At 43.8% G+C, this 72,089-nt stretch overlaps 1 protein-coding gene and 2 long non-coding RNA genes across 3 annotated transcripts; all 3 read left to right on the top strand.

The window, feature by feature from the left end:
- The first annotated feature begins 8,628 nt into the window (after positions 1-8,628).
- On the top strand, positions 8,629-17,068 carry LOC146394824 (uncharacterized). Its single transcript, XR_014834860.1, has 2 exons — positions 8,629-11,020; positions 13,365-17,068. It is a non-coding gene; the product is annotated as an uncharacterized LOC146394824 (long non-coding RNA).
- Positions 17,069-20,344: 3,276 nt separating this feature from the next.
- LOC146394825 (uncharacterized) lies at positions 20,345-38,801 on the top strand. The gene is made up of 2 exons (XR_014834861.1): positions 20,345-24,534; positions 24,941-38,801. It is a non-coding gene; the product is annotated as an uncharacterized LOC146394825 (long non-coding RNA).
- Positions 38,802-42,082: 3,281 nt separating this feature from the next.
- Positions 42,083-44,170, top strand: LOC100154249 (uncharacterized; the record flags this gene model as incomplete). Its single annotated transcript, XM_085006993.1, has 3 exons — positions 42,083-42,210; positions 43,387-43,609; positions 43,798-44,170. Coding segments are annotated over 3 exons (642 nt in total), but the record flags the coding sequence as incomplete, so codon positions are not given.
- Positions 44,171-72,089: the final 27,919 nt, after the last annotated feature.

Consider the following 72,089-nt stretch of genomic DNA (forward strand, 5'->3'; position numbering starts at 1 on the left):
AAAAGTCGGGGGACTTTGCTCGTAGTGGCCGCGGTCTTGCTGATACAGACTGTGCCGTAGTGACCAGCCCCGTGTCAGTGCCCTTGGGGAAGGAGGGAGGGAGGTTGTAAGACAAAGGACCAGCTTCCTTCCAAGGTGGGGAACAGCTGGATGAATTGTGACATTCACCGAATGGCAAAAGTGAATGAACCCCGCTGTACGTGTATCCACACAGACAATGTTGAGGAGGGAACGGAAGTTGAAAATAGGCCATATGCAGTGCAATACTATTTATGTCAAGTTGAAGAATACACAAAACAATAAGGCATATTGTTTACGGATACGCGAGTGCACCTGGTGAAGAGAAGCTGGTCCTTCCGCAGTGGGGGGGGGGAGGGAGCGGGGTTTGATCTTCCTCTGTCTCGTAAGGCTTTATTTTTTCAAGAGTCATCTGAAGCAAGGATGGTAAAATGTTAGCACCAGCGAAATCTGGGGAGTGGGGACATGTCTGTTGTATTATTTGCTGTACTTTTTAGTGTGTTTGAGATGTTTCAAAACACAAATTTGAAGTAGAAGAAAGGAAAGAAAAACACTATGGCATCAATTACTGTACTCCTGGCTACAAGTGAGAGAATAAGAAACAGGCCTAAGGATGGATTTTTAATTACCCCACCAAACGCTGACAAACTATAGTCGACTGTGGGCTGAATCTGGCTGGCTCTTGTTTTTATCTGACCTGTGAGCTAAGAATGTTTGTTTTTTTTTTTTTTTCCCCATGTTTTAAATGGTTGAAAAAAAGTCAAAAGAAGAATATTCTGGGGTATGTGAAACTTACAAGAAGTTTCAACCTCAATGTCCATTAATAAATTTTATGGCACACAGCCATGCCCGTTCATTTAAGTATTGGCTGCGGCTGCTCTTGCCCCCGGCCGGGGCGGAGCTGAGTAGAGGCAGAGATGGACTGCAAAGCCTAAATTATCTATTGGCTTGGCCCTTTAAGAGTTTGCTGACCACATGCAAACAAAAGGGTCCAAAGTTTCGCGGTCACAGGATTGATGAATTCAGTAGTGTGTTGATGTTGGGGCTCCAGGTGGTTCTCTATATGCACGGTTGGTATCACATGGCCACGTCCCAAGGTGGATGTGGATTGATGGGTTGTGGGGGGAGGGGGTGCCTCCTGTATCTCTTTCTGGGAGAGAAATGATGAAGATGATAGGGCTTTGGACCAGGGACCTTTCACAGAGTGGAGGTGGGTGGATTCTGGGTATATTTTGAAGGACAAGCCAGTGGGGCTGGATGTTGGGGAAAATAATTGAATCGAGCAGGACTCCCGGGTTTCATTCCAGGAGGTGGGGCAGGTGCCGTCTTGGCAGAGGTGAGGGGCAAGTCTCAGGGTCCTCACGGTTTCACCGTATTTTCAAGTAATAGGGGAACAAATAAAGCAGAGGCAGGGTTTTTGCTTAAAAGAGCTCTAACTCAGAGTGATATTGTTCTACTTGGAAGAAATAGAGTTGTCACCAAAACAGGTTCATTTTGCCCAGACACACAGAACAAGCCAAAACACTTGAGATGCCGAGGTTTGTAGCAAAGAGAGGTTTTATTCGCAAGGCAGCCAAAGGAGGAGACGAGAGAGCAGGTCTAAGATTCACCTCCCTGAAGCAAGGGGCTGAGGGTCTTTATGGATGCGGAATAGAGAAGCAGGGTGGTCTGAGGCATGCGGAGCGAGCGTGGGGAAAGGTGGTTGCAAGAAAGTGTGGTGATGGTCCCTCCGGGCAGGCCTGACTAAGCTCCAGGCCTCTGCACGTTCAGAAGTGGAGGCACTTAGCAGGATCTGAGGGTGGAGTTTTCGACCTTCTGATGCCAAAAGGTCCCCGTTGGAGGGTCAGTGGTCTGTCCCAGTCTGAACCCTAACCGGACCCAGCCGATCCAAGTTCCTGAAGAACAAAGTGCTTTCATACCCACTTCTCCTTCTGACGCTCGCCTCCGGATGTTGGTACGATGGGATTTGTTCTCATTTTCCAGGAGAGGAAACTGGGATGCAGAGAGGGGTTTTTTTGGTTTACCTTTGGTTTTTTCCTTGTTTAAATATTACCTGCAAACTTTATGTTATTTAACATTTTCAAATATCTTCCTATTATTTTCATATCCCCATACCAAAAAAAAAAAACAAAACAGACAGTAATTTGCGTTGTTCGCTTATTTTTAGACAGTTTCACGTAAGTGTTTTGAATCATCTCTAAAAGCTTATTTCCACAGCACATAACAAAATTAATTAAATTGCTTTTTGAAGCAAGGCTGCTTTATTTCCCACTGAAACGATGACTCATGAGGTCCGACTGAGCCTCATTTATATTCCTCCCCAGCAAGTAATTTAAAAGCAAGTTATATAGAAAGGAAAAGAAAGAACAAGGAAAACAAACACACAAAGAAAACTTTCCCTTGCCTCCCTCTTTGACTTCTTCCTGGATGTGGAGTGACATGGGGGGAAGCTGCCAGGGTTCCTTCACTCCCAGGCATTCCTGTGGATGACAGTATTGATTAACCTGCATCTCTGTGTCTGGGTTGTGTGAATGGGTCCAGGGAAGGTAGATTTTGGCCCAGGAAGAGGAAACCTTTTCTGATCTGCCGAGGAGCCCAGTGTTGGTAGCATCCGGTGGTGGGGGGTGGGCCAGGGAGCTTCTTGAAACATGGGTGTAATCACGGCTGCTTGGTGGTGGCGGGTAAAGCGTGTTTTAGTTGGCAGTGCATGGCCTTGGCATATTGAAGGAGTAGAAGGAGCCCAGCCATTCGGACCCGTGGGAGACAGGGCAAGATAAGGTTGTGTAGCAAAAGGTGCGGGGTGGAAACACTAACCTGAAATAGTGCCATTTGCAGCAACGTGGATGGACCTCGAGATTAGCATCATCCTAAGTGAGTCCGGCAAAGACACATACCGTATGATATGGCTTATACCTGGACTTTTAAAAATGATACAAATGAACCTATTGACAAAGCAGAAACAGACTCACAGACTTTGGAAACAAACACGGTTACCAAAGGGGAAGGGAGGTGGCCGGCGGCGGGGAGGATAGACTGGGCTTTGGGGAATGGCAAAGTGGCAAACGCACACTTTTGTAGACGGAATGGATGGTCAGCAGGGACCTGCCGCAAAGCACAGGGAAATCTGCTCATATAGGGATGGATCTGCTTCTGGGTTTGGCGCAACCACTTTGCTGTAGAGAAGAAACGAACACAGTGTAAATCAACTGGACTTTAATACAATTAAATTTAGAAAAGAAAAGCAATCCCCTGAACAAGAAAATGCTTGTTTTGATGATCATTTTTTTTTATTTTATTTAGAAACTTTTCAGCACTTGGAAGCATGGCACCTGGCACACAACAGACATGTAACGAATGTCTGCTGAATGCCCGCCTACAGGGATTAGGAAGGAGAGGAATGACGGAATGTTCTTTGAGTTATGGGCCAAGTGGGCATTTCACCTGCTACTGTTACTGGTGCCAGTGGGCATTGGGAGACTGTCCATTTTGGTTTTTCGATCTGTTTGTTTTTCCAAAAAATCCAGCAGAGCAGGTCTGCTGTGATCCAGTGCCATTTCTCTCGAAACTGTCCCACCACCCGCAAAGGACCCCTCCCCCCCCCCCCCCCCCCCCCGTCAACACACACAATGACATTTCATGGCAACAGCTGAAACGCAACCAGTTCATTTTCTTGCTTTTGGATGCGACATACTCTGTTCCTTGCTCCAGTGAATTTGCAAGCAATTTCCCTGATAGAAAGGGAAGGAGGACCCACAGGGGGTGGTGGGGAGGGGGGGGCAGGCGATTTTTAGGGATGGGCACAAGTTGCTCAATTTGTTTCCGAAAGCAAGAAGCATGTGCAAACTCCTACTTAGAGGCTATTTCTCCTTGATTTTCAGAGATGCACAGGTGGGTGGGTGGGTAGCACCCCGGGACTGAAGCTAGATGGAGATGATTGGGGCCCACTCCCCCCACCCCATTTTTAAGAGGCATGTCACATGGAAAAGCAATAACGTTAAGGAAAGTGTATCACACCTTTTGGGGGACACTTTTGACTAATTCCCATAATCGCTCTGTGCCGTCATGTCCTCATGGGTGAGTAGAGACCAGGCAGAGGTGCCCTTATTTGGATAATTATTTCCATTTGCTGATTAATGGTGCTCATTTTGAAATTGATTGTGGAAAATGTACCCACACGAAATGAGAACCCACCCCTGTTACCAGCCCGGTCCACTTTGCGAAATCACAGATGTCACTCAGAGGCTACATTCTGCAGAAAATAACTGCAATTTAAAAATAGGAGCCTCTGATAGACGCACCTTCGAGTCTGCATCTCTTTCATTACCCTTCCAGCCAGAGCACAATTACCTCCTGAGCTGTTTGCTAACAACAGTAATTAACTGCAGGCCTGGGGACGGACAGACACATCCAAGTCAGAATACTTTACCCGGCTGAACACTCAGATGGTGAGAGCAGAAACCTTTCTTTTATAATTTGCACTGGTCACTGCTCCAGCAAACCCTACAAGGAACACAGCATTTTCTGTATGCATGGAAAACATTTCTTCCCAAGCTGCCACCTCGGGCCACGTCAGGCCACCTACCTGCCACCAAATATTAGGGACTCGCTGCAAAGGTTTCAGAAAGATCTCATCTTTCAAGATCCAACTTTTTTTTTTCTTACCAAGAACCTAAAAACAGTAAATAAGAGAGTGATTTATATTATAATAACTACCCCTCATTATTCCTTTATCTTTTATTAATCTCCTTATTATGAATTAGGGGAATATGCTAAAAGAGAAGATATGATTGCTCTTTCTGCTTCCAGAATAAATAACAGTCATTTTCCAGTGGGATGCATCCCCCTTTTCTACAGGGAATGACTTATTTGCTTCAGAACGGAACAAAATGAGAAATTATGACATCACTGAATCCACTTCTAAAATTAATATGAAGCGCTTGTCGTGAAAATGTGGCTCTTCCCAACGGGGAACCATGCGACTAACAGGCAGTGAATCAGAGATGCGAAAATGTCAGGCTGTCATTTACCTGAGCAGTTTGTTTTGGTTCTGAGCAGGGGAGCCTTGAGGGCCATTGGCAATTGGGAAAAGAAACACAAAGATAAACAAGACCAAAAAATCAAAACCCCCAAAGAGTTGCCACCCACATTCTCATGAGCTGGCCCTGTCATCACTGAGGTCTCATCTGAGCGCCGAACCAACGAAGCTGCCATGGAGAATGGAGACTCTTAGACCTTGATGAATCCAGACCTTTCCTAATAGTCTTCCTTACTTTTTTTTTTTTTTTTGAACATCTTTTAGAGCATCTCTTCTTACCAAAATGTAAGGTCATTAGGGGAGAGTTTTGTGAGCACATATAGGCTGACCGAAGTCCATGCATGCATGTGTGTGTGTGTGTGTGTGTGTGTGTTCAGGGACTGAGGGGTGTCCTCTCACACCCACACCCACTACACCCATCTGCAGCCCCCGGGCTGGGAAGCTCATGGCCTTGAGGAGCCTGGAAAATTCTAGTCTGTGCCCAAGTCGTCTGGTGGTGGTGGTGGGCACAGCGTGGCAGCGCTGGCGCCGCCCCAGGCCTGAGGCCACATCAGGCAAACGAGAGCCCCAGCCAGAGTCAAGCCCTTCAAGGCAGGCCCACGCCCCAGGCCGGGCTGCGGAGCCGAGCTCTCCCAACCCCCTCCTTTGCCTTGACCCCCGTGCCGGAGGAGCGTCTGTTAATGCGGATCCGGCCAAAATCGAGTCTTAGGCACGAATCATTGCGGTCCTTGGGACCTCGACTCATTCGGTGACATTTATTCTAGAAAGAAGCTCAGAAGCCTGGGACATCCTTCCTCACTGATAATAAATTTTCCCTTTTGGGGATGTAAACATCATTCGAGGCCCAGTTAAAATGTCCCCCATTTCTTGCAGTCAGGAAAGAACATTCATAACTCACCTTTGCCATATGTTCTCGTCCCAAATGCTTGTCATCTCCATTAAATCGCTCCTAACTGCTCTGAGTGTCGAAGCCTCGGCAGAGTTGGGCAGCTGGATTTCGGAGCGTGTATGTACAGCATTATCTGACCTGTATGGAGCCGACCAAGATGCTGGGTCCTATGCTAGTGTGAGGGCACTTCTGAGACGTATTAATTGACTTCGGTTGATCTTTGCTGCAGCTCAGGTCCTTGGCCAGCCACAGTTTCCTTGCCGAAACCTGGAACACAGCTAAAGCCTCTCCAAATTAAACTGCTTGCTCCGTCTGCTGCCCTGAAACCAAACAGCATGGAGCATCTCACCAGTTCAGTTCTGTCAGTAAGAGAACCACGGCCTAGGTACCCCGCTGTGGCTGCACCTCCACTCTGGAGCCATTCCAGAGAAGGGGGCCAGGGTCTGGGCCAGAAGCACAGCTGACCCAGCCCACCCCATCCGCACGCCCTAGCTCCTCCCAGGACAGCCTCCCCCCAGACCCAGCCAGCTGGCTGGGCTGTAGGCGAGCAAGGCCGTTCCCTTCCATCCTGCAAACCTCACTGGTGCCCGTGGTTCACCAGGCCTTGTACATGGCAACGTCAGTATTGAGCCAGTTAAGACCTGGCACCATCCGAGTGTAGCAAGGGGCGGAGGACAGAGGCTAAGACAAGCAGGCCAGTACTACGTGAAAGCGCACTAAGGGAGGTGTGGACAGGCTGGGCCCATGAGGAGCAAGTAGGTAACTCAGGCCAGAGGGCAAGGGCAGCAAAAGCAGGGGTTAGGGGTCATCTGGGAGGCAGCGATACCTAGGCTGAGCCTTTTGTAAAACTGAACATATATGAGTGCCCTGGTGGCTCAGCAGGTTAAGGACCTTGTGTTGATACTGTTGTGGTGGGGCTTTGGTCCTGGCCTGGGAATTTCCACGTGCCTCAGGTGTGGCACACAAAGAAAGAGTAACAGGAGTGTTTAAAAAATGAAGTATCATTTGTTTGTTATTATCAGAGACTATGTATTTGTTGTAGAAAACAACTACTACTTCCAAATATCAAGAAAAAAAAATTATTGTAAAACCACCACCAGAGATAGCACTGCTTACATTTGAAGCATATCCTTTTGGCCTGTCACCGACTATGGATGTTACACGAATGCTTTAAACACGTGCCCACATCATGAATGACTGATTTGTTGCTTCCTTTAAAAAAAAAAACCTAATAATACACAGCAAATATTTTTTCATGCCATTAAATGTTCTTCCACATACTATTTCATTGTTTGAGGTACCACAGCTGACAGCCAGTTCTCTAGTATGGCAATTTTTGTTGCATAATTTCCATTTTCACTATCATTAACTCTGGTGACTCTCCTTACATTGAAGTCTTTTTGCACATCTGTAATTATTTCCTTATTACCAAGTCACTTCAAAGTATTAAACAGCTAGAACAATCTCTGGTAGCCAGCTTCCAAGACAGCCCCAGTGGTCCCCGCTGCCCAATGGTCACGCCTTTGAGTGACCCCCTGTCATGAACAGGGCTTCCCGTGAGACCGATGAGATATTGCGGAAGTAACAGGTATGTAGTACTTCTTTAACTTAATTTTTGAATTCTTTCTTTTTTTCCTAGCTGCGTTCTGGTATGATTAATGCGTAAAAATTGCAGATATTTAATACATGCAGTTTGATGTTTTGATATATGTTTACATTGTGTGCATGGTATGGTCACCACCATCAAACTAATTAACACCTCCGTCACCTCACATGGTTACCGTGTGTGTGTGTGTGTGTGTGTGTGTGTGTGTGTGTGTGTGTGTGTGTGTAGTGAGGTCATTTAAGATCTACCTTCTTAGCCGATTTCAAATATAGACTAGAGTACTGTTAACTCTAGTCACATTGCTGTACATTCGATCTTCAGAGCTTGTTAACCTTGTGTCATGGAAAAGCTTTAACCCTTCGACCAGTATCTCCCCATTTCCCCAACCTGCCGGTCCCTGGCAACCACCATTCTGTGCTCTGCTGCGGTAAATTCAGCCATTTTAGATTCCACACGTAAGTGAGCTCGTGCAGCATTTGTCTTTCTCTGTTTGGCTAACTTCACTTAGCATAATGCCCTCCAAGTCCATCCACGATGTCACAAATAGCAGGATTTCCTTCTTCAAGGCTGCACCACATTCCGTTGCACGTATAAGCTGTGTGCTTCTGAGACTAGGCCATACACAGAATTGCCACTCTGGCCTTGCTCTCTTGGGCTACTTGTTCTGGGGAAGCCACCACCCTGTCATGAGGACATGCAAGCAGCCCCATGGGAGGTCCATATGGTATGGAAGTGCGATCTGCCAGCCACCAGCCCAACTTGCCAGCCATGTGAGGGAATCACCTTGGAGGTAGGTCCTCCAGTTTCGTTTAAGCCTGAAGATGACTGCAGCCCTAGAGCCGGAGCCAGAACCCTCCAGCTGCGCCACTCAGCAACCGTGAGCTAAGTGATAGTCATTGTTCCTGTGAGCCGGTCAGTGTGGGAGTCGTAAGTTACACAGCAATAACTAACTAAGGCAAGCATGTCACTTTTGCTGTATTTTCTCTTTGCGTTTTGGGAGCCTTACATCTTTTTCAGATGTCTGTTGACCATTTTATTTTCCTGTTCTACCTTTATTGCCAGACTTCTAGGATGTTGGGGTTTTTTTTTTTTTTTTTTTTTTTTTTCTATCGATTTTCAGATCTTATTTTCCTTCAGTGTTTATTTTCCTGAGATGAGGACATGGCCCCTGCCCATCATCCAGTCTGGCCTGGTGCCTCTACGCCTTCTCTCAGGAGGTGGATGAGAATCGAGGGAGGGCTTCTCAAACGGAGGGTTCCTAAGAATCGCCTGGAAATGCAGCAGGTCTGGGAACCGCACCTTGAACGACCAGGATTTGGAGAGATTCTTTGGGCGGTCATTTCTGGAGGAAGTCTTTCCAAATGGCAGTAAAGCAAAAAGGAAGAGTTAACGTCACCTCTAGTCCGTGACCGAGACACACCAGCCCCATGTAACACCAAGCAGCTGGACTTCTGGCTTGAAGCGGGCAGACAGAAAGGCAGCACCGAGGGTCTCTGGTGTGGGCAGCAGCGGGGAATGACTAGGGGAGAAGTGGGTGGTTTTAGCAGTGGGAGAGAGAGTGAATTCTGTTTCAGAACTTGGTAAAACCTGAGGTGCTTGCCAGGATGTGGAGAAGCTTGGAAGACACCCCGGGGGTAGTTGGTGGGTATGGAGCTCAGGACACAGGGCAAGCCTAGATGTAGAGGTGAAGACGGGCTCCCCGGTGCAGGTGTGTAGACGCTGAGAGAAGAGGATCGGGATCCAGTACACAGCCTTAGGACAGGAAGAAGACCAAGAGGGTTGAGCAGCAGAGCATGCAGCTTCAAATAAGCATCAAGGGATGTTTCGAGAGCTACTGGGATCGGGGCTGGAAATTGGCCCTGCACTCAGCCAAGGCCAGGGTTAGAGGGCTGAACGGGAGAGACCCCAGCTCAGACCATGCTGGCTGGGCTGTGGAGATGGGTCCTGGGGGGAAGGGGGTAGAAGCCCCAGGGGCTGGGGGATGGAAGCGGGAGAGACCACGTATCTTAGAATTCGAAGACGTAGCTTAGGTTTATTTTTCTCTCAGTTTCAGTAATATAAAGGTGGTATGACTGATTTCTCAGATAATAGACTAAATTTCATTATTTCTCGTGAGAGAAATGCTAATAAGACTCTGAGCTTTTAGTCTGTGCCAAGTGACATGTGCACAGATTCTCATTTTTACTCTCTCAATATCCTGGGAGGTATGGCTTTTTTCTCTCTCTCTCTCTTTTTTTTTTTTTAAATCAGTGCCCACAGCATGCAGAAGTTCCCAGGCCAGGGATTGAACCTGGGCCACAGCGGCGACCCAAGCCACAGCAGTGACAATGCCAGATCCTTAACCTACCGAGTCACCAGAGAACTCCCGGCCTAATTCCTTTTTTCTTTTTTGGCTGAACCCCAATTGTCACCTATTCTGCAGCTGCTGGAACGCTGGATCCTTAACCCACTGTACCGGGCCGGGGATCAAACCTGCCTCCCAGTGCTCCCACACCACTGATCCTGTTGCACCACAGTGGGAACTCTGTCCTGGCCCACTTTTAAAATGAAGAAATGCAGGGTCAGAGAAGAAGTCAAGCAGCTTGTCCAAGATCACACGGCCAGTGTAACTGAGGTTCGGGTCAAGGTGTGGCTGACTCTAAAACCCCGGGCCACCTTCTCGGTGCTCCGTGAGTGCTTGCTGGTATAAAAGGTCCTTTGTGGCAACAACTTGGGGCAGGACAGCGCTTGTCCTTAGAATGCATGGCTCCGTAGCAGTGCCACTCAGTTTCGTTCCCTGTGAAAGAATGTTTCCTGCGGTTGAGTCATCTGCTCTGACGTGGCGCTGCGAATCAGACAGATCTCTGAAATAAACAACTTGTGTTTTCTCCCTCGGCTTCCAGGGCTCCAGAGTCGCCGGTTTCCAGGAGAAGTGCTGCTCCTCCCTGTCTTTGGACAGCTCCCCCTCATCCGAGAGGCCATCCGCTTGCAGCCTCACTCCCCTCGCCCGCACTCCCTGCCTTTCTGATCTTCCTCAGAATCATGGCTTTCAAGGGCCATGCAAGTACTCCCCTCAAATTGCCATTTTCAGCCCAGGCCTCCCCTTTGAACCCCAGACTTCTGCACCCGACCGTGAAGTCTGCTGCCCCTCTTGCTAACTTCCGCATCTCCGAGAGTAGCAGCCGCTCAGGCCCAGACCTTGGAGTTAACCTGACATCCCTTTCTCATGCCCTGTATCTAATCCATCAACGAATTCTGTCCATATTTCCTTCTACATATAGCCGCGTGTTGGAGTTCCCGTTGTGGCTCAGCAGATTATGAACCCGAGGACGCAGGTTCGATCTCTGGCCTCGCTCAGTGGGCTAAGGATCTGGTGTTGCCAAGAGCTGTGGTGTAGGTCGCAGACGCTGCTCAGATCTGGTGTGGCTGTGGTGTAGGCCGGTGGCTGCAGCTCTGATTCGACCCCTAGCCTGGGAACTTCCGTATACCACAGGTGCGGCCCAAAGAAGCAAAAATTAATTAATTAATTAAAAATATAAATAAAGTCTAGATCATGTCCCTGTTCTGCTGACAGCTCAGACTTAGAGTAAATCCAAAAGTCCCGTGGAATCTTCCTCTCGTCACCCTCCCTCCACCCCCTCCTCTGCTCTCCCCCCTTTTGCACTTAATGAGCAGTGGGGGGAGAAGGGATGTGATTGGCTTTAAAGAACAGGTAAGACACGAGCCAAAGGAGAGCAGAGTGGTTTCTGGTACATGTGAGAACTTTCCTTTCTAAGTAGATGGCCTCTGGACGGGGCAGCCAACACTTCTCCTCACGGTGACTCAGGAATGGAGGGCCACCACGTGTCTAGAGGGATGGCTGGGGATCTTGCATCCACAGAGAGAGGCGTTGCTCCCCTGGGGTTTGGTGTGTTGTAAGATCTTTCTGCTTGTTTGGTTATTGTCTTGAGCCTTTTAATCCCCTAGGATGTGTCACCCAAAACGGTAATAATCAAATGTACAGTGTAAACATAAAAGCTAGAGGACCCCTTGTCTTGATTGTAATACTCTTGAACCTAATGATAATGAAAAATAGCAATGTCAGAATCTAATAGCATCTGGGGTTGGCTTGTCCACTGCCCCCTGCTTTCGTGGATTGGGAGGTGGGCTACGAGAAGTTACCTTCTGTCACGGTTACTGTAACAGAGGGTCCCACCCACAGCCCCACCCTGCTTTCTCTTGAGCACTGTTGATCAGGCTCGCAGCAATAGTGTTTTGGGGGGAATTAATGACGTGTTCACTTTCGAGGGCAAGTGCCCTCATCATCTACAGTGTGCTTCATGAGAGATTGTGATTTTAGGCTTGTCAGTCGATTTCTGCCAAGGTGGTATTTTGAAAGCAATATATTATTTCCAGTGCTGGTAGAACGTAGGGCTGTACCCATGTGCTGTGCTGTCGTGGCAAGTTTAAAAGCTCTAATGGATCAAGAGCTATTGAGCCAAGTGGAAACCATTTAAAAGTATGCAAAAATGGGTCCGAAAATAAAGTCATTATAGTAACTGGAAAGCGATTATAGATCCACGAGACGAAATGGGCTGAAATTGCTTGTAGACATCTAATTACAGTGTACTAACTTTCTACTTGGCAAAGAGGTCAGTGTTTCAGTTGTTACGTTTTGAAACGCTTTGCTTGCGTTTGGAAGCCATCAAAGCCAATGAAGAAAATACAGACCTGACGGAACCAGGTCACATCAGTCCGCGGATGTTAGTGAGAAGCCCAGGCTGCCGTTGACTCTCACTGGTGGGTGCTGTGCGCAACACAGCAGACCCGAGGAAGCAGCCCAGTCTAGAAGCGCTCTGGAAGCACCTACTGTGTGCCGGGGGGCTGTTAAACAATGCGGAAGTGATGCTCAGTCTGGTAGGAGGAGATGAACCAGAAGACATGACTCGGTCTGCAGTTGAGTGTGAGTCGAAGGGAGTGCAGGCTTTGGAACGAGAGCCCCCCTGAGTTCAAAGTGCCTCTGCCACGTCATCGTCGTAAACCTGGCTGATGTATTCCGACTTTTCTGAGCCTTCGCTGTCTGTCAGTGGCTAACGGTGGCCGCTGTGGTGAGGATGATGTGCGACGAGGTAGGTAAAGTCTGTTTACCTGCGTACCTGGTACAGCAGCAACATTCAGAATAAGGCAGCTGAATGAATGGCTCTGTTTTCATTTGAACCCTGAGAAGGGGGGGCATCCACGCGTCCTGAGTGCTGGGCTGGACACGACAGAGGAGAAATGCACAGAGGAGGTAGGAAGAGCTCCAGGTGACGTGGCCAGTGGCTGCGAGGACGACGCATAGTCCACCGCCTCCCAGCTGCTTTTCCTATAAAGTTCCGCTTAGGAAACGATGCTGTCGTATGGTCCATGGAGTTAGACAAGGGGGGGTCTTCATAGTCAGAGACAGACAATAGGATGCTGGGTACCAAGGGATGTAGGAAAAGGGGAGATGGGGACGTGTTCAGTTGGTAGGGGTTTTCAGTGTGGGAAGATGAAAACCATTCTGGAGCAGGATGGTGCTGATGATGGCTGACCAACAATGGGAATGCACTGAACGCCACTGAACTTCACACTTGAGGATGGTAAATGTTATGTTATGGGCACTTTACCACAATTTTTTAAAAGAAGAAGAAAAGGGGTAACAGATGGTCTGTAGACCTCAGAGAGAGAAAACTGCATGAAGATTGAGCAATACATTTGATCCTTCATTTTATTATTAAAAGAGAAGGCTTAGCATATGTCCAAGTTACTGTAATTTTCAATCACAGTTTGTAATGAGCTGAGTCACCTCTCTTTATTTCCTCCTTCTGTGCTTTCAGTTCGGAAAATGGATTTGAAATGTACTTGGATAAGTGGAAGAACACGTTGCACTTGCACTCACTGTCAGGCCATCGGAGCTGGCGTTTGGGGAGGTGTCAGACCTGGGGATGAGTCCTTTTGCTGTCTTTCCCAGGGCCTCTGCCCAAGGCTTCTGGCAGTTTCTGAAAACTGAGTTGTGGCCTCACCTGAGCCCTGTGGCACAGTATGGTTTCCAGGGGTACCCCGTGGCCCGGCCCAGGGGTCCAAGCCTCAGAGTCTCTGGCCAGCCGTAGGCCCCGCACCGTGGGTCCAGATTGCGGGCCTGACAGGTGTGATGGGTTGAATGACATGTTGAGATCCCAACCCCTAGTACCTCAGGATGTGACCTTCTTTGGGGTTCGTGTTTTTATCGATGTAAACAAGTGAAAATGAAGTCGTTAGTCTGGGCCCTAATCTCACAAAAGGAGAAGAACCAGACAGGAGGAGCCACGGGGAGGAGAAGGCCAGAAACGAGCAACCAACCCTGCCCGCCCCGCACCTTGATCTTGGACTTCCAGCCTCCGGGATTGAGACCAAAAATTTCCATTGTTTACACTTTCTAGTTTGGGCTGTTATTAGTATTATTTTTTTGAACAGTAGCCCGAGAAAAACGATACAGCAGGTAAAGCATATTTTCCCCTGATTCCCTTCGCTGGATGCTGACAATGTGGCATATGGCTGCTCATAGCTGCTGCGGTCCCCCTGAGAATTCTCCCCTCGCCTCACGTCTCAGGGTCCCCCAGCGAGCAGACAGGGGAGGCTGTGTTCTTGGGCTCCAACGAGGGTGCGTCGCCCTTCCTGTCTCTTCCTAATGGGCAAGTTCTAGAAGCTGAAGGAGACACTTTCTTGGAACAAGGGCCCCATCAGGTGTCCTCACCTCAGTCACTCATCACCAGAGCCTACCTCGGAGAGGGTCACTTTTCAGATTGACATAGCCCCTCTTAATGTATTCTTGTCACTTCAAAAAGGGCCGTGAAGTTGCGTGCTGACATGGAGGGGCTGTTCTAAAGAATTTAGAGCGCTAAAGACTTAGTCAGATGGACATCAAGTTATGCTCTGTACATTGTCGGTCAAAGCACCTCTGCTCAGCTCATCACGATTTTTCAACTAGGACCAAGGAAATTGCTGTCTGATTATTCTCTCCAGCCCCATCCGTTAAGGAGCCTTTTCCAACCGAGTGTCTAAAGACTTGATCAAAATACATTTTTTTTTTTTGTCTAAAAAGATTGGTCTTGACAAATGAGATGAAGAGCTGTGGCAAGTGGTTCGGGGAACAAACTTCATTTCATCAAAGCACACTGTCTTCCTCACACATTCTTTCTGGTTTAATTTCTCCCCAGCAAGTTCCACTGCCTGAATTTGTGCAAAATGTGCTGCAGCTGTGGTGGCAGTGATGTCGTATGGGAAACGGAGTCAAATGCGTCGATTTTCTGCTGGGATCCTGGCATTTTCACAAAGGTTTTTGCTCCCCACCCCGACTTGTCCCCCACCAAGAACTGTAACCGAGACCTCGCCTCTAAATTCCAGACCTGTCCAGCTACCTGCATCTTGAACACCTCCACTCAGCTGCATCCCAAATCCTTAAACCCAACCCACAGAGCAGGTGGAAAATGAGAATCACCAACCCAGATGTGTTTCCCCATCAGCCCCCGCCTCCCAGGTAATGGTACCCACTGATTGGCCACGAAAACCCTTCTTCAACTCCCACCCTCAACAGCTTTCCGTTTTCATCCCCATATCAGTAGCCAAACCTTGTTAAGTCTGTCTTCTAAGTCTCTGCCACCCTCTCTAGCCTCCCCATCTCTCCAATGATATAGTGTTGTTTCCTGGACAAGAAGATACCCACCTGGGATTCAGATTTGCTCCCTGGGGGAAAGTGCGGGAGGCAGGACTGAGCCCGAACCTAAAAGAGGAAGTAGACAGGGCTTGACTTTGGTGCCTCCCACGTTCCTTTCTTCATTCTCTTCTGAAGTCCCCTGGGCACTCAGTACCGTCATGCTGGCCTTGGGGGCCCACGACCCTTGACGGCTGCCCGAGCCACCTCCTCAAAGGGGTCCTGGATCCCAAATCAACTCCTTGAGCTCCTCTGCGGTTCATTCCCTCAGCGAGATGGCGAGTGACTTCAGCTAGACAGTGGACGTCAGCAGTGCAATTCCACCCAAGAACGGTCCGGACAAAGATCTGCTCGCTCTCAGCTTTAGTTCATCCCCTGTCCCAGAGTTCGGCTGACCTAGGGAAATATTTGGGGTTGTTGATGGTGGTGTCGTCCTAGACTGACCTTGTTCCTAGGGCTCGGTGTTCTCGTCTCAGCTCTACTCCAAGACAACGCCAACCAGGAGGACTTTGTCTCTACAATGGCGTCAAAGGACCTGGGCTGTCAAGTCACCAATAAAACCCTAGCCCCAAGGGCTCAATATTCATGTAGAATTGTCATTTTCTATTCCACATGATGATATACCAGTCTTTAGGATGAATTTTTTTAGCATGAGATGTATCAGACATACAAATAAGCAAAAAAGGAGTAATACCACCAATGCGTATATGCCCACCATTCAGCTTAAGTAATTAAACAATACATAATGCGGCTGAAGTTCCCTGTCTACGCCTCCCCCTCCTGGATTTCATTCTCCCCACCTCCTCCCCGAGGTAATTGCTATTCTGAATGTAGCGGTTTTCATTTCCATGCCTTTCTCTATTTTTTTCTCAATCTATATCTATCCATAAAAAGATATCATTTTGTTGCACATGTTTTGAAGCCTCACAAAATGGTGTTGCGCTGTAAGTTACTTTTCCGAAACTTGCTTTGTTCATGATCTGTTCTTGAGACGCACCCATGTTGATTTGCGTTCTTTTGGGTCATGTATTTTACTGCTGTGTCTTCTTCCGCTGTAGGAAAAAAGCGTAGTGCATTTATCCAATTTCCTGTTGATGGACATTTTGGTATTTCCAAATATTCCAATTTAGCTTGTTTGGGTAGTGGCCTGGTTAATGAAGATTTAAAAGCCAAGAAGATGATAGTAATATGTAGTCAAGATTGAGAAGCACTGCCTTAATGCATCATGAAATCAATTTAGTTAATCGTGCTGAGCATCAAACAATTAAGTAGAATAAAATGAAAATATCTGAGGGCTTTGCATGCAGGAGACAAATTCTTGCTGAAAACTTTTGCTTCAATTATAAATCTACATGGGGTTACAAATGACAATGATTTCATACGGTGACTCATGACCAAGAAAATACTTCAAGTCGCTCTCTAGGTTATAGATCCGTGAGCGAAATTGTTGGGTCACAAAATATATGCATCTTTGACTTCACTGGGTATTGCCTAATTGCTTCCTAAACCATTTGCACTAAATTACACACAACCAGCAGTGTACGGGAGCCCTGTTGGTCCCACTGCCTCGCCTACACTTGATGCTGTCAGCCCTTTTACATTTTTGCCAACGTGATGGATGTGAAATGGCCTCTTGTGGTGTCGAGGCATCTCTCAGATGACTTGGATGGTTGAGCACCTTTTAACGTGTATGCTCATCCGATTTCCTCTTATGGGAGTTGCCTGTCCATGTCTTTAAAATGCTATTTGCTGCACAGAGTTTTTATTTAATTGTAGTCGCATGTATCCATCTTTAACTTTGTGGTTTGTGCTCCTTCTGTCTTTTTAAAATAAATCTTTTCTTACCGTGCAGTCATGAAGATATCCTCCTTTGCTTTCTGCTAAAAGCCTTAAAGTTGTGGCTCTCATACTTAGGTTTTTAATGTCTCCTTGGAGTTTACTTTTTAATGAGATTTTTGTAGATTCCAATGCAATTTTGAGAAATAAAAAACCTTGCATTGGGGGTGAGTTCAGAAACTCTGTCCAGTTTCCTCAACAATAACTCTTTGCAAAATGATAGTATAATTTCACAACTGGGATATTGATATGGACACGATCCAGTGATCTTATTCAGATTCTTTCATTTTTACGTGTGTGTGTGTGTGTGTTAAATTCTATACAGTTTTATTCCGTTCATCTCCCTCCAGTGACTACACCCTAACTCCTGGAAACCGCTAATCTGCTCTTCGTCTCTGTAATGTTGTCATTTCCAGAATGTTATATAAAGGGTGTGTTCAGTACTCATCATCTCAGGATTGACTTTTTTCACTTAGCATAATTCTCTCGAGATTCACCCAGGTTGCTTCCTGTTTGGGACTATTACACATAAAGCTTTTCTAAACATTCATGTGTGGGGTTTTGTGGGAACCTAAATTTTAATATCTCTGGAATAAGCCTTCAAGAGTGCCGTGGCTGGGTTGTGTAGAACTTGCACATTTCATTTTATAGGAAACTGCCAAACGGTTTTCCATAGTGGCTGTAGCATTTTACATTCCTACTGGCAGTTTATGAGTGATCCAGTTTCTCCACAGCCTTCCCGGTATATGATGGTGTTGTTATTTTTATTCTTTTTCTTTTTTTTTTTTTTTTTTTGTCTTTTTGCTATTTCTTGGGCCGCTCCCGCGGCATATGGAGGTTCCCAGGCTAGGGGTTGAATCGGAGCTGTAGCCACCGGCCTACGCCAGAGCCACAGCAACGCAGGATCCGAGCCGCGTCTGCAACCTACACCACAGCTCACGGCAACGCCGGATCGTTAACCCACTGAGCAAGGGCAGGGACCGAACCCGCAACCTCATGGTTCCTAGTCGGATTCGTTAACCACTGCGCCACAACGGAAACTCCGGTGTTGTTATTTTTATTCTAGCCATTTCCATAGGTGTGTAGTGATATCCCGTCCTGGTTATAGTCTGCGCTCCTTGATGGCTAATGACGTTGAGCACCTTTTCATGTGATTTTTGTAATCTATATGCCCTCTTTGGTGAAAATATCTTTGTGTCTCTTGCCTGTTTTTCTAATTGGCTTATTCTTTTTTATTGTTGAATTGAAGAGCTCTTCGTATGTGCTAGATACAAGTCCTTTTTATTGGATGTGTGCTTTGAAAATATTTTCTTCTAGTCTGCATCCCATCTTTTAATCCTCTTTACATGGGCTTTTGCAGAGCACGAGTTTTACATTTTGATCAGGTCCAACTTACTGATTTTTCATTTTACACATCATCCTTCTGGTGTCAAGTCTAAGAACTCTTTGCCTGGTCCTAAATCTTAAGTATTTTGTCTGATTTTTTTTTCTAAAAGATTTATTGTTCTGTGTTTCATATTTAAATTCGTGGTCCATTTCAGGTCAATTTCTGTGTAAGGTATGAGATTTTGGTCTATGGTTTTTTTTTTTTTTTTTGCCTATAATTGTCCAGTTGCTCCAGCATCATTTGTTCAAAATGCTATCCTTCCTACATTGGATTTATTTTGCACTTTTGTCAAAGTCAGTGGGCCATATTTGTGTGCATCTCTTTGGTTTTTGAACCTTTTCAGGGCTTTATCTGGCTCTCGGTCTCGTTATGCATTGCTTTAATTTCCTCTGAGATATGTAAAAAGTGAATCATTATTTTGTAATGGTACCGATATTGTAATTAACCAGGATTTTGCAACAATATCTAGCTAAACACTGATCATTGTTAGTCTCAACTCTTCAAGGAGCTAACGATGAAATTAGCCTGAAGCCATAGAGAATTATGAGGTGAATCAGAGCTAAAATGTATAAAAGTACTTTTTTTTTTCCCTTTTAGATCATAGAAATGTTAGAAGAGAAAACGGCAGATGGGAGTGGCCCAGCTATGAGGTTCTGCCAGCTAATGACACTAGCTGTCTCATTTTCTTGTGTAGGGCTCCGTCTCAGAGCCACTGTGTGACCTTTTGGACAATCACTGAGCTCTTTCTTTCAGGTCCATGAAGTGCAGTTCAATTTAGCAAATATCTTCTGAGTATCTGCTCCATGACAGGTCCTGTGAGAGATACTGAGATGAGCCAAGCACAAATCTGGCTCTCCAGTTACTGTCTGCCTTGTAGGTTGCACCTGCAGTTGATCAAACTCTTACAAGGTAGGTCAGGTGCTTTGTGAGCTAAGAGCTAATATCACCCCCATTTTACAGATGTAGAAACTAAGGTTTTGAGGGGTTAAGTAGCTTGTGTCTGAGGTCACCCTCTTGGCGGCCCTTTAATGACCATGTCACACCAGGTGGTCAGAGGAGCTCTCTCTTGGTCTAGGCTTCATATGTGAGGCAGGATCTTAACCCAACAGGACTGAGGGTAGCATTTTGACAGGCAGAAGGAGAAATAGAAGGTAGATCTATTAACAGATCTGTCTTTCAGATGGGGAAGCTGGAGTTTAAAAAAAGTTACATAGCTTGCCCAAAGTTACAGTGTTGTCCAAGACTCCAACCTATATTGTTCTTACAGTGGAATAAAGGCTCCTTTCCCAGGCTAAGGCAGCCTCTGCCCTTGTGCTGTAAAGTCCGTCTCTTTCTTCTCCTTGGGGACCTGGCTTGTCATCAGTTATTCCCTATCATCTATGGAAGTAACCTCTTCTTCTGGCCCCAGCAATGCAATATAAATATGTCCCCAGATCTTCCTGTGTTAAACATCCCTCCTCCAGTCCCCTTCTCAGCTGCCTCTGAGCCGATGAACTCTCTTCTGTTTTCATAGCCATCCTTCTAGAAGGAGTTGTCTACACTCAATGTCTCTATGTCCTCGCCTCTCACCCCCCCCCCCACTCTAATCTGGCTTCTGGCCCCGACACTCCTTGTAAACTGCCCTTGTAAACTGCCCTTACCAGAGTTATCCTTGCCACTAAGCAATGTTCCCTTCCTCATCTTGCTTGACTTCTCTGCAACAGTCAGTGAACTTGGTTAACACCTTTTCTCCTGAGAATTTTCCCTTGGCTCATGAGACATGGTGTTCTTCTCTCTCTCTCTCTCTTTTTCCTATCTCTTTCTCTCTTTCCTTGTCTCTTTTGTAAGTTCACTCTCTTCCTACTTAGTCACTTGGTATTATTCTTTTGATATGTTTGCTGCTATTATTTTGTTGAGGACTTTTGTGTTTCTGCTCATGAGGATATTGCTCTGTAGTTTTCTTGTAATGTCTTTTTTTTTTAATCACAGTAACTCTAGCTTCATAAAGTTAATCAAGAAGTGTTTTTGGAGTTCCCATTGTGGCTCAGCAGAAACAAAACCGACTAGGAACCATGAGGTTGCAGGTTCGATCCCTGGCCTCGCTCAGTGCGTTAAGGATCCGGCATTGCTGTGAGCTGGGGTGTAGGTCAAAGATGCGGCTCGGATCCTGCGTTGCTGTGGCTCTGGTATAAGCTGGCAGTTTATAGCTCCAATTAGACCTCTAGCCTGGGAACCTCCATATGCCACGGGTGCGGCCCTAAAAAAGATAAGAGACAAAAAAAAAAAAAAGAAGTGTTTTTCCTCTTCTCTTTTCTGGAAGAGATTGTAGAATTCATGTTCATTCTTCCTTAAATGTTTGGTAAAATTTTCCAGTGAAACTATCTTGGCTGGCCTGGACATTTCTTTTTGGGAGAATTAAAATTATGAATTTAATTTATTTTACAGTTACCAGACTATTCAAATCATATATTTCACATTGAATGGATTGTGGTTTTGTGTGTTTTTCAGAGAATTGGTTCAACTTTTTTTTAAATTTCATCAAATGTATGTGTGTAAAGTTGTTCATAGTATGCCCTTAGCATTTTTTTTTTGTCTTTTTAGGGCCACACTCCCGGCATATGGAGGTTCCCAGGCTAGGGGTCCAATTGGAGCTGTAGCCGCCGACCTACACCACAGCTCACGGTAACCTGGATCCTTAACCCAGTGAGCGAGGCCAGGGATCAAACCCACAACCTCATGGTTCCTAGTTGGATTCGTTTCTGCTGCACCACAGTGGGAACTCCCAACCCTTAGCATTTTGATTTCTGTAGGGTCTGTTATGATACCCCCTGTTTCATTCCTGATATTGGCCATTTGTGTTTTGTGTTCATTTGTTGTTGTTGTTATTGTTAGTCTTGCTAGACGTTTGTTGATTTTACTGATTTTTTCAAACAACCAGTTTTATCCATTGATTTTTCCATTTTTTTTTCTGTTTTCAATTTCATCATTTTCTGCTCTTGTCTTTATTATTTCCTTGATTCTGCTTGTTTGGGGTTTATTTCACTCTTTCTTTGCTAGGTTCTTAAGGTGGGAGCCTGGATTATTTATTTGAGATTTTATTTTCTTTTTGTATGCATTTAGTGCTATAAATTTCCCTCTCAGCACTGCTTCAGCTATGTCCCACAAATTTTAGTATGCTGTATTTTCATTTTCACTCAGTTCATTTTTTTTCTATTTCCCTGATATGCCCTCTTTGATCCATGGATTATTTAGACGTATGTTTTTAGCTTCTGTGTATTCATAGATTTCTCCATTGTCTTTCTACTATTGAAACCTAGATTGCATTCTGGGCAGAGAATACACTATATATGATTTTAATTATTTTAAATTTGTCAAAGTTTGTTTTCTGGCCCAGGAGGGTAGTCTTTCTTATTATATGGTCCATGAGCCCTTGAAATCAGATGTTAGTCCTCTGACTTTGTTCTCTTTCTCTAAATTTTTTTCTCTTTCTCAAACATTTTAGAATATTTTTTTTTGGTCTTTTTAGGGCCACACCTGTGGCATATGGAGGTTCCCAGGCTAGGGGTCTAATCAGAGCTGTAGCTGCTGGCCTACGCCACAGCCACAGCAACACCAGATCCGAGCTGTGTTTGTGAACTACACCACGGCTCATAGCAATGCCAGATCCTTAGCCCACTGGTTGAGGCCAGGGATCAAACCTGCAACCTCATGGTTCCTAGTCAGATTCATTTCTGCTGCACCATGACAGGAAATTTTAGAATTTTTTTTATATATATATCTACTAAAAAGTTTTCTGGGATTTTTATTGTGATTGCTCTGAATCTACAGATCAATTTAGAAAGATTTGATTGTTAACAATATTGTTTTTCAGATCGCGGACATGGTATCAATCCATTCAGTTCCATGTTCTTTCATTTCTTTCTTTTTTCCAAGATGCATTCATTTGTCAATTTATCCATACTACAATTCATTCATTCAATGTCAATAAACATTGACAGACACTGTGACAGACACTGGGGATAGAGTGGTGAATAAAGCAGATGAGACGTTGGCCCTTAGGGGGAGATAGAGAGTAAACAATGACCGCGTGACCAGGAGGGACACAGGAAGCATCATCCAGTAGGGCACTTCAGGGGAAGGCAGTAGGGGGCACTGATGGCCTCCAGGAGGAAGAGCCATCCGGGCTGGGATCTGAAGGATAGGTAGGAGTTAGCCAGTGAAGGGGGGAAGGGTATGACAGGCAGAGAAATTAGGGGATGCCAAGGCTTTCTTCCAACATTCAGCGCCGTTATGGGCAATCTGGTTTCCTGAGACATCAGCCTTTGAGGTGTAGAGAACCCCCAGGGACCAGTTTTCAGAGAGGAATTCTAAAACTATACAGATGTGATGCTGCATGAAATGTTAGGAGAACACGAATTCAGTCTACTTTGGTTGTTTGATGGAATGGAATGTTAGGAGCAGAAAGGAGGGGTGTGAGTGTGTATATGTGTGTCCCCATCTTCCTTGGGGAAGGGCTGGATATTGATTTGGGGAAGGTCAATTGGGAAAGGCCTGTGAAATCTTGAATGCCAAGTTCACAATTTGGGCCTTAGCCTGAGGGTTGCATGATAGTGGTCTGAATTGTTAGATCTGTGTTTTAGAAAGAACAAGCTGGCTATGGTGTGAGAATGGATTGCACAACTGGCTTAACCCTTGTCTCTTTTAGAATGTAGGTTCTATGGGAGGAAGGACTGGATATGTTTTGCTTACCACCGAATCCTCAGCATGGTACCTAGCTCATGGCAGAGCCTCAGTAAATATTGGTTGAATAAATGAATGAATGGCCTTGCTGCAAGTGTCCAGACAAGAGATGGTACATGGCTGAACTCTGCAGGGACCAGTTTTATGTGATACTAAAAGGATCAGATCATAAAGGACCTGGTAGTCAAAACATACATGAACTACTTACAAGGTAAATATTTAATAAGTGGTAGCCATTATTAGCTTTTTATCAATGATGAAATCCAGGCTGTCTCCTAAGTTTCTGGCTTGGGGTTCTAGAAACATGGTGCTCAGCACTCACCAGCAGTCCACTGAGATAGAAAGAAGCTGATGGGAGTTAAGTTTGCAAGTGAAGACAATGAATTTAGTTGGCGACATTGACTTTTGAGGGACTGTCATGAGATTATTGGCAATGATGATCCAGGGGTCACTGTAGACAATCCTTAGGCGCTCTGTATTATTCTAGTAGCTTTACCATGAGGCAACCAAGGCCCAAACAACAGGAAAAATGTAAAAGCCACTGTCACCCTGAAGGCTTGGACATGATTTGGGCCTGGGGTGGTGTGGCTCTCAGGAGGGGCTCTTGATGGGGCACCTAGACCAGTTTCCTCCTGATATCTTGAGGGGCTCGAGAGGTTTTTTTTGGCTCAAGTTTGGAAAAGAGGGAATGTTGTGGAGTCTGACTGGTCAGTGTCATTGGGAAGAGGTCTATTGAGTAGGTTTCCCCAGGGTCCAGGGTCAGCAGACCCAAGGTCCTCTTCTAGCTCTTAGGACCTGAGAAAGAGGAGAACCATGACACCCAGTCCTCCTTTTACTCTTTGAACAGGTCCCTGGGTACCAAGCCAGGGCCCTCATGCACCAGCCCAGCTACCCACCTGCCTGTGTGGCTCCCCACCCACCTGGCCAATTGGCTGCCCAGGTTCTCAGGGTCCCTCAAATGCTTCGGTTCTGGTTGGCTTTGGCTGCGTGGGCCAGAGGAGCAGCCACACAAAGATTCTTCCTGTGGTAATTTACTTTCGAGTCTCCTGGTGAAAAGAATGCAGCAAGGACAATCTTGTCAACACAGCCACTTCCGCTCTTTCTAGTCCCTAGGCTTTAGGGACAACAGATGACATTTTAGGACTCACCCAGCTGCTTGAGTCCAGGACTGACAGCCCGTCCCCCTGGGGATTCTGCAAAGACCACTCTGGACAATGCCAGCATCCTCTCCATGGGAGAGTGTTGTTTTCTACCCACCAAGCACGTTTCTACCATTTGCCACTGAGCGGTCTATGATGGAGAGACCTGGCCCTTCTTGGCGCCATCAGGGCTGGCTGGGCTTGTGGGCAGCCTCCTGTGGTTCTGAGCACACAAGGTAAGTGCGTCATTTGCCACTGCGACTAAGCCAAATCCTCCTCTTAAATCAAGGGTTGGCCTCAGTTATTTTCTCCTCCATTCCTCTTCTTCCCGGAAGAGCCCTTGGTCTGGCTTCTATCCAAACAGTTAACAGGGGAAATTGGAAGTGGGACCGGTACTTCCCTGTCTAGCTGGTCACACACACTAGAGTTTGACAGTTACTATCTCATTAACACTGCATAACAACCCAGTGAAGGCCACATGGGGCCAGAATTGTCACCACTGTCACCCACTTTGTGGATGAAGAAGCTGAAGCCCAGAGAGGTGAGACAACCGGCCCAAAGCGAAATCGCCCTGCAGGGGCTGGGCTGAGTCCTGAACTTGTTTACTTCTCAAGTCAAGACTTCTTCCATCTCTTATACTAGCAGGTGCTTTGCCTGTAAGGGATCATGTAAAGCCAGCTGGCAGATGACATTCAGAAGAGTCATGTTGGAGAGGGGTGCCAGCCGAATTGGGCTTGATGTTTTGCTTTGCTGTGTTGCAACCTTGCTCAAGTGATGTGGGATCAGGCTGCTTTGATTTTCAGCCCTTCAAGAGTTGATCTTCTGCCAAATGTCTTTGCCTTCTACAGATCAGCTAATCCACAAGTATGCTCTCTAGTCATGGAAATTCAAATCAGAGTTCTTTGGTTTTTACTAAGAAGAACGGACTTTAAAAAAAAGGTCTAGAATCATAGAATCTCAGAATTGAAAGGTAATTTAGAGCGTGAATCCATTTTTTTTTCAACCAACAGTCTAAGACACTGAGGCTCAGAAGGGAATAGCAGTCAAGGTCACACAACATCTTCAGGGGCCATGACCTCTCTTCATATTTCAGGAGAGCTGCCATGGGGCACAGGGAACCGAGTTTCCCCGAGTCTGCAAGGCGCGGGGATGGGACCCACAGCAGATTGGGGCAGGCTCTGAGGAAGCTGTCCATCACTTTTTTACTCTGGGCTTCTCTGGATTAGGGAAAGGGGGGATTACCACTGAGGAATAAAAAAGGCTATAGGAGAGGATTGGATGACTGTTCAGAAAGCTCATGAAAGGCAGGCAAGACTGGGCTGGAAACCCAGACAAGTGACTTCACCAAAGTTTTTGCTTTTGAGCCCTGTCTTATCTCTAAGATGGATGTAATACCCATTCTTAGGAATATCAAATGAAGGAACAGCCTACGTATATGTACACGCATATATATACACACACATGTATGCGTGTTCCGTGAAAACATATTTATAGAGAAATAGGCAAATAAATAGGTGAGAGGTAGAGAGGTGATGGATGGATAGAGAAGCCATGGAGGGATATCCCATGAAATCAGGGCCCTCTTGTCATTGTCACCACCCTCCTCCGTTTTGCAAGTGGAACCAGCAAGCAAGCAGCACTGGCTTGCTAACTCTTAGGGCTGTTACAAGGATTGGATGAAGAAAACACCACTGATGCATTTGAGGATATTTGGAGTGTGCCTCCCAGAGTCTGGCACGCTGGAGACCTGCAGAAAAGTGTGGTGAACAAAACATCTGTGCGATGAAGTTTCAAAAAGCTATACATGCACCAGGCAGTCCTCTCCGTGGCCAGATATTTGAGTGGTGGTTTTTTTAATTGGTATTTGTGAAGAGTCCTATTTTTTTTTTATTTTTATTTTTTTTAGGGCCGCACCTGCAGCATATGGAAGTTTCCAGGCTAGAGGTCAAATCGGAGCTGCAGCTGCTGACCTACACCACAGCCATGGCACCACTAGATCCGAGCTGCATCTGTGACCTTCACCACAGCTCACAGCAACCCCAGCTCCTTTGACCCCCTGAGTGAGGCCAGGGCTCGAACCCACATCCTCATGGATAAGAGTCAGGTTCATTTCCATTGAGCCACAATGGGAACTCCAGGTCCTATAATCTTAGTAACCATAGCTCTCTAGGGTCACATTTAAGGTCCCCAGATGAGATGGGAATAAAGCTAAGAGGAAACATCATTCAAATCAAAGCTTCTGTGGTGGTAACTAGTTGAACTCGGCTGACAATTAAATATGGATACAGATGTGGTTGGTTTTCATTTTTCTCCTGTTCCTTGGCGACTCATCGGACTGAAGCTAGGAGCACAGATGGCGGTGGAGCTAACTGGAATCTTCCCAGGCTCTGTGCCCTGAGGTTGGGAGATGAGCACAGTGACAACATGATGGTGGAACAGCTAGGGAATTCCACCCTCTCAGGTGGGGGGGAAGGAGATGGGCCAAGGCTTTCAGCGCTGCAGCCAAAACAGCCTGAGTCTTCCGCGGGGCCACCTGCCTGTGGAGGAATCAACCAGGTCCAGAGCTTCAGGGCAGAGGAGCTGAGCTGTGTTGTGTCACTTTTGAAGTGAGCGCCCCCTCTGCGCCATAAGGAACCTAGTCCAAGGCCTGGCACCAAGCAGGCACTTAGCAAACATTTGGTGAATGAGTCCAAGTGGAGACTCATGGGTTATTGAGGACCTCGAAGAGCTTTTGTTTATATGGGTTATATCGATTCATATTGAACATAATAGAAATTAAAGCTGGGAAAATGTAAATTTTTCTCTGTTCATTTAGAAATAACATTTTAGTGGGAAAAAAAATGTTTTCCAGAACCAAAAAAAAAAAAAAAAAAATTTAGAAGAGTGGCATTGAAAACTCCCCTGTACACTCACAAGAAAAAAATCCAAATAATGCTTTAATACTATGATGAAAATATTCTTGATCGAGTAGATCCCCCTAAAGGCTTTTAGGAACACCCAGCAGTCTGGGGAACCGCTGCTCTATGGCAATGTATACAATCAGAAGCAGTGTTTGGGAGTTCCAGTTTCACACATCTGAGTCAAAATTTGGTATTACCAGACTTTTGTTTTAATTAAAAAAAAAAAAAATTGGTCTCGCCCATGGCATGTGGAAGTTCCTGGGCCAGGGACTGAATCCATGCCAGAGCAGCCACCTAAGCCACTGCAGTAGCAATGCCAGATCCTTAACCCACTGTGCCGCAAGGGAACTCCTGCCAGACTTTTAAAATTTTTACCAATCATGAGGTCTATGTTTGTTTTATTTTATTATGTTTTGTCTTTTGTCTTTTTAGGGCGGCACCTGTGGCATAGGGAGGTTCCCAGGCTAGGGGTCGAATTGGAGCTGTAGCTGCCAGCCTACACCACAGCTACAGCAACACCGGATCCTTCACCCACTGAGTGAGGCCAGGGATTGAACCTGTGTCCTCATGGATGCTAGTCAGGTTCATTTCCACTGAGCCATGGTGGGAGCTCCTTCATATTTACTTCTTTAATCTGCCTGAAGATGGACAGATTTTTGTTATGATGTTAGGTAAAGATACACATTTTTATCTTCGTCTTGTACATGAAGATAGCCAGTTGTCCTAGGATTACATAGTAAATCATCATTTTCCCCTCTTATTTCCATAGATGTGCTGAGCTGTTTCCAGATTCACTATTTTGTTCCATTAGTCTGACTTCCCTCACTTCATTTTTTGCCAAAATATTTTTTATTCATTTTTTTTTTCTTTTTCTATTGCACCTGCAGCCTACGGAAGCTCCTGAGCCAGGGACCGAATCTGAGCAGTAGCTGTGACCTACACCACAGCTGTAGCAACAGTGGATCCTTAACCCATTGTGCCCAGCTGGGGATTGAACCCACACCGCCACGGAGACAATACCGGGCTCTTAACAGACTCTTAAGCCACTGTGCCATAGCTCGAACTCCAAAATATTTTATTCTTAATCCTTTACTCTTAAACTTTTTAAAGATGAGATACATAATAGAGTTGCCCCTTGAACAACTGCCCCTCCACACAGTCTAAAATCCAAGTATAACTTATATCAGCCCTCTGTAGCTGCGATACCTCTGTATCCATGATTCCACAGCCACAGATTCAACCAATCACAGATCATGTAGTGCCGTTCTATTTACTTTGGAAAAAATAGCTGCTTCTAAGTGGACCCACACAGTTCCAGCCCTTCTTCAAGGGTCAACTGCACATGCAAAGGAATATATAAATCGTTCGTGTAGAATTTAAACTCATGCAATGAACACCTAACCCGCACCTTGGAAGCCCCTGTTAAAACTCTACCCAATCACTAGGAGTTCCTGATGTGGCTCAGCAGTAACAAACCTGACTAGTGTCTGTGAGGACATGGGTTCGATCCCTGGCCTCGCTCAGTGGGTTGGGGATCTGATGTTGCTGTGAGCCGTGTGGTGTAGGCCGCAGACTCGGCTCGGATCCCACGTGGCTGTGGCTGTGGCGTAGGCAGGCAGCTGAAGCTCCTATTTGACCCCTAGCCTGGGAACTTCCATATCCGAGAAAAAAAATCCTCTACCCGATGACATCATTCTTTATCCCCCGAAGACTACAAGTAAACTCTGTCCTTCATATTGGGTTAATCATTCAGCTGTTTTTTGTTAGTTTTTCTGTTCGTCTGCCTCTACCACATATTGTTTAGAGCTGCCTGTTCCTTGTATAAATGGAATCATATCATGTATTTTCTCTCTTTTCTCTTGTGGCTTGCTTCTTTTCCTCATTACGTTCTTGAGATTCAGCTTTGTGAGAGGCATGGAACTATACTTTATTCCTTTTCACTGCTGCATAGTATCCCATTGTGTGACTGTCTCACAATGTAGTCTACTATTAGTAGCCCCTTGAGTAATTGCTTCAGGTTTATGCACAATGACTAGTCTTGTCTACCCCTCCACATGCACCTATGGAAGTATTTCTCCAAACCAAGGAATGTCATCGCTGGGTCGTAGGGTAAGGGCATGCTAATTGGAGCAGGTCATGCCACACTTCCCCAGAGTAGTTGTTATATTACCGCCAGCAGTAGATACAAGTTCCTGTTCCCCCACATCTTGTCCACAAATACTTTGCCAATCTGGTAGGTATGAAATATATCAATTTAGTTTTCTTTTACATTTTCCTGATTTAAATGATCTTAAGCAAATGTTTATATGTTTATGGACCCCAGGCAGTTAATTGCCTTCAAAATATGTCATTTGTTCAGTTTTTCTAGTATGTTATAATTTTCTTATTGATTTTAGGAGTTCTTTATAACCTCTAGATATTAATTCTTTATCAGCTTCATATCCTTAAATATGTTTTTCCTGCATGTGGCTTGTCTTTGCTGCTTTCCCTAGTGATCTTTTTAATGAAGAGACGTTTTTCATTTTAATGTAGTTGACTTGATCATTTTCCTTAGTGGGTTGTGCTTGCCTCTCTAATCCGAGATCGTAAAATTGTACCCTTGCATGGCCCTCTGAATATTTTAGTTTTGCATTTTACATTTAAGTCTTCAATAGAATTCTAAGTGATTTTCATACGGTGTGAAGTTGGGATTTCTTTTCTTCTCCTTTCTTTTTTTATATAGTTGAACTTCCCTCCTTAATGATTTGCAGTTCCTTCTCTGTCATCAGTTAAGGTACTGTATATGCATGCATTTATTTCTGGACTCTGCGTTTGGGCCTTTTTTTTTTGACATAAACTTTAGAATTAGCTTTTTGAATTACACACATACACACACACAAACCTTGGGAATTATATTGGTATTGCATTTAATATACAGATCCATTTGGGGGATAATTGATATTTTTAAGATATTGAATCTTCCAATTAAGATCATGATATGTTTCTCCATTTATTTATGTATTTTAAAAGAACTTTCAATAAAGTTTTACCATTTTCTCCATAAAGGGCTTTTACATAATTTGTTAGATTTATTGCTAAGAGTTTTATTATTTTTGATACTATAAAGTATATTTTTTAACTTCATAGACTTTATTTTTTAGAGAAATTTGGGATTATAGAAAAATTGAGTGGGGAGTTCCCATGGTGGCTCAGTGGTTAACGAATCCAACTAGGACCCATGAGACTGCAGGTTGGATCCCTGGCCTCGCTCAGTGGGCTAAGGATCCGGTGTTGTCTTGAGCTGCGGTGTAGGTCGCAGACGCGGCTCGGATCTGGTGTTGCTGTGGCTCTGGCGTAGGCTGGCAGCTACAGCTTTGATTCAACCCCTAGCCTGGGAACCTCCAGATGCCACGGGTGTGGCCCTCAAAAGACAACAACAACAACAACAACAAAAACAAAAAAAAAAAAGAAAGAAAAGAAAAATCGGAAAGTACAAAGAGTTTCCATATTTGCCCTATAACCACCCCCCCGGCCCAGTAGTTTCCCCTGTTATTAGCATCGCGCATTAGTATATGGTACAGTTTACATTCGGGTTCACCCTTTGTGTTGTATGTTTTATGAGTTTTGACAAATGCATAATGACTTGTATTCACCATCACAGTATCATACAGAACCGTTTCACTGCCCTAACCCTCCCCCCCCACCCCCTGTGCCCCACCGATGAAGTCCGTCCTCCCTCTCTCATGAAGCTCTGGCAACCACAAATCCTTTTCCTGTCTCCATGGTTTCGCATTTTCTAGTATGTGGGTCTTTTCAGAGTGACTTCTTTCACCTCACGATATACAGTGAGGTTTCCTTCCTGTCTTCTTATAGCTTGATAGCTCATTTCCTTTTAGCACTGAATTCTATTCCATTGCACCACTGTTTGAATGTGCCACTCTTCGTTTATCCATTCATTACCTGAAGGACATCTGGGTTGCTGCCATGTTTCGGCAGTTATGCCTAAGGCTACTGTAAACATCCATGGAAGTTCCCAGACTAGGGCTCCAATTGGAGATGCTGTAGATGCTGGCTCTACACCACAGCCACAGCCACGCCAGACCTACAGCACAGCTCATGGCCACACCAGATCCTTGACCCACCGAGCGAGGCCAGGGATCGAACCTGCGTTCTCATGGATGCTCGTCAGATTTGTTTCTGCTGAGCCATGATGGGAACTCCTGGATATAAGTTTTTAACTCCTTTAGGAAAATACCAGGGAGGGCAACTGCTGAACTGTATGGTAAGAGCATGTGTAGTTTTGTGAGAACCCACCACACTGTCTTCCAAAGTGGCGGTGCCATTTTGCATGCCCACCAGCAGTGAATGAGTTCGTGTTGCTTCACATCCTTGCCAGCATTTGGTGATGTTGGTGTTTTGGACTTTGGCCAGTCTAATGTTTGCGTAGCAATATCTCGTTGTTGTTTTAATTTGCAATTCCCTAATGACGTATGATGTGAAGCATCTTTTCATACACTTATTTGGCATCTGTTTATCTTTAGTGAGGGTGTCTGTGAAGCTCCTTGGCCCATTTTTTAATTGTGTCATTTGTTTTCTTACTGCTGAGTTTTAAGAGTTTTTGGTATATTTTGGATAACAGTTCTTTACCAGATATGGCATTTGCAAAGATTTTCTCCCAGTCTGTGGCTTCTCTTGTCAGCTATGGGTTGATTTTTGTTGAGTGTCTTTATCATGAAAGGGTATTGGATTTCGTCAAATGTTTTTCTACATCTATAGAGATTATCTTGTGATTTTGGTTTTTATTCTGTTGTTATGACTTATTATATTAATTGATTTTCAGATGTCAAACCAACTTTGTACTCCTGGGATAAATCCCACTTGATCATTGTGTTCATATGGGCATGTTGCTGGATTCAGTCTGTCTGTATTTTGCTGCTTACGCTGGATATTTTTGCATTCTTCTAACTTTTTTACTGGTGTGCAATTAGGTTACTTAGAATAGTTTGATCTTTCCTTGTTTTTCCTTAAAACTTTAGGAGGAGGGGTTCCCAGTTGGACTAGTGGGTTGAAGATCCAGCATTGTCACTGCTGTGGCTCCAGTTGCTGCTGTGGTGCAGCCTCAATCCCTGGCCTGGGACCTTCTGCATGCCAAGGGTGCTGGGAAAAAAAAAAAACAAAATTTTAGGAGGGAGCAGAGCAACATTTGTTCTATAGTTACATATTTCCTACCACGAGGCAAGAACTTTCCGAACACCGTGTACTGTGCTCTGTGAATCATGAGGTTTCCAGTGTACCTGGTGGGAACCGGCTGTATTCCCAGGACCATGAGAACTCCAAGCATAGATTCCCTGAATTGGGGGGAAAATTCTCTCTCCAGCTTTGACTAGTTTTCTCATGGACAGGTGCTGATAAGAATTCTGCTGAATACCTGAGAGGGATCCTCCGTGACTCTCCATAATTTTCTCCCTGTGCAGGTCTTTCTGCTTTGGTACTCTGTCCTAGCTAACGCTAGCTGCCTTGGTCTCCTCCGACTCTCAGCATCCTTCCTTATTTTCAGGGAAATCCAAAACAGCTGTGGTATAATGGAAAGTGAACTGGGCGGTTTAACAAGAGGATTGCTTTAGATGACTCTTTGGTGCTGTAATGCCTAACAACATACTCGTGTCCCATGCTATGCTCGTGTTCATCTTCTCCTTTATTCCTCCTCTGTTGGTAGTCAGGGTAAGAATCAGTATCTGTTTTACAGGTGAGGAAACTGAGTCTCAAAGATATGGTATCATAGGGCTAATAAATAGGGATATTTGGAAGCAAATTCACACGTTGTCTCCCTAAATCCAGTGCTACTTCCACTTGATATACCAAATTCCATGACCCTAGATTTTCATTTGTTCACTCAACCAATACTGATTGACCGTGTGTTCATTGAGCTTTTGGGTCAGCAGACAGGTTGAAGACCATTCTAGTATTTTCCAGAAAGCAGCACCAACCACATGAGTCAATTTTTTCCTTGAAAACAAGACTTTTATATTCACTGGCTGATGGTCAGGAGGGTTCATTCAGGGTAGTGAAAAGCCCCCCATCTTTCCTAGGATGTCAGATGGATTAGCCCAACCCCAATGGTTATTTGGTTATTTTTGAGCTCTGGGCTTACTGGCTCAGTGTGGTATTCCCCTTGTCCCCTTGGGGGCGCCATACGCACTGACCAGTTTTCTTCTCTTACAATTACTACTTGGAACACATTTGATGTTGCAGGGCAGAGAAGTCACTGGTACTAAAGAGAGCTACTTGTAGCATGGACTCTGGACCTTAATGCAGATCAGCCAAATGTATCTGAGCCTGGTTCCTCTTTGCATGACACTCAGGCTGCTGCAGCCCATGAGGACCTTTCTAAAGACCAGCTTGGAGTTGAGTGTCAGGAAATGGCACGCAGAGGATCATTCTTGCGGGAGTTCTTTTCAGTCGTTCAGCAAATATTTGTCGAATGCCTCATTTTGTTCCAAGCAGCGTGCTAGGTAACTGAAATACATCAGTAAATAAAGCAAGGCTTTTTCCCTCATGGAACTTAAACGCATTAGCAGGCATAGACAGATAGTAGACATCATCCATGTATGAACTTGACGATAGAACATCGGAATGCGACAAATGTTTATGAAATTGACAAAGTAGAACAGGGTAAGGTGGGTGGAGCATACAGGGTATGTGTGTGGGGCATGGGGGGGGGGTTGGGATAGGATGCTATATTATAAGATGATCTGAAGAGGCCTCATTGAGAAAGTGATATGTAAGCAAAGAGTTGAAGGCGAGGAAGTTGATCTTATGAAAGTCCAGGGAAAGAGCATTCTAGAAAAAGGAAACCATCAATGCAAATGCCCTGAGGCAGAAGGAATCATATGTGAGGAACAGCAAGGAGACCAGTGTGTCTAAAACAGAGAAAGCAAGGTAAGTGGCAGAAAAAGATCAGAGAGGTAACAAGAAAAAGAACCCAATAGTACAGGGCCTTATGGGACATTCTTAAGGACTTGGAGTTTTCCTCTGAGTGAAATGGGGAACAAAGGAGTGACGTGATCTGACTTAATGATTTAGAAGCCAAATCCATGATCTAGATAAGAGATAGGGGTGGACTGAACCAGCATGGGAGAAGTGGAGGTGGTAAAATGTGGTAGGATTCTGGATATCTTCTGAAGGTAGAGCCACCAGAATTTGCTGACAGACTGTTGTGACATATGAGAGAAGTGACAAGTTTGATGCACCTGTTTTCGGTGTGGACACCTGGAAGGATAGGTCATTGAATGAGAATGGGAAGGTTATGGGTGGGCAAGTTGGAAAAAAGATCAGTAATTTAATTTTTGACATGTTGAGTTTGAGACATCTTGTGTTCACACAAAGCCCTCTTTGTGAGTGTATCTAAAGGTTTTAGTCATAACTTTCAAAACTGCGACAACTCAAATGACCTTCAACAGATGAAAGGAGAAACACTGTGCTACATCCATACAGTGGAATACTATACAGCAATAAAAAGGAATGCATTATGGATGCACATAACCACACTGATGAATCTCAAATGCATTAAGCTAAGTGAAAGAAGCCAGACAAGTGGCTGCATAATGTCTAATTCCATTCATATAATATTCTGCAAGAAGCAGAACTAAAGGGACAGAAAAGAGATCAATAGTTGTCAAGTAATGGAAAGGTCAGAAAGGGTTGACCACTCAGGGGCCCAAGAGAACTTTTGTGGTTATTGGAAATGTTTTATATCTTGATCGTAGTGATAGCTACACTAACTCCACATTTGTGAAATCTCATAAAACTATACACTAAAAAGGGTGAATTTTATTGTATGTGAATTATTCTTTAATAAATCTAAGTTAAGGTATTATATAGCCCATTCCTCAGATTTCTGGGGAAGAGCACACATTAGCCAAATGAAAATAAATGAATCAATGAACATCAATGAGACAGCATTTGCAGCAGAGAAGGGCAATTGCCTTTTGTGCATCAAATTTCCACACCTTGGTCTTTCAGAAAGTAGTAAAGACCCTTTATTTTGACTCCAAGTGCTCGTACCTGAAAATGGTGGCCCATCTTAGTTTCTGATGATCTTATCAAGGAAAGAGTACATGGATTAAAGCATTTACACAAAGCATTCGGCAGGACAGGTACAACGACTCTTTCTTGGGTCTGTTCCTTCCTGCTATGGGGATTGTAGCTGTGTTTCATGTGCTTCAGAGGGCAGCTTCGAGCTGCGTCCCAATGGGAAATAGAAAATGGAAATTTCTGGAAGGGATCTTTTAAGATTTGCCAATTGTACAAACGGACTTTTCTTGATTTTTCTGGCTTACTCCAGTTTGCATCTGTGGTTTTTGTTTAGAGAGCAACTGTAGAGAGTTATAGCTCCCAGCCTCAGACTTAGAGAGTCTATCTTTGCACGTTCTGAAATTCAGTCAATGTTATTTCAGAGGCTTGCAGCTTGAGGATTCCCTCAGAGCCCTTATGGGGCCCATCAGAAGGGAACAGCCTGCCTTGGCCTCCGCTCTCCTGCTCTGTCTGGATTTTGCAAAGTTCCACGCAAACACGAGAATTATGGCACCTTGTCAGGCATAGAGGAAGGCTCTGCATCTGTCCCAAGTCCTTGGAGCTCCCGGCCCTCATTATTAGCTTTGATAGAAACTTCCAGTGGGGCCTGGCTAGACAATAGTCCATAAGCCATTGCCATTAGATGGATTACAGTCACAAAAATAAGCCTTGGACTGCGAGCTGCCTGTAGCTTATCTTAATGCCACAAGAGCATTGAAATGACTGCCTCTAATTAGCCAGCCATATGGCTTTGCTGCATTCATGAGCCCTACTGAACACAGTCAATCAAAGTTTATGGGCTTATTTCCATTCAGTCCCTCGTCTCCTCTGCCCTTTCCCACCTCAGTACCATTGCTCTTGCTGTTCCCTCCACCTACAATACTCCCTTGCTCCCAGCCCTCCCAGGTACGCCTGTTGAAATTCTCCCATTCTTCAAAGCCTAGTTCCCATCCCCTCTCCTCTTGGGAGGCCTTCCTGAGACTCTGCCCTGGAGCACTTCCTGCCTCCCTCCCTTGGCCCTCCTGAGTGATGTAGGTCCTGGTCTTACTGCTGGTTCTAGACCACAAGGGATGGGAGGGTAAAGACAGGGCTTGGTTTTCCCTGCACCTGTTCACCCCCCTACTCTCCATCTCATCTCCGAGTCTCTCCCAGAGCCCTGATGTCCAAAGCCGGAAGTCAGGATGAGCAAATGACTGAAATTCTGCTCTCCGCTTTAGCCCATGGGAAATCAGCCAAGTTTTGAGTGTATGCTGCTAGCATCCCAATATCTAACATTGTCTGTAAGTGTTTAAAATTTCAATACACAAAGCTCAGCTACAATGAAGACTCCAGAACTCAATAGATTTCTCCTACCTCCACACAGAAATTAGAAGGAAAAAAAAAAAAAACATTTCAGCAAACAAAACTGAATGTCTGCTTGAATTTAAGAAACCTGCGGATTCTGATGGTTTAAAGAAAACTTCATAGCAGAAGCGAACTGAGCAGTATTTAATTAAGAGTCGTCTGATTCCAGGTGAGACACACAATTCCCAGTGTCAACGGCAGCAAACGGCTGCATTGTCAATTAGAGAAAGGGACACAAATATGGAAGTTGAATTCAAACCTTATCTGATTTGAAACCTGAATTATTTACTGTTGAGATTTATGTGAAATTAAATCTCTCTGCTTAAACATTAAATCAATCTTAACAGGAGGAGATGGTGCAAATAACAGCATTCCCTCAAATGGTCTTTTTAATACTTTCATTAAGAAGGAAATCAGGCTGAGCTTTTTATTGCAGACATTGATGGCTCTATAAATTTTGATGAGCCATGTGCTACAATTCACGCACCTTAGTAAGAAGAGGTGTACCTTGCTGACTTTCGGATGTGGCAGGGCTTACAAAGCACTGGCTTAGCACCCAGGAGCCCTGGGTCCCAGCCTTGTCTGTGCTACCGACTTGGGCAAGTCCCTTCTCCTCGTTGGGCCTTGGTTTCCATGTCTACAGATAATCAATTTATACTTTTTTTTTTTTCCGGCCGTGCCCACAGCATGTAGAACTTCCCAGGCCAGCAATGAAACCCACGTCACTGCGGTAACCAGAGCCACTACAGTGGCAACACCGGATCGTTAACCCACTATGCCACAAGGGAACTCTGATTGAATGATACTTCTTTTATTTTCTGTCAATGAACCTTAGGCAATGAGGCAAAGAGAGTTCAGTTGCAATTCTCCTACTGTTTTATGCTCTGGCTCATTATTTAGTTCATTTGTAACCACACCCTATAGTTTTTAAGAATGATAAAAACTTAGGAGTTCCTGTTGAGGCGCAGTGGAAAAGAATCTGACTAGTATCCATGAGGTTGCGGGTTCGATTCCTGGCCTTGCTCAGTGGGTGAAGGATCCGACGTTGCCGTGAGCTGTGGTGTAGGTCACAGATGTGGCTCAGATCCTGTGTTGCTGTAGCTGTGGTGTAAGCCAGCAGCTACAGTTCCGATTCAACCCCTAGCCTGGGAACCTCCATATGCCGTGGGCACAGGCCTAAAAAAAGCCCCTCCCCCCCCCAAAAAAAAAGCATGATAACAACTTAAAAGACTGACATGGTGTCAATCTTTTTTAAATGTCATATCTGGTATCTCATCTCTCTGGATGCATTAACCTTCTCATCACTGTAATGAGTGTTAAAGTCAATCAAGAAAATGTCAAACGTGTGTCAACTTCCTTGCATTTGTTACTGTGGAGAAACATCGCTGAAGTGTTATATTAAAGCAACTTCCCTTAGTTTCACTTCTTCCTTCTTCATTTGTGGCCGTGAGGGGTTGAGAAGGTGCAGGCATCAAAGCCTACTGTGAAACGGGGTTTCTAGGCCTCCGCATCTGGCCGTTGCACCAACGAGTGTGCACCGCCCCAGCCACGGATGCCTACAGAGATGCCTCTGTGGGCCTTGACATAGCACAGGACATTCTCATGTATTGGGACCCAGCCTAAAGTGGCCTGCTCACTGGGACTAGGAACAAGATCCTGATTGGGGCCCATGGAAGAGTCGTTCAGCTGTCAGAGGAAATGACCCATCTTTATCCAGATGTTGGGGCTTCACGCACTGGGCCTTGTTAAAATGGGGTTTATTTAACTGGGGGGACCCATTTTGTGGCTCTTCATTGATTGCCTATCCAGGGGCAGTTTCCTTCTGAGAGATTAAGAGTGTTGAGCGAGCCGATGTCCAAGGTCCCACCCCGTTCAGCTGGGAAGCTTGGTATATACGGAAATAGAAATCACATGTCTGGTGAGTTACCTCTGGTCATTTGCACGAGCATATCTACAGGCATCTGTGACTTCAAGAAGGGCGGTGGAGGAGAAATGATTTAAAAAAAAAAAAAAAAACCAACCTGGTCACTGCTCTGCAAAGTAGTCAGGTTTACGCTTGATAACATTAGAAATTTTGACTGCAAGAGTGACCAATGAAATGTTCTTATTTCCTGGAATTCTATGGACACTGGTGATGATGAATATTTTCCTTGGAGTTAATTTTTGCAGTTTGAACTTTGAGCTGGGCTTCCTTCTAATATCCTTTTTTTTTTTTTTTAAAAAAATCAATGCTCTTCTTTGAAGAACTGCTAATAAAATTATTAGAGAAAATGAAGGAATGTTTTCCACCTTCTCCACTTTTTTTTGTTTGTTTGTTTTTTGTTTTTTGTCTTTTTAGAGCCGCACCCTCAGCATATGGAGGTTCCCAGGCTAGGGGTTTCATTGGAGCTGCAGCTGCCGGCCTACACCACAGACACAGCAACACCAGATCCGAGCCATGTCTGCAACCTACACCCCAGCTCACGGCAATGCCAGATCCTTAACCCACAGAGTGAGGCCAAGGATCGAACCTGCAACCTCATGGTACCTAGTCAGATTCGTTTCCACTGTGCCACGACGGGAACTCCCCTTCTCCACTTTAAAAGAGATTTTCATGATAAGGAAAGTTAGTGTCTGACATGGACACACTCAAAAAGTTGATCCCAGCCACTTCAGAAATCAGTGATTGTCATTTTTGTGAGTACAACTGAAAGTACTTAACAAAGTATGGGTCTGATTCTTCTTTTTATTAAACAAAATCCAAATTATGATCTACTCTTAAGTCAGAACCTTCTTTGTGCTTTGTTCTGTTTTGAACTTGATAACCTACTTTAAAAATTAAATTTCTTTTCTTCTGTGAATCTTGATATGGTCTGAGGCTCAAACAAGCTTGACTTTTTTTTTTTTTTTTTTGACTTTGAGAAATGTGAGTAACAAGTAACACTACTATGGGTGCTATGGTTTTGCAGATATTTGTGTCTTTAGCAAGGTACCAGGCACCTTGTGTGTTTTCAGTGGTCTGCCACTATATAAGCCTTAAAAAGCAGGCTGGCTCTATGAACCCCAAGGTATATGGAGCAAAGGTCAAGATTCTGGAAAGTGGAACACACTTACTAAGTGGCAGGTAGTCCATTGTGCAAATGTACCACGTCTTCTTAATCCATGTCTTGGCTACTGTGAGTAGTGCTGCAATGAACATAGGGGTGCAGGTATCTTTTTAAATTATAGTTTTGTCTAGTTATATGCCTAGGAGTGGGATTGCTGGATCATATGGTAGTTTTATATTTAGTTTTTTTGAGGAACCTCCATACTGTCTCCCACAGTGTTTGTACCAATTGACATTCCCACCAAGAGTGCAGGAGGGTTCCTTTTTGCCACACCCTCTCCAGCATTTGTTATTTGTAGACTTATTAATGATGGCCATTCTGACCAGTGTGAGGTGGTACTTCATTGTAGGTTTGATTTGCATTTCTCTAATAATTAGTGGTGTTGACTATGTGCCTGTGGCCATCGATATGTCTTCTTTGGAGAAATGTCTATTTAGGTCTTCTGCCCATTTTTTGATTGGGTTGTTTGTCTGCTTATTTGTTTTGTTGAGTTGTATGAGTTGTTTGTATATTTGGAGATTAAGACCTTGTTGGTTGCATCATTTGCCAAGATTTTCTCCCATTCTGTGGATTATCTTTTCATTTTTTTAAAAAAAATGGTTTCCTTTGCTGTGCAAAAGCTTTTAAGTTCAATTAAGTCCCATTGGTTTATTTTTGCTTTTATTGTCATTTTTCTACGAGGGGGATCAAGCAAGATTTTGCTGTGATTTATGTCAAAGAGTGTTGTTCCTATGTTTTCCTTTAGGGGTTTTATAGTATCTGGCCTTACGTTTAGGTCTTTAATCCTTTTTAAATTTATTTTCTGTATATGGTGTTAGAGAATGTTCTAATTTCATTCTTTTACATGTAGCTGTCCAGTTTTCTCAGCACCACTTACTGTTGTGTTGGCATGTCATCTCTCTTGTTCCTGATATCAGTTATTTGTCTCTTTTTTTGTTGTCTGGCTAGGTTTACCAATTTTATCGTTCTTCTTAAAGAATCCCCTTTTGGTCTCATTGGTCTTCTCTATTGTTTTTCTGGTTTTTATTTTCTATTTTATTGATATTGTATGGTATTTTTTATTTTCTTTCATCTGCTTTTGGGGAGTTTATTGTGCTTTTTATAGGTTTTTATTTTTTTTCTTTTTGTCTTTTTAGGGCTGTACCCAAAGCATATGGAAGTTCCCAGGCTAGGGGTCGAATCAGAGCTATAGCCACCGGCCTGCACCACAGCCATGGCACCAGGGGGTCGAAGCCGTGTCTGTGACCTGCACCACAGCTCACAGCAATGCCGGATCCTTAACCCACTGAGCGAGGCCAGGGATCGAACCTGTGTCCTCATGGATACTAGTCATATTCATTTCCACTGAGCCACTATGGGAGCTCCATCTTTTTCTAGATTCTTAAGAGAGAAGCTAAGGTCATTGATTTGAGGTATTTTCTTCTTTTCAAATACAGGTATTTAGCAATATAAATTTAGTATAAATTTCCTTGTAAGTACTGCTTTAGTGGCATTGCATAAATTCTTTTATGTTGTGCTTTCGTTTTTATTCTGTTTAAAATATATCCTAATTTCCGGAGTTCCCGTCGTGGCGCAGTGGTTAACGAATCCGACTAGGAACCATGAGGTTGCGGGTTCGGTCCCTGCCCTTGCTCAGTGGGTTAACGATCCGGTGTTGCCGTGAGCTGTGGTGTAGGTTGCAGACGCAGTTCAGATCCCGCGTTGCTGTGGCTCTGACCTAGGCTGGCGGCTACGGCTCCGATTCGACCCCTAGCCTGGGAACCTCCCATATGCCGCAGGAGTGGCCCAAGAAATGGCAAAAAGACAAAAAAATTAAAAAATAAAATATATCCTAATTTCCCTTTGATTTCTTGACTCCTGAGTTATTGAGGAGTGCATTATTTAGTTTCCAATATTTGGGGGAATTTTCCATACATTTTTCTTATTGATTTCAAATTTTAATTCCATTGTGGTCAGAGAATAAACTTTGCATGACTTGAACCTTCTAAATTTATTGAGACTTGCTTTATGACCAGAATGTTATTATCTATCTTATTAAATGTCCCACATGTACTTGAAAAAATTCATATTATCGGGATTATTCTGTAAATGTCAATTAGGTTAATTTAACTGTTAGTATAATTCATATTTTCTATATATTTAATGATTTTCTGTCTACTTATTTTTTCACTTCCTGAGAGAAGGGTATTGAAATCTCTATGATTATGAACTTGTCTGTTTCTCCTTGCAGTTCTATCAGGTTTTGTTTCATGTAGTACGAAGCTCTGCTGCTAGGAGCCAAATGTTAAGGATTTTTTTTGTTCTCTGGATTAAGTGACAGCTTAATTATTATGAAATGACTTATTTAGCTTTGATAATATTCTTTCCTCTGAAATCTCCTTTTCTGATATTAATATAACCACTCTGGCCTGAGGCCAACTCCATCATTTCTTCCCTACAGTGGCAAAACTCAAATGACAGACCTTCTACCTAGGGAAGTAAATGGACTAAAATTGATCACAAAGTGTCTCCACCAAGAAACTGGGAGCTTGTGACAGCTGTTCATTAAAAAGAATTCCACCAGTGTCCTTCCAGGAAGGTAAGGACTATTTTTCCCAAAGGCCTCAGGAGAAGGTAAAACAATTATGATGCTGTCAGGGCCAGCAGTAAAACAAGGTAATAAAATTGTCTTGTGGGTGAGGATGTGTGTTGAGAAGTGCTTTTTACATAAGTAACATATTCCTCTGAGCCAAGCCCCTTCCTGTGTGTATTCATCACTTTTAGGTTGTAGTTCTTTGCATGCAAACACCCAGCACAACCTGTAGCATCCATGTACCAACTTCATCCTCCCAGTGTAGGGAGACACCCCCCCCCATTTGAAACAAAACTAGGATACCCAACAGAGCACGTTTGTTCATTGAACTCTCTTGATAGCCTGAAGGCAGTGATTTCAGACTGGAAAGGAGAAAACGGAGGAGAGTTACGTGGACACTGAGAAAAGGAGGTAGGATGAAAAAGTTGGGTCACTAGAAGTCCTGGATTTCCTTAATCCAGTTTCCAGGGATTGAAATGGCTCCAATCTTGACTACAGTCCCTCAGGGGACAGGGCTACAATCTTTTTGAGGGCTATTCTATTTCTACTTCACACTCACTCCTAGACCTTTGGGTCTTTAATCCCAAGCATGAGGTGCCACCTCTTTGGTGGGCCCTGAACCCCATGTTTTGATCCTCTGCCACAGAAGTTATGTGAAAAGGAGGTAGGGTGAACAAGTTCCTTGGTAACAGCCAAGAAGCGAGTGGTCCTCCGAAGTGTGTAGAGGGGTTTATAGGAGGGAAATGAGATGATCCACAGACTTAAATATGGCCGCTTTACCATGGATGCATGGAAGGCGAGACATGAAAAAGAACCAAAACCTTAGTAATGGTGAAGGGTCGGAGGAAACAGAGTGTACCACGGAATAGGGTGGTCCCAGGGAAAGGTTTGGAGGAGACACCCTTTCCCTGCCATGTGACCCGACAGAATGGACATGGGGAGATGAGGAGGGTGGCAGGTCAGTTTCGAAGCCTCTTTAGGAGTGCTAAAAACGCGCTCTTTCTCCCACCAGAGCATTTTGCCCTTGCCAGCATCCCCCCTCCATGAGTGTGTGAGGGTGGTGCTTTATGACCTCTAAGCCCCGCCCCCGCCCCCGCCCCCAGGGCTATCATTGGCTAGAGGAAAGCCTTGGTGACCAAACAAAGTTGAAGGGCGTGGCCCTTTACCGTCCTGGGGGAGGGGTATATATAGCCCAGGAGCCGAGGCCGGCGGGAGACCATTGGGAAGCACCAACATGGCAAAGGTGAGCAAGAAATCGGCAACTCCTAGCACACTTACGGAACAACTGACCTCAAGCAGCAAGCCGAGAAAGAAGAGGCAGGCCGCCTGTCAGCTCCAGTCCAGAGGCAGTAACAAGGTGAGATGAGCCGACCCAAGCTCCATCACTTCTTCCATAGTAACACTCTCTCGAGACTCCTACCCCATCCTCAACTGGCACCCCCTCCTCGGCCCACATCCCTTCTCCCGAAGCCCCTGTTCCCAGCCATCCCCCAGCCTCTTCCCCCAAACCAGTGCCCCTCTGAACTCACGCTGTTGTCTTTCCAGGTGGCCCAGAAAACCGCGAGGGTAAAAAGACCCCTCCAAGGGAGTTCGAGAAGAAAAACCTCTCCAAAACCCGCCACTCCGTCCACTAAGCCCAAGAAAGCTAGAGGACTAACACTGTTTGGCCACTATCACAGGCTGAATGAGACAATGAATCAAAATCAAGAGCCAGCGCAGGACCAGGAGAACATGGACAAGCCCACCACTTCAAGTGACAACCGTGGCAGACAGAATTTCCGAGCAATGCCAGAGACCTCAGGAACACCTGGGAAGTCCTCAAGGTCTAAACGCTAAGGAATGGCCAGCCACTCAGAGGCCAAACCATGCACCAACAGGGTATACCCATGGTGGTGAATAAAATAAACACCTGTTGTGAAAAGTGACACATGTCTTTAAGTTCTCTGGTGGTGGGGAGGGAGGAAGGGAAGAGGCAGGTGTGTGAGAAGGGAAAAAGGTGGGGTTCTGTGGGGTTGGGGGTTAGGCCAGAAGGTCCACAATTAGCCAGACATTGGGAATAAGGACTAGGTGAGGTCTGGGCACTTAAGACAAATTTCTTTTCTTTCTTTTCTTTTTTTTTTTTTTTTTGTCTTTTTGCCATTTCTTGGGCCGCTCCCGCGGCATATGGAGGTTCCCAGGCTTGGGGTCGAATCGGAGCCGTAGCCACCAGCCTACGCAAGAGCCACAGCAACACGGGATCCGAGATGCGTCTGCCACCTACACCACAGCTCATGGCAATGCCGGATCCTTAACCCACTGAGCAAGGGCAGGGATCGAACCCGCAACCTCATGGTTCCTAGTCAGATTTGTTAACCCCTGTGCCGCGACGGGAACTCCAAAATTTCTTAACCCTATCCCCGAGGCAAGAAAGACAATATCTCTGCATGTGCTTGCAGGGGGTTGGAGGGTAACCACATCACGTCATGGTGGAGACTGCAGGAACCTCTATTAGGTGAAGTGTCCCATCCTCCCACCCCCAACGGCCAAAAAATACATCAAATAACCACCTCTAGGCCACCTACCACACAGTGGTGATTGTTGCATCCTACCCTATGCTGTAAAGAGCCCGAGGCCTTTAAAAGGACCAAAAAAATCCCACCTCAGTAAAAGTCACTGACAACATCCCCAAGAAAAGAATAGTGTTTGGAGGCTGCAAACCCAATACTGACTTAGGCCCCTTGTGAGGCATCCTTGGGATGGAACAGTCGGCTACCAAGGGTGGGGCAGTGGGAAAGTCATCCCTGGTGCAAGAAATAAAGGGGAGCATGACTGCAGACAATTTTTTAATTAAGCTTTTGAGTTCTAGGCAGAGATTCACATGCAATTGTAAGAAAGAATATTGATCGATCTTACGTACCCGTTGGGCAATTTTCTGCAATGGTAACATCTTCCTTCTAAAACTGTAGTGGTTCAACATCACAGCCAGGGTTTGGACCTTCATCCAGTTAAGGTACAGAACATCTCTGTCACCCAAATGAAGCCTCGTGTTGCCGTTTTCACTTCCCTCCTGTTAGGAATCGGATGTTTCTATGTCCCTAAAGTTCATATATTGAAGCCTTACATCCCCAGTGTGATGGTATTTGGGGGTGGGGCTTTGAGGAGGTAATTGGGTTTGGATCAGGTCATGAACCAAATCACCCAGCACCTTGATCGTGGCCTTCCCAGCCTCCAGAACTAGGACAAATTTCTGTTGAGCCACCCCGCGTGTGGTATTGTTACCGAACCCAACTTGGATCTGCCTGCCTTTGCGCAGTCAAGACAATCTGCGGACACCAGGTTGTGGTGAACGAAAGTGCAGCGTTTACTGCAGGCGCCAAGCAAGGAGTCCAGGGCAACTTAAAAGACCTGACGTCCCTGAAAGCTTTAAGGGAAAGGTTATTAAAGACAGGGTGAGGCGGGGGGTGTGTGGGGGGTTTATGGGGGGGGGGGGGCGTGATCAGCTCATGGATGTTCTTCCGATGGGTGGATGGCGAGGAAACTGGGAGTCAACACCATCGACCTTCTGGTTTCAACAGGACTGGGGGCTACGTGCTTGTGGGATTTCAGTCTCTACAAGAGACACGGCTCCGAATATTGTCTGCAGTCCTTGAGGAAGAACTAAAGGTCCTTGACTTTGTGTAATGGCTAAACTATTATTATTTTATCTTGCTTGGCTGTTTTCCTGTCTTTCCGCATTTTCTCACTTCTCTGATTAAATTTATTCCTTTTTTTTAAATTTCTTTTTTGAGGCTACACACACAGCGTATGGAAGTTCCTGGCCTTGGGGTCGAATCAGAGCCAGAACTGCTGGTCTACACCACAGCCACAGTAACAAGGGATCTGAGCCGTGTCTGTGACCTACACCACAGCTCACAGCAACGCCAGATCCTTAACCCAATGAGCGAGGCCAGGGATCGAGCCTTCATCCTCATGGATACTAGTCAGGTTCTTAACCCCCTAAGCCACAACAGGAACTCCCTAAATTTATTCTTTGACTAAAATTTTTCTACAGACGAAAGGCAGGCGGAGGACTTGGGGGCAGATTGAACTGACGGCTTCCTCCTCCTTAAGCCCCGACAACCACAAATCTGTTCTCCATTTTTACAATTTCATCAAGAATGTTATATAAATGGAATAATACAGTATGTAAGCTTTTGGGAATTTTTTTTCTCACTTAATAGAATTTCGGGGAAGATTTATCCAGGTTGTTGTGTGTATTAATAGTTTATCTTTTTGGTTGAGTAGTATTCCATGATATAAATATACCACAGTTTAGCTATTAGCCCATTGAAGGACATCTGGAATGTTTCCAGTGTTTGGATATTGTGAATAAAGCTGCTGTGAACATTCATATACCGGTTTTGGAGTAAACCAAAGTTTTCATTTCTCTCAGATAACTGCACAGGAGTCCAACGGCTGGGTTGTATATGATAGTTGCATGTTTAGTTTTTTTTAATTATTAGACTTATCTTTTTTCTCTTTCAGGCTGCACCTGTGGCATATGGAAGTTCCTAGGCTACGGGTCGACTCAGAGCTGCAGCTGCCGGTCTACACCACAGCCACAACAACATGGGATCTGAGTCGCATCTGAGACCTATGCTGCAGCTTGGGGCAATGCTGGCTCCTTAACCCACTGAGCGAGGCCAGGGATCAAACCCACATCCTCACACATACTATGTTGGGTTCTTAACCCACTGAGCCACAATGGGAACTCCTGAACTTATTTTTTTTAAAATAATAGTCTTGGATTTATAGAAAATGAATACGTAGTACATAGATATCCCACATACTCCCCTCCCCACCCCCTCATTTCCCATACGATTAGCACCTTGCATTAATATGGTACACTATTAAAGAAAAAAATGGCTGAAAAAGTCCCAAATTTGGTGAAAACATACATTGACAGATTCAAGAAGCCAGTGAATACCAAACAAGATAAATTCAAAGAAAACTGTGCCTAAGCACATTGTAATCAAGCTGAAAAAATGAAAGGCCTGAGGAAAGTGACATGTTACTTATAGGGAAACAATCATTTAAATGGCTACAAATTTCTTACCAGAAACCAAGGAGACCAGAACACACAGTGGAACAAAATATTTAAAGAGCTGATATACAGGGATGGTCAACTCTGGAGTTCCTGCTGTGGTGCAGTGGGTTAAAGGTCTGACTGCCCTGACTCGGGTCACTGTGGAAGTGTGGGTTTGATCCCCGGCTTGGTAGAGTGGGTTAAGGATCTGGCATTGCTGCAGCTTTGGCACAAGTCACAGCTGTGGCTTGGATTTGATTCTTGGCCTGGGAACTTCCATATGCCATGGATGTAGACAAAACATAAAAATAAAAATAAAAAAAACACCAACGACAAAAAAGAATGGTCAACCCTAAGTGCTATACCCAGTAGAAATATTCTCCAGTCATGAATGTGAATTAAAGGCATTAACAGTTGAAGAAAAACTAAGATACTCAGAGGGAGCCATCCCAAGGGGTGCTTTTCTCCTCAAGCTCTTTAAAATATGAATGTCAGTTGAAGCAAAAATTATATTTGAGGGATTTCAATGCATACAATACATCTAATACAATACATGCAATAACTAGAATACAATACAATACATACAATAACACTAGAAAGTGCAAAGAGGCCTATGAAAGTATACGGCTTCTCCATTTTCCTTGAAGTGGTGTGACACTAGTTTTGAGCAGACTATAAAAGAGTGCATGCATATATCACAATCTTTAGAGCCACCACTAAAAAAATGAAAGGGGGACTTGGGGTTTCTGCAGGATATGTAAGGATCTTGGAAGTCACCAGTCTGTCCTAACAGCAAGTAAAAAGCTGAACAAATAGAAAAATCAACTCTTCATGGATTCTTAAGAGAGGGAAGAGCACAGGGCCAACCACTGTCCCCGAGGTTGGAGAGAGAGACAGGCGAATACAGGGAGTTGCATCTGACTGGGACAGAGACCCAGGAACTGAAGCCACCATGGGAACCAGTGCAGGGTTGGAAAGACAGAACTGTAATTGGTGCCTTGCTGGAGTCTCAGTGCAGGCAACTGTACGAATGAACTCCGGGGAGACATGGCCACGGGGTGGGGTGCTGCGCCATAACACGAGCTCTTCCTCCAGGACCTCACCAGTTGCACAATAAATATTGGAGAAAAATGCCCATATGCGTCTGGCAGAGGGAAGGAAACAGGAACCAGTTCACCAGAGCCTAACCGATCTACAGGAAGGAAAATACTCAATTCCACTCAGCTCCAGCTTTCCATGTGGGAAAAAGGAGATACTCTCTTCTGGCACATTCTAGGCATCCTGCTCCACCAAAGGGAAGGGGAAGCCACTGAGAAACACTTGTGACATTCACATCCAGAGGCATAGGCTCCCGAAAAGAGTGAGACTTGGAGTTCCTGTTGTGGCTCAGTGGTTAACAAATCCGACTAGGAACCGTGAGGTTTCGGCTCCAACCCCTGGCCTCGCTCAGTGGGTTAAGGGTCTCGTAGCCATAGGCTGTGGTGTAGGTCGCAGACCCGGCTTGGATCCTGCGTTGCTGTGGCTCTGAATGTTGAGCCAGCCTTGCATTTCTGAGAAAAATGCATTATGATGCATTATCATTTTTGCATATTGTTGGACTCCGTTGCTAATGTTGTGGTGAGAACTTCTATACTTCTGTTCATGTGGAATATACTGGTCTGTAATTTTCCTTTATTATAATGCCTTTCTCTGGGTTTTGGTAATCAAGTTAATGCCGACCTCGTAAAATGAGTTTGGAAGTACTTCTGCCTCTTCTATTTTCTGAAGAGCTGTGCGGTGCAATGAATATTATTTCTCCCTTAAATATTTAGGACAATTCACCAAAGAAAACGTCTGAACTCCAAGTTTTCTTTTGTGGAACGTTCTCAGCAATGAATTCAATTTCTTTAAAAGGAATATGACTTTTCACGTTACCTATTTATTGTGACTTTTTTGTTAGTTTGTATCTTTCAGGGAGTTTGTCCATTTTATCTAAGCTGTCGAATTTATATGCATACATTTATCCATGTTATTACTTAGATGTCATTACTTAGTCATCCTTTTTTTTTTTTGTTTTTGGCTGCATGTGGGGGCATGGGGACGTTGCTAGGCCAGGGGTTGAGCCTTCACCACAGCTGTAACCAGAGCCACAGCAATGACCACCAGATCCTTACCCTGCTGCGCCACCAGGGAACTCTTCCTTTTAATGTCTGTGGTATACGCAATGATATCTTCTCTTTCATTCAAGATTTTGGCAGTTTATGTCCTCTGTCTCTATTTTGCTCAGTCCATCTTGCTAGAGTTTTATCAACTGTATTGATTTTTATAAACAAAATGTTTTGGTGGTATTGCTTTTCCCTAATGATGTTTCGTTGTCAATTTTTGATTTCTGGCTTTATTTTTATTATTTCATTACTTTTGCATTCTTTCTGTTTTGGATTGACCTTGACATTCCCCTACCTAACTCCCACCTGACAACCACTGGTTTGTTATGTGAGTCTGTTTCTGTTTTGTTATATTTGCTCATTGTTGTTTTTTAGATTTCACAAATAAGTGAAAGTACACAGTATTTGTCTTTCATTGTCTCACATTTCACTAAGCATAAAACCCTCTAGGTCCACCCATGTTGTCACAAATTGAAAGATTTTATTCTTTTTTTGTGACTGAATAATACTCCATTGTGTATATGTACCACATCGTCTTGATCCATTCACCTGTTGATGGACATTTAGGTTGCTTCCGTGTCTTGGTTATTAGAAATAGTGCTATATTGAACACTGGGGTGCATGTATCTTTTCAAATGAGAGTTTTCATCTTTTCTGGATATGTGCCCAAGAATGGATGTATGGTAGCTGTATTTTTAGTTTCCTGAGGAATCTCCATACTGTTTTCCATAGTGGTTGTACCAGTTTACATTCCCACCAACAGTGCAGGAGGGGTCCCTATTCTCCTCACCCTCTCCAGCATTTATTTGATGAGACCTTTGGATGAGAGCCCCTCTGACTAGTGTGAGGTGATACCTTACTGCAGCTTTGATCTGCATTTCTCTAATAATTAGTGATACTGAGCATCTTTTCATGTGCCTGTTGACCATCTGTATGGTTTCTTTAGATAGCTGTTTTTTTAGGCCTGCCTATGTTTTGATCGAGTCGTTTGGACTTTTTTGTTTGTCTTTGTTTTGTTTGCTTTTTTAGCATATGCAAAAAGAATTTTGTAATGTTTTCAGTAATCATTAACCATTCGTGATAGTATTTTACATATAGATGCTATATGAGCAATGTGGGAAAAAAATAAATGAGTAATTCTGGAATATTTTGTTTCTTTTTTAAAAATTGTTATTTCCCCAACACATTTTTTTTCCCCACTGTACAGCATGGGGACCCAGTTACACATACATGGATACATACTTTTTTCTCCCATTGTCATGCTCCGTTGTAAGTATCTAGACATCATTCTCAGTGCTGGAATATTTTATTTCTATCCCCCTCTGTGTCCTTGAAAGTCAGGATTCTTGACATAGAGACACCAAATCATACAGAAGCTGCTAAATAAAACCCTGTAGTCCTGAACTTGAATAGAAATAGCATGAACTCAGAAGGTGTTTTATCTTTTTTAATACGCATCTTTTTGTTTATTTCTGTTTTTCAGCCATTTTCATTGAAGTATAGTTAACTTACAATGGTGTATTCATTTCAGGTGTACAGCAAAGTGATTCAGTTATTTTATATATATGTGTGTGAATATATATACTTATATATATATTCTTTTTTCAGGATCTTTTCCATTATAGGTTATTACAAAATGTTGAATATAGTTCTGTGTGCTATACAGTAGGTCCTTATTGTTTATCTATTTGATATATAGTAGCGTGTATATATGTCAATCCCTCTCTCAGCTATTATCCCCTTTGGTCACCATAAGTTTGTTTTCTGTCTGTGAGTCTATTTCTGTTTTGTAAGTGAGTTCACAGACTCACAGACATAGAAAACAAACTGAAGGTGTTTTTTAATATTAAGTTGTATGAGTTGTTTGTATATTTTGGACATTAATATCTTGTCAGTTGCAGCCTTTACAAATACCTTCTCCCATTCAGTAGGTTATCTTTTCATTTTGTCGATGGTTTCCTTTGCTGTGAAAAAGCTTTTACATTTGATTATGTCCAATCTGTTTAATTTTTATTTTATTTATTTTTGCCTTGGGAGACTGATCTCAGAAAACATCGCTTTGATTCATGTCCGAGAATGTTTGGCCTATCTTTTGTGGTGTCATAACTTATATTTAGGCCTTTAAACCATCTGGAGTTTATTTTTGTATATGGTATGAGGGAGTGTTCTAATTTCATTGATTTTCACGAGGCTCTTCAGCTTTCCCAGCTCCCTATGGAAGAGACCCTGTATTCTTCATTGTATATATGTGGCATGGGGAAGTTCCTGGGCCAGGGAGTGAACCCAAGCCACAGCAGCGACCCGAGCCACATCAGTGACAATGTTGGATCCTTAACCCACTGAGCCACCAGGGGACTCCTTCCTTTTTTCAAGTAGCAGCAAAAACTTGATAGGCTGAATGAAAGAAGCCTTTCGGAAAAGCTACGTACTGTCTGATTTCATTCCAGGTCCGTGGTTGCCGGGGGTTATATGTGTGGAATGGTAGGTTTGATTTCCAAGTGGTAGCGTAAGAGAGCTTTTCTTTTGGGGGGTCGGGGGGGTAGTTATGGAACTGTTCTGTGGCTTGGTTATGGTAGTATTCCATGATTCTGTGGTGATGGTTATCAAACACACCTGAATGTAAATTAGAAAATTTTTAATTATAAAATTATAAAAAAAAATTAAAAAAATAAAAGTATAAACTGGGAGGTCCCACTATGGTGCAGTGCGTTAAGGATCCAGTGTTGCTGCAGGTGTGGTATAGATCATAGCTCTAGCTTGGATTTGATCCCTGGTCCAGGAATTTCCATATGCCAACAGCGTAGGTGTTATCTTATTCTACAGGGATGAAAATATCAGACTCATCTATTCACCAAGGGTTTGCGGTTCCAAAAAGAAAAAATATATATATAAACTGGAAAAAATCCTTCTGGATGGTTTCTGGATACAAGAAGTGTGTGAGGGAGCAAGAGTCGATCTGTTTCCCTTAAAAGTTCTTTCAATTTTTCACTGAAAGATAAGGGCGGATTGGGCCAGGGTAGTGACAGAGGAACTGGATCAGAGTGGACATCTTTGAGAGCTACAAGGAGGTAGAATAAAGAGTGTTTGGCGATTGATTAATCACTTGGCATCGGGAGTGTGATGAGTCTAGAATTAGTCCTAGGCTTCTGGTTTGTTAACCAGTCAGTATTGCCATTTATTAAACAAAGAGCAGAGGAGCAGTGCCAAGAATTGGAAGAAGGACACTGTGTTCATTTGGGGACATGGGACATTGTGGAACAAGTTCTATCTGTGTTGGGGGATGTCGAGGCAGAGAGGTTCAGTAGAGATCGAGATTTGGAGGTGACAAACCCGACGAGTAGACATGAGGATGTGAGTTTGAACCCTGGCCTGACTCAATGGGTTAAGGATCTGGCATTGCCATGAGCTGTGGTGTAGGTTGCAGATACAGCTTGGATCCTGTGTTGCTGTGATTGTGGTGTAGGCTGGCAACTACAGCTCTGATTCAACCCCTAGTCTGGGAACTTCCATATGCCTTGGGTGCAGCCCTAAAAAGCAAAAAAAAAAAAAAAAGAAGAAAAAAAAAAGATGTGGGAGCCCATCAGCTTGAAAGTGTACCATTGCTATATGCAATGTCTTATGTGGCCCTGTCTTGCCCTTGACAGTTGACCTCTGCCTCCCTTTTGAAGGAGTGTACCATTCAGCTTGAAAATGTACCATTGCCATATGCAATGTCTTATGTGGCCCTGTTTTGCACCTGTCAGTTGACCTCTGCCTCCCTTATGTGCACTTGTCTTATGTGGCCCCGTCTTGCACTTGACAGTTGACCTCTGCCTCCCTTTTGAAGGAGTGTATCATCAGCTTGAAAGTGTACCATTGCCATATGCAATGTCTTATGTGGCCCTGTCTTGCACCTGTCTTATGTGGCCCTGTCTTGCCCTTGACAGTTGACCTCTGCCTCCCTTTTGAAGCCCTCCGCTCTCACATTTCTGTGTGTCTTTCCCCAGTCTTCTTTGTGGCTTCCTCTTTGTCCATCCGGTAAATATTTCTTGAGAACCTACTAGGGGCACAGTGTCATCCTAGGTCTTGAGGATGCGGTGGGAAGTCAGTAAGTTCCTGCCTGGAGGGACCGCACAGTCTAGTGAACTCTGCCTTGGCCTGCCCTGTGATTTATGGCCTGCCAGGCTCCTGCCTACTGCTCTTCCGTTCATGCCTGTTTGAGCCCAGCCAAGTAATTCTCCACGTTTAGCCCCTGGACTTCTTTGACTAAGTCAGCCCTATTTATTCTGAGACCACTTGAACAGAGGCTCAAGTGGTGGCCCGAGAAGTAGAATTCATTGGCTTCAGCCCTGGTCATGTCATTCAGTCATGTGACTTCACTATGTCCCTTGCCCCTCTCTTGGCTTCCAGATCCTGTCGGTATAAAGGGTGGCATGGGGCTAGGCAATATCTTTTTAGGGCGGGCTGTCACTCTGTTTGCTCAGGCTCTTCTCCGACCTTTATTTGACTTGATTTCATCCTCCAATTCTTTGAACTTCATACTATCTATTGCATCTCAGAGCCTGAAGGGCACTTGCAATTCCCAGCTTCTAGGTTCTCTCCCAGAGTCTGTCCTGTGGTCTGGCGTGCAGTCATCTCTTGCCAAAGTAAGCTCATTCCTTAAGGAAGATGTCGGGGGTTCCTCCTCTCCCCTGCATCAGTGAGAACCCCATCAGCCCCTGGTGCTAGCCAGCCAGAAACGTGCTGGCCTTGCCCTGCCCACCTCCTGCCTGCTTCCTGCTTATCCACATCTTTGCGGAAGAGAGGTATGCCATTGGGAAGGGACCCCATTCATCACCAAATCTGGTAGGTCTGCTCTCAGACCCCGGCCCCTCCTTAGGCTGGGACCTTTAACCACGTAGGCACAGATAGCTTGGCCACCTGCTGCTCTGTCCACATGGCACTTGGCTTTTGAAATATCATCTCGAATCCTCTACAAGCCACGTCTGCCTTTTTAGTTAAGCCTCTCCAGGCTTCCAGAACCTTTTCTAACGAGGACTTAAGATTCCTATTTTAGGAAATCCAGCTGACATGGTCCAGGGTTTGAAGCTGCCACCTAGAGGAAGGTCCAGTACTAATTTCCGGAGGGTTAAAAAAAAAGGGGGCGTCATTTTATCCTGCAGGGATGGAAATATTGGACTCACCTCTTCACCAAGGGTTTGGGGTTCCCAGCTGTGACCCACATTATCAGCAGTTCTCAGGAGCCTCAACTAGAAAGTACCTGCAATGCGGCCCTGTTCTAAATGGATTTAGATCATTCAGTGAAGATAAACAAACTAATGGACACATTAATTCATCCGGCTGTGCTTATTTATTTTCCTGCATTAAGCGCAGATAGCAGATAAGAGGGTAGCTGAACCGTGGCATCCCTCCGGCTTGCAGAAACGTCCCCATCCCCCCTTCCTGCAGGATGCAGCTGTGTGCTGAGGCCTGATGGAGCCACAGGCAGGACCCACGTTGCCATTCACGTAGACAACTTGCTGAAGACAAGATACACTCCTATTCGAGTCCCAAGGGCAGACTGCTCTGCGTAACTGAGGCCCAAGACTCACTGGCCTTGGAAACTGCTCAGTTGGCTTTCACTTTAATTCTTTGTTGCCAGAGAACAAACACCCCAAACCCCCAAAAGTTTCCCTTTGTGCCTTGACTGCCAGGGAGGGTTGGTGCCGCAGGCAACCCGACCCTCCACCCTCTGCCTCCAGAGCAGGGAACACCCTCTGCCTTTCTTAGCCTGAATTACCCCACTGGGCTCTGTGTGTTGCCTCTAGGTGGCCCCAGAGCATCTAAGATGCATGGGATGGGACCTGAAGAGTAAGTCCTCAGGCATCTAGGTCTCGGCCAAGTGCATTCCAAGCTCATCTTTCTCCACTTCGCTCTTCACACGTGCCACTCTGGCCACCTGGGGGTCTTTTCTTTGGTCCTCTGATGCGCCAAACTCGGCCTGTCTCAGGGCCTTCGCTCACGTTCTATCTGCTTAGTACACCCCCACCCCTGCCACCCGACCATCCTCATCCAACTCTTTGGGTGACTTCTGCTCCACGTTTCAGGCCTAAAACTTGTTAAATATGCTCTCTTGGCAGAGAGGCCTTCTCTGACCTTCTCAAACTGGATCCGGTTCCATTTTCGGTTTATTTGTTTGTTTGTGCCTGTGTCTGGGGCAGGTGGAAGTTCCCGGGCCAGGGATTGAACCCATGTCACAGCGGCAACCTGAGCCACTGCAGTGACAACGCCGGATCCTTCATCTGCTGAGCCATGCGGGAACTTTCAGGTTCTCTTTTTATTCTGTTTCAGAGCACCCTAAATGCTTCCTTCATAGCACCTATCACAATTTGTAATTATTTTGGTAATTTTCTGTTCGATGGATTTCTCCTCTGCAAGTCTATGGAAGTCAGCAACTGTGTTTGGTTTCATTTTTTGCTGTATTTGCAGTGCCTGGAACATATTAGGGGCTCGACATATATTTATCTCATGAATAAATAATTAAATGACTCCCTGGACATTGAGACAAAAATTTCAATCCTGGAGTTAGATAACCCTGAGCAACTATTAGAATTTACCCCTATGTTACCCAGGCACCCTAGATACTCAGGGTCTTGCAGCTCTATTTTGGCCAGAAGGCAGATGACAGTGTAAGCAGCTCTTTGCAAGAAGCCCACCCTCAGCAGGAAACCCCTTTTATTGTTAAGCAAAGCTACGCTGTAACTAACCTTTAAACCAGGCGCCCCCACTCTCTACTCATCTCCAGCGCAAGCACACCTCTCAAATCTTTCGATCACACATACCTTGCCTAACCTGTTGGTTCTTCCCATAAATCAAAGTAGAAATGAGGAGTTCCCTGGCGGTGCAGCAGGTTAGGGATCTGGCGCCATTACTGCTGTGGCTCAGATCTCTTCTGTGGAGTGGGTTCAATCCCAGGTCCCAGAACTTACACATCCTGTGAGTATGACCACCCCCAAAAAAGTAGAAATGAAGAGAAAGTAACGAAGAGATGACCCGATCTCTTTCCTAATTTCCCCTGCAGTAATCTCTCGAACAAACTGTGTGAACAACATGCAAACTATTACATTTGGAATGGATAAGCAATGAGGTCCTAGTGTACAGCATGGGGACTATATCCAGTCTCTTTGGAAGATAGTATGAGGAAAAGAATATATATATATATATATATATTTAATTATAATTATATATATAAATATATAAATATATATATATATATATATATGAGACTGGGTCACTATACTGCACAGTAGAAATTGGCACAACATTGTAAATCAACTATACTTTAATACATTTTTAAAAAAGACGGCAGCTGAAGAAAGATCTCGAGGAGTCGATAAGCCTGCACGAAGCGGGCGATGGCTGTGAGTATGACCCCTGATCTCACTGACTCACCGAGATCACTCCCCCTTTTCCCTTTAAAAACTTTCACAGAGTTCCCGTCATGGCTCAGCGGTTAATGAACCTGACTCGTATCCATGAGAATGCGGGTTCAATCCCTGGCCTCGCTCAGTGGCTTGAGGCTCTGGTATTGTTGTGATCTATGGTGTAGGTTGCAGAGGAGGCTCGGATCCTGCGTGGCTGTGGCTGGGGTGTAGGCCGGCAGCTGCAGCTCCGATCCGACCCCTAGCCTGGGAACCTCCATATACCACAGGTGTGGCCCTAAAAAGACAAAAACAAAAACCAAAAGCAAAAAACTTTCATGACTGAGCAGAATCCTCAGAGATGGTTTTGGGGGGACACGTGTCTACCTTGTCCCCAGCCGGCTGGCATTCTGACTAAAAGAAACTTTCCTTTCTACCAGTAACTGCCTCTTGGGTATTGATTTTCCAGCAACGAGCAACCCGAGCTGAGTTGGGTAACTACAGGAAGCCTTTCTTCCCCTAAGCTCTGACTCAGAGGTCAGAAATCCTGGATTCTTCTTCCTGCTCTTCTATTTACTAGTTATTGATCCTAAACAAACCTTTTGCCTCCTTGGCACTTCAGTTTCCTCCTGTGATAAATGGAAATAGTCATTCTTGTCCTGCTCACCTCACAGGTGACTATCAAGTGTGATAAGCTATCTCAGGGAACTTTGTAAATAATGATGCACTTGCATGTGTAAAGATGGCTATATCCCTATGAACGTTTCAACTCAATTGTTAGAATTGTCGCCATCAAAGATTTCCTGAGCGCTCCTCAACACCAAACACTGTGCAGCGCTTGGGACTCTGGAGTGAGTTGGTTGATTCCTGGACTAGATCATGCTCTTTCTTTCCCGAAATGCCAGATCATAGCAATTTCCCTCTGAAATCATAGCTCATTGTTTCCATGGTGGTGTACTAATCATGGACCCAAGGGACGGGCCCCAGGGGGCTAAGAGCTCATCCTTGATAGGCAGGAAATGGGTGGCAGTCAAATTCCAAGGAGGAGTCATGTCACAAGGGGGTTGGGCATTCATCTGTTACACACAGCAGAGACTCCAGCAGACGTCTAATCCGGGAAGAGCTACACTCGACTATCCCACACAGTCAAGAGGGACTGGCAGCCTAGGTTTAAGGAGACAAAGGTTAGGGGACACCTAGCAGTTTTCAAGGATCAAAGCCCCTTTGCCCAGATGCAATCCATCCCCTAGGGCAGAGGAATTTTTGGATGGAATAACAAACATACTATTTGTAACAGCAGCACCTGTTTGGCTTATGGTGGTCATTTAACTATTTGTTGAACAAAAAACAAATTTCTTTGAAGAATCATAAAGAATGAGACTTGAAAGAAGAAAAGGTAACTCTGATTTTCCATAAACAGTAAGAGGCAAATTTCAGAAATTAAAGACTGGGTAATTTTGAAGGCCGGATGGACATCTATTCCCAAAGTGAGCTGATTAAAAACTTGCTCTCCGATGGAGGAACTCGGGCCACAGGACTGTCTCCGTCACTGTTCTAGTCACTATTTCTGTAGGTGAAGACATGCGAGCCAGCTCATGACATTGGAAGGGTCTCTACCTGCCATCATGGACATAGGCCTGGTCTGCTCTGAGGAGACACCCACTTTTGCGAAAACGTCTGGGTGGGTTCAAGAGTGGCCTTGAGCAAGGGAAGAACATTCAATTAGCAGAGCTGCAGTCAAGAGCGCAGCCCAGGTGAGCATGACATGATGCGGGATCAGGGAGCAGCTTGGTTGGGCTGCGGTGGAGACCACGTTGGGAAGAAGAATGTAAGGTTATAAGATTGGAAGGACAGGGTGCAGTGGCCAGATCAGGAGAGCCCTGGTACTAGCTGAGAAGTCTGAATTTTATGATTCTGACAATGAGCCACAATACACCCTTAATCACCCCCTCATTCAGCAAACATTTATGGAGCCTCCTGGCTAGGCATTTATTTATGCAGAGGAGGAAGATGGGATCCTTGCTTTCAAGATGCTTACTGTCTTAGAGTTCCCTGGTGGCTCAGCAGATTAAAGATTCAGCATTGGCAGTACAGTGCCTCGGATCCTTGCTATGATGCGGGTTGGATCCCTGCCCGGGAATTTCTGAATGCTGAGGATGCAGCCAGAAAAAAAAAAAAAAAAAAAAAAAAAAAAAGATGCTCACTGTCTTGAAAGGCAGTCCAACTCATTAATAAACATCTGACGACAAGAATGTGCCAGAGATCGGGGAGGAGGGGGTGTTAGAGTCATGGTGCAGTTGCCAGGGTGGGGCGCGTAAGGGGTCAGTGACTGCACCACAGGACAATGGGCGGAGTTTTTCTTAAGGAGAGTGAATTCAAAATGTTTTACTATAAGATTTTGAATTTTTCTATTTTCCTGATAATAAATACCTGTCCTTCTTTGAAATAGTGGTGATGAAATATATGGTACCTGGACTCCTTTTATGTGTCCTTACTTGGTAAGAAATTGGACCCTACATCACTCCTGCCGCAACCAGTTTGCTATGCCCACTGGGTGCCTTCTGGAGTGTGGCACGTGGCACCTTACAAAGCACATGAGTGGCAGCAACAAGAAGAATGGAGGTGAAAGGCAGACAGCCTAGTAAAAAATGGAAGTAATGGGAACCAAAGTGGACCAGAAGTCAAGCTGCAGGAACAAGCCGGAGGCTCTCCTGGCACATGCCTCCATGACACACGGAGGCAAAGAGACTCCAGGGAGTTGGACACGTCCAGCAAGGACCCAGCCTAAGAGAGGGGGCCCTTTTAAAATGGAAGAGACTCATCTGGGTTATCAGAAGAACAACCATATACGGTGAATGGTTTTCTTTTTTGGCCACGCCCACAGCCTGTTGACGTTCCCAGGCCAGGGATGGACCCCGAGCCACAGCAGTGACAACTCTAGGTCCTTAACCTGCTGAGCCACCAGGGAACTCCTAGACAAACCTTTAGATGTGTAGATCAGGGAACATCATTAGTGATCTGACAGAAATGAAAAAGATTATAAAGGAGTATTATGAGAGTTCCTGCTGTGGCGCAGTGGGTTAAGACTCGGACTGCAATGACTCAGGTCGCTGCAGAGGTGTGGGTGCGATCCCCAGCTCGGTACATGATGGGTTCAAGAATCTGGCACTGCATAGGCTGCAGCTGCAGCTTGGGTTTAATCCCTGGCCCTGGAACTTCTGTATGCCATGGGTGTGGTCACTGAAAAAAAAAGGAGTACTATGAATAATTATATACCAACCAATTAGATAACCAAGATGAGATGAGAAAAAAAAAATCCCTAAAAAGACACAAAATATCAACACTGATTCAAGAAGAAACAGGAAATCTAAATAGACCCATAAAAAATAAAAAGATTGAATTTAATCACCTGAATCACTTCCCACAAGTGAATAGACCAGGCCCCTATGTCTTCATGGCTGAATTTCACCAAATGTTTAAGGAATTAACATCAATCCTTCTTAAATGTCCAAAAAATAGAAGAGGAAGGAACATGTCCCAACACATTCTATGAGGCCTATATTGCCTCGATACCAAAACCAGACTAATAAATAACTAGAAAAGAAAATTACAGGCCAATATTCCTTATGAATATTAATGCAAACAAACCTCAGCAGGAGGTCCCTGGTGGCCCAGCAGGTTAAGGGTATGGCATCGTCTCTTCCGTGGCTCGGGTCACTGCTGTGGTGCAGGTTTGATCCCCAGCCACTGGAACTTCCACCTGCTGTGGGCCTGGCAAAACAAAACAAAAGGAACCTCAATAAAATTATAGCAAATAATCTAGCAACATATAAAACATATTCCATGCCAAGTGGGATTTAGACTGGGAATGCAATGCAGTGCTTACACATACACACACCACACACACACACACACACACACACACACACACACACACTTGTGTATTTTCTACAATACCCTAATTTTCCCTTTGGAGTACTTCGGAGATTTTATTATATACTTAGTTAAATGATTATCAACACACTGCAATTTAGGGACCAGCAAAGCATGGCCCATATGGGACCAAATCTGGCCTCTAGTTGCCGTTTCTGTAAATAAGGTTTTAATGAGACACGTGCACCTCTCCTGCTTTGGCACGACAGTGGCAGAGTGGAGTGGTTGAGGCAGAGACAGAGATTATGGCCCACAAAGCCTAAAATATTTACTACCTGGCCCTTTACTGAAAATGTTTGCTAAGCTGATAATTTTTCAGAGCAGAAAATTAAATTTCTGAGAAGTTCAATAATCTTCCCAACTTCCTTGTGGTGTGAATGGGATGGCCTCGAGATCTGGATGGAGGCCACCTGCTTCTAGGGCCCAAGCATGTAACATGCATCAGGCTGCCTTAATTTTCTGAATGTTGCTTTTGTTATCCCACCACGCCCAACAATGGCCTTCTGGATTTAACATTTCCTTTCCAAACTTGGCAATTTTATTTTGTTTTAAAATTTAAAAAATAAAAAAATTAATGTCTAATCTCTTGGGGCAGAACATGACAGAAGATAGTATGAGAAAAAGAATGTATGCGTATGTATCCCTGGATCACTTTGCTGTTCAGCAGAAATTGGCACAACGCTGTAAATCAACTAGACTCTAATAATATAAAATATAAAAAAATGAAAAAAAAATCAGGAAGCTCCCTTGTGGCCCAGCAGGTTGAGGATCCAACGTTGTCACTGCAGTGTCTTGGGTCACTACTTGGCGCAGGTTCCATCCAGCCCTGGCCCAGGAACTTCCACCTGCCGCCAGTATGGCCACAAAAAATGAATTTTCATTTTATTTTCGCTTTTTACATGATAAAAATATTAAAAGGCATCTACTTACCTGTGAATCCTTCTTCGGATCCATTTCATAGATTTACTGTTAGCTGTATTGGTTTTCATTATTGAACAATCTATAATTTTTCATTTTATTGTCTCTTTGATCTAATTGCTGTCTGTGAGTCTTTCTTACTGCTTCAATTTCCAGGTGCATGCAATTATTTCTCAATTAAAATATGAACCTTGTAATATTGTGGCTTCCAGTGAGCATATAGATAGTTTTCCCTGCACAGAGATGGGAGAATACTTGCCCTACACTATACCTGATGTGTTGAGTAGGAGATTGCTTGCTTCTCTGTAATACAAGGGTTTTAAATGTGTTAGTATAACACACTGAGACGTAGTGCACAAACCATAAGGTACAGGTCAACAAAGTATCAGAAAGTGAAAAATTGTGTTCTATCCATTCCAGACCACTTGCTCTATGAAATCTTTGGTTAATGGTAATAAAAGTATCTAGGTTGCTGTTATTGAACTAGAGTGGTGCTAATGGGATGCTTGGTCAAAGTTTAAAATACAATTGTAGCGATTTTTTTGCGCAGAAAAAAAGGACGATTTGGGATTCAGGAGATTTATAGCTTAGTCTCAGCGGTGTCAAGCTCCCTGGTGTCATGTGGGGCGGTTTCCAAGTCCTCTTTGCTCTTCAAACCCCCTTCCGGGAAAGGAGTTGAAACGACATGCTCGCCAAGATGCCTCTAAACTCTGACCTTTCAAAAGACTAGAGATATTTTCATATGTATTAGGCTATTGGTTATTTGATAGCAGAAAGCTCCGGGCTAAAAGATAAAAACAAAGCTCAATTGTATGTAAATCACGCTTCCTTTTAAAGTCATTCAAGTTCTATTCTATGGAAGAACTGGCCAGAGAAAAATCTCACTGAAGAATTTAGCCCTGAAAAGTAGTTTTTAGCTATCTTTATGTTTTCATGATTTTTATTTTTTCTGATTATAGTCAAGTTACGGTATTCTGTCAATTTCTACTGCATAGCACATGGACCCGGTCTCTCATATATATATATATATGCACACACACATTCATTTTCTCACCTTCTCCTCCACCATGTTCTATCACAAGTGACTGGATACAGTTCCCTGGCTATAAAGCAAGCTAGTTTTTAGCCATCTTTAGTTAAACAATTTGACAGTGTGTATTAAGAGCCATGAGACTTATCTTGGCCTTACAATTAATTCCGTTTCTTTGACTCTACACTAAGGAAATGGTTTCATGCACATCATTCCTTTCACATTATTCTAAAGCAGTCGTTTTATGCACAAAGATGATCGTCACATTATACTAAAGTAGAAAAAACCCTAAATGTCCAATATAGGTGTATCTCTAAATAAATTATGGTATCTCCATATTATAGGTTATTATGCAGGCATTAAAATCAGGTCGTGGAATTTTATTTAATTGCATGAAAAAGAAAATTATTGTAATGTTAATTAATTTCTCAAAGCAGAGTACCAAATTGTATGTGCAATATGGTCTCAATTATGTAAAAGAAACATAAATGAAAGGAAATGTATCAAGATAGCATCATGATTGCTTCTGCCTGATGAGATTTTTTTTAAACCTGTTCTTCAAATTTTTCATTTTTCTACAATGACACACGTGGCTTTTATAATCATAAAAAGAGACAAAGATAATGTATGTTCAATTGTTTCAAAATGATTGGAATAAAGTACTTGACAATGACAGTGGAAAGGGCTGTGTTTTCTTTCTGATGCATTATTTATAGGGAAAACAATTCCTATTAGTCCCTGTTTTCAAAAAGCACAATGTAAACTCTTCACACAGTTGCCAATACAATGTGGGGGTAATATTGGTAAAAAAGCCCAAACGGTAACCCCAGAGATCTCTCTGTTCATTCAGCGACCCTTTGAAATTACTACATGAAAAGGTCACTTGCTCTCTAACAAAACTAACATTTTGTTCATGTCCTCTAATTTCACACAATGAGAGTGTCTTTTAAATACATATAGTTTTGAAAATTTCAATTTTGTTGGAAGTGGTATTACGTAAATATTTTGAATATTCAATTTAACGTTCAACACAATGGAATGGCACCTATTTAATAACCATGCTATTCCACAAGGGGACAAAGACAACTTCCACAAGTTTTAATTGGCAGGGACCTTTTCGCACAGAAAGGTTACTTTAATTTGAATACTCTTTGTATTTATGTGGTCATAGCTGCTTTAATAGCTCACGAATCAGCTAAATCAGCTGCGGGATCATCTGTCCCCATTTGATAGGTGCAGCTCTCAGATGCAGATCAATCTATTTCAAAGTGAACAAAGGGGCAAGGGGTCCTTTCTGAGCTGTTCCAGAGGAGATGAGTCTGGAAATAAATGCTCAGAGGGCCCTTCACGCACTGAGGTGCTGCTGACTCATAGGCAGCAGGTTCTGTTCCAGCCGAGTGGATGGATGGAGGGACATTCAGCCTGCCCATTCTCCTCTCAATTTGTTTCTGGATCAAGGAGGTGCATTTCCCAAATGGTGGCTCGACAGTGTCTGGGTGGCAATAATTACCGGGGAAATAGTGCACACATCCTAATTCTTGGGCCTCGGGTCCTAGAAGGTACCAACCGGTAACCATCAAGCTGGATCTGGCTCTGTCGTCAGCCCATCCACACGCTCCGTTGCTGTTGTAGCATCTCTTTGCCCTCAGCCCCCTGCATCACCTCCGTGTTCTATTCGAACCTCCTAACTCCCCATGTGGCATCTTTCTTTCTCAATTCAGGACCAGACCCTGGCCTGTCTCTGGTTTGATTCTGCCTTCACTCTTGGAAGCTGATGCCAGTTTACCTACGACCCTGACCCCCAGCCCCTCCCCCTCATCCTCCACCGGGGGCCTGGCCAGCTGCCCTCAGACATCTGCTGAAATTAGCCCTTCACATGTCACCAGTGACCACAGCTAAGACTAGTTCAAATAAACAAACAATTAGGGTTGACAAGAGATGTGTGCATGCTCAACAGCAAAGCAACATGCAACATTATCCAGAAGGGCCATCTAAATTGGAGCTTATTTGACCACAGCAGTAAGGAAGTATACAATTTGAAAACATTCGAAGGGAATCATGTTCTCTCCTCTTGCCTGACACAGGACATTATCCAGTCCCCCAGTCCGATGTTGCCCATGAACCCAGTTTTCAGTATTAGGCGTGACTATATAGTGAATTCATGTAAGAGAAGGACAAAACTAGAGTCCCCTTAGGTGAAGCTGATTGGATCCTATGGAATATAAAGCCATGAGGTTGAATCAATACCCAAAAGGGACTTGAACCTTTTGGTTAAGACACTGTTTTGAAGGGCCCTGTGTTGTGTGGACGGCTCATGGCTTCTGAGATGCTTGTTGATATTTGGATGTTCTTTCTCTCACAGACCATTAAGCAATTTTTTTAAAAGAGTGGGATCCAGAGCGCTAAAACAACCTGACTTGTGGTTGCCAAGAGGGAGGGGGAGGGAGTGGGGTGGACAGGGAGTTTGGGGTTCGAGATGCAAACTATGACGTTTAGAATGGATAAGCATTGAGGGCCTACTGAACAGCACAGGGAACTCTATCCGGTCTCTTGGGACAGAACATGATGAAAGATAATATGAGAAAAAGAATGTATACATACATATGACCAGGTCACTTTGCTGTACAGCAGAAATTGACACATTGTAAATCAACTATACCTGAATTCAAAAATTAGAAAAAAACGTGACTGATAGCTTATGCCACTCATGATATATCTGTGGGGCTGAGGAATCGGCTAGTTCCTCAGTAGTCAGTGAGGACTAACAAGTTCATTGACTAGGTTCAACCAGCAACATACATCCAAGAAGAAGCTAATTGCGTGTTTGCCAGGCAGGGTGGGCCTTTTTCTCAGGTTCTTAGGGACGGGGGTAACTGAAACTTGTTTCTATTTTTCCAGCTAGAAGCTATTCCACTTAATGCTTTCAATATGGAAACACTCTGGTCAAGGCATTGAGCCGAATTTAAAGGAACCGTTGAGTCTTCAAAATTAAAGTTCAAACAGAGGGCAATTTTAAGAATTTGTAAATCCCTCCTGGTTCTGAAGTCTTTCCCTGGAGCTGATATTAGGCAGGGCTTGGTCATTTTCCTTAAGGGAACAAACACTAAGTTAACCTCCCTAATAGGCATTTTTGACTTGACTAGATGTTGAGTTTCCTCTACAGTCAAATGCTACAACTTCTTAATTTAGACGTTCTGAATTTATGATAAATCAAGCCAAGAGAGACTGACGTGTCATATCTAGTAGCTCTCAGGATGACCTCTGCTAAGTAATATGTGTGCGTGAGTTTGCGGAGTGCGAGGCGGTAGGGCAGGGACATAGATGAACACAACTAAGGAGCACTTGGTCTTTTTTTAAATTTCGTTTAATTTTATATTTTTTATTGAAGTATAGTTGATTTACAATGTTTTCTCTTCAGTTGCATAGATAAGTGATTCAGCTCAGTGATTGAGTTATGACAAAATATTGAGTATAGTTCCCTGTACTATACAGTAGGTCCTGTTCAGCACCTATTTTACATATAGTAGCGTGCACCCGGTCCCAAAGCAAATTTAAAATCATCCAGTTACAAGGGAGTAGCATCCCGATGGCAAGCTCCTGGTCCTTGTTTTCCCACCTTCACGTGTGTTGCTGGTGAACACAGAAAGAAGCAAAGTGCCTGTCTTCAAGTTCAACTTTTGAAGGTTTTAGGGCAACTCTCAGCCTCTGCTAGGATTTCTGAGACTTGACTGTATTTTTGAACGACTTTTATAGCTTTCCCAGAGTTGTAAAGAGTTAATATCCATATCAATTGCTTGCAGGAGTTTATTTGCAGATTACACCGCAGGGTTTACACCACAGGGTTATCAAGCAGTCAATACACATTTGCTTTTTGTGTTCTCACAGCCTGTCCAACAGTCAAAAAGCATCCAACAAGCTGGCCTGGTCCCCATTTCTTGCAAAATTATCATCTGGCTGGAGAAGTCTTAGAAATGTTTCTCGTCATAAATAGGTGATTCGATACAAAAACACACGTATGACTGAGGATCAATATTACAAGTCAGAGGCAAGCAAAAATCAGCAGTAGATAAAATGAAGAGTTAATTAAGGAGGTGAAATGAGTGGATTTAAAGAAGGTGAGAAAGTGGGCACCAAAAAAGAACAGTTACATCAAACATCTGGAAAAAATGAGGCTCTTTTCGATTTAAAAAGAGTTTCTTACTAGAAACTGGAAAGTGGGGGTGGGGCAGGGAGAGTCGGTGAATGGTGCATTTCATTTGATTAATATGTAAATAAGAAACTCCCCCAACCTAAGCACCATTGCATGTAAAGTAGCGATTCTAACGTTCAAAAGCTCTGCATTTCCCGGAGGAAATAACTCTGAATTGTTGCTGCTGAAATATTTCTGATGAGGTGTTCCTAATATAATATGTTGCTGTGTGTATAGCAGAGAGTCAATATGTCTTTTTAGAATTTAACTGAATTGAGAATTAAAGCCACTAGCTTAATTTATATGGTTATGAACAAATTCATGGAGAAGAAAGGGACTCAGCTTCACAAATATTCAGTAAGTAATACTAGACCTGAATTTATAGCTAGGAGTATAGTTTTTGCTTTTCAGTTAATAAAAGATGAAGATATAGATAATGCAAATATAGGTTTAAAAGCTTTCATACTCTTCTTTGGCAGGTAAACTGTGTCCCAAATATGGGCTTTGTCTAAAACACAGCAGGGTTTAAAAGAATAATGTGCACGCTAGTCTTAAAAATCAAATATTCATAAATCTATTTGGTTCAATTTCATTCAAAATATGTGCAGCTGCATAGTTGACTTAATGCTGATTAGGAATTAATGCTGATGAGGAAGTTTAGTGACCATAAAAAATAAAGTCAGCATCACAAAAAAATTGCCAAAAATACATCTCGCCTCTAACCAAGATGTTCATTAACTCTTGTTCCTCTTACGTCAAAGTAGAAGATTCAGTATGAGAAACGACATAAACTTTTAAATTGGTTTTAACTGCTTCCTGAAAATATCTCAAACATGATATTGAATGAGGCAGCCTTTCTGTTTGCCTTATTTGTTAGAATCTTCATAACTTCATCTATTTATTTTGTATGTTCGTTTTGCTTTATTCATTCCTGGAAGCACTTGCATAGTGTATAAGCCTATGCTGAGTAGCTTCATGCCTACATTTGTTTTCCTTTAGAAATTATAATCAGGAAGGAGATGACTGTGCCACGCATGCTGCCATATTGTTTTCCAAGGATTTGCCCGACTTGCTAATGGAATGGGTCATCCACTGGCTAGTTACAACACAGAGATGCAAGATAGTCTGTTCCCCCCAACATTGCATACCCGGGGCTTCCAAATCCTTACTTGAGTTACACAGTTTTCTTTAGCTCCCTTTGCTTACCTGTTTTTGCTTTGGTTTTCCTCATTTGGGTCCCCAAGATATGTAGCATCATTGGGCATGCATTCATCTACTTCACATTGTTTTTCCTGTTTTTTTTTTTTCCTGTGAATGTTTTCGCATCTTCTCCCACTGGACTTTGTCAATCTTACAGAATCTGTTAACTGTGACAACAAACACAATCCTAAAACTCCATCTCATCTGCTCTCGAAGGTACATTAATTAGTGTTCTAATTAGATTTTATTCCACATAGTTTTTCTCTGCATGTTTTACAAAAATCATATTATAACCTTTCAGTTAAATGGTCTCTGTTTTTAAATTTCGAACTAAATTTTTTAATTAAAAAAGATGTAATCTATTTTGAATATAAAACAAGTCCAGAAGTTGATAAACCTACATTTAGGTAATTGTGAGCACAATTAGCTACCGGCTGTTCGTTCTAAAGTAACAAGAGTTTGCCTGTGTCACTAATTATTTATACATAAAATTTTGTACTTTTGCAATTTGGCAATTAATTAAATCATGCAGTTAAATTATGCATGATAATTGGGCATGAAAGAACAAAATAGAGAAAACATAAAAAGTAGCCCTCGTGAAGGGTGTATTTTCTATTCATACATAGAAGGGTGAGTCTATTGAGTAGCCATCTAAAATGCCTTTTTATGAAACTAGTTTTGCAGTTAAGGGGAGAGATTTTCTGAGAACACTTTCCCTCTAAGCTACATGCCCTGGCTTCCCTCAGGAATTCCTGGGGATCCAGGACAGGTTTGGGGCTCTAGGAAGTGACTTGCCATCTCTTCCAATACCCACTTTCCGGATCTGGATGTAGGTGCCAGGCACTGTTCTAGACACTGGAGTTCCATCTCCCCCAAACTCCATGCACCTGGCAACCACTAATTTACTTTCTGTCTCTGTTGATTTGCCTATTCTAGACATCTCATTTAAATGGAGTCATATAATGTTTGTCCTTTGGGGTCTGGCTTATTTCATTTAGTACAATGTTTTCAAGGTTCATCCATACTATAGCATGAAATACTTTGTTCATTTTTATGGCTAAATAATATTACATTTATGGATAAAGCAGGTTTTAAAAATTCACCAGTTGATGGACATTTAGATTTATATTGGCTATTATAAATAATGCCGCTATGAACATATGTGTGTAAGTTAAGATTTTATATATATGCATGCCACACACACACATGTATATACACACACACACACATGCATAAAAACGTGCCTATAAAGGAAGATTGCTGGGCCATTGTGTATACTTAGTTTAACTGAGTAATGCTTGACTGCTCTCCAGAGCATAAGGACTTCAACAAATATCTCAGCTTTGTCAACACTTGGTCGTCTTTACTTTTTTCATTTTTTAGTTTTTGGCTCCACTTGCAGCTTGCAGAAGTTCCCAGGCCAGGGATCAAACCCACACCACAGTAGTAACCTGAGGCACAGCAGTGACAACACTGAGTCCTTCACTGCCATCAGGGAACTTTGTCGTCTTTAGCTTTCTAATTTTTCTGGACCAACAGGTATAAGGTAGCCTCACATATGTTTTAGTTTGCATGTATCATCATATATGTTTGTTTTTTGAGTTTCCCTTTTGCAAATGTCCTGTTTTTTATCCTTTGCACCATTTTATATTAAGCTTCCCACCTTTTTTATAAAGCTTTTAAAATATCAGTCTTTGTTGGTTTTAGGTATTGCAAATGTTTTCTCCCGTCCTACTATTTATCTTTAATTTTGTCCATTGTGTCTTTCATTATATAGAAATTCTTAACTTTGATGGAATCAAATTAATTAATTTTTACTTCATATAGTTGGTTTTAGAGTTGTACTTAAGAAATCCTTTTGTACTCCAAGACCAAAAATATTTGTATAACTTCTTTTCTTTTTTTTTTTTTTTTGTCTTTTGTCTTTTTTTTTGTTGTTGTTGTTGCTATTTCTTGGGCCGCTCCCGCGGCATATGGAGGTTCCCAGGCTAGGGGTCTCATCGGAGCTGGAGCCACCGGCCTACACCAGAGCCACAGCAACGCGGTATCCGAGCCGCGTCTGCAACCTACACCACAGCTCACGGCAACGCCAGATCTTTAACCCACTGAGCAAGGGCAGGGACCGAACCCGCAACCTCATGGTTCCTAGTCGGATTCGTTAACCACTGCGCCACGACGGGAACTCCGTATAACTTCTTTTCTAATGTTACTGTTTTTTCCTTTATTCTTGAAACAATCTGGAATTTGCCTTCATACATGTGGTTAGATGGGAACCTCGTTTGACTTTTCTCTCCATGAGGAGACAATTTTCTCAGCACCATCTACCAAATAAGCCATCCTTTCCCACAATTTGTGGTATCACTTTTATTGGATCCTAGGATCCCATATATACTTGGGTCTCCCTCCAAACTCTATTCTGTGCCAGGGTCTACTTAAATTTGATAGTTATCTCCAGCAGTGCTCTAGCTTGACTCCATATGCATTCATTTTGGTCATTTTATTTCTTTTCTTTTTCTTATTCTTCTGTTTTTCTTTTATGGCCACACCTGCAGCATATGGAAGTTCCCAGGCTAGGGGTCAAACTGGAGCTGCAGCAGTGGCCTACCCATGCCACAGCCACAGCCACAGCAACACTGGATCTGAGCTGCATCTGTGACCCACACTGAAGCTTGTGGCAACGCTGGATCCTTAACCCACTGAGCCACAACAGGAACTCCACCGTGTCATTTTCTTCGGTGTAGGAAAATAAGAACTTTCCTCCAAAAGAAAGATAAGAAAGTTTGCAGGACAAATCTGAGAATAGGCTTACCTGCTGTATTCAGTGTAGGCAGCACTTTTGGGGAAGAATTAGGCACACTGTGAAGCGTGTTAACTTCAGTGTGTCATGAGTTCCAAGGGCTCCTCATAGAGTTCATTTTCTAAGAATCTCCTCACTACTCTTTGTTCCAAAGAGTTTGTGACAGTTCCTTGTCCCATGAGGCAGCCAAGACCCTTTGCTATAAACTGCTATAAATCAAGAGCTGTGATGCAGGTCTAACTAATACAGTAGGAACCAGACTTTCTCAAATAGCTTAATTAAATGATGCTTATTGTTAATTTACCCTAGTATCCCATTAGCTGTCCAAAGAGATTTCTCTTATCCAACATCAAAAGTGAGTCTTGTTTGAAAGATGTGAGGTTAGGGTAAATAATTACTTTCAGGTGGTTTCAAATAGAGTCTTAGCATATGTTCATATTATAATTATTTCTTCGTATCCTCTAGTTAGCCATCACGACTAGTGTTGATTGTGTTTCGCAGTGATTTTGTGTCATGTTTAAAATAATCATAAAGATGTATACATATTTTGCTCACATATTTGATCTTCAGCTATGAAGCCCACCCTTGGTTTGTGCCAATTGTGGTTCATGCTTGCCTGTAAGCACAGTCCGATGAGATCTTTGTAGCTGGGCACAATTATCAACTTCCTATCCTTCTTCTCCCTTTCATTTCTGCCCTACACACCAGCCCTCATTCCTAGATTCCTATTTTATCATAGAAACTTTTTAATTGTTATATGATTCACTTATCCTAAAATGTACCTTTTAGAAGAGTACAATTTAGTGGTTTTTCAAAACACTGTGCAAACAACACCATTATGTAATCCTAGAACATTTTTTCAACCCCCCAAAGAAACCTCTTAGCCAGGAGCACCGCTGATATGCTTTCTGTCTCTATTTTATTGAGATTAAATACACATAACATAAAACGTACTACCTCAACCATTTCTAAGTGTACAGTTTGAGTGTCAAGTACACTCATGTTGTGTAGCCCATCGCTAGAGCTCTTTAAATCCTGCAAAACCCAAGTCCTATACACATTTCCTCTTTTCTCTAACCTCTGACAACCAGCCCAGCATTCTACTTTCCGTCTGTATAAATTTGACTACCTCATGTCAGTGGAATTATACAGTATGTTTGATTTTTTGATCAGCTTATTTCACTTAACATAGTGCTTTCAAGC

This window comes from Sus scrofa, chromosome X, assembly GCF_054392235.1.
Source record: "Sus scrofa isolate SSC_HxYL_T2T_F1_AM1 chromosome X, Sscrofa_HxYL_maternal_Yorkshire_Landrace_v2.0, whole genome shotgun sequence".
Classification (NCBI taxonomy): Eukaryota; Metazoa; Chordata; class Mammalia; order Artiodactyla; family Suidae; genus Sus; species Sus scrofa.